Consider the following 72,089-nt stretch of genomic DNA (forward strand, 5'->3'; position numbering starts at 1 on the left):
ATCTCTAATTCACATTCATGTCATAATATATTAAAATAAACAACTGTTTTGGGAAGTTTTATTAATAAGGATGGGTCTATTTTCAGCCTAGTGCATATGAGTAAATCTCTTTTGAGCATGCTAGACAAGAACATTATTACACAGAACTCTACTCCCTCAGCATTAACCTGTGAGAAGGTTTTTGGACAGAACCTGAGGAAACCTACTTCACTCAAGTAATAAATAGGATAATAATACGAAAAGGAAAAATAGCAAAAGCTAAAATTTATTAAACACTCTCTACATATAAGGAACTTTACTATTTTTTATTATTTATGTTCCCTAATTTTAAAAACAGTATAGGTGCCAACCATTATTACAGTTTAACACATGAGGAAACTTTACCACTGAAAGATTTAGCAAATTGGCCAAATTATTACAACTCTTATAATTTAATGCTGAGACGAACTGAGGTGTCTCCAATTTCATGTTCTTTACCCATGCTTTGCACTGAATTCCAACCATTTTCTCTCTCCTATTTAACCAGCTGACACACTGAAATTGTAGCCTATTTCAATGTCTTTTTTGATCTCTCCCTCCCTTCCCTTCACTCCTTCTATCAATGTCACTTTCTACTTGCTGGACTTGTGTTTTACTCAAGTTTCTATGGCCATGATTTTACAGTTTAGATCACTGTAATTACTGCACACCCAAGATAAAAAAGTGTGTGATGGTATCTGCAGGAACCCGTGTGATTGTGAGATAGACAGTAGGGTTTCCTCTGTTAACTGTAATAGATGATCAGTGAATACAAGATCGAGACGGTCAGGCAGGCTCGAATAGGGTCCAAAGATCTGACCGGGTATATCACTTTCTTGTGGCTGCTTTGAGGAACTACCAAAAATTGGGTGGCTCAAAACAAAGAACTTTTTTTCCTCGTAGTTCTGGAAGCCAGAGTCTGAAATCTAAGAGGTGACAGGGTCACTTTCCCTCTGGAGGATATAAGGGAGAGTCCTTCTTTAACTATTACCACTTCTGGTGGTTGTTGGCAAACTTGATTTTCTCTGCTTGTGGCCACATCACTCCAGTCTCTGCCTTAGTCTTCACAGCACCTTCCCCAGGTTTTCAGAAAGCTCCCTCATGCCTCTTCCTAGTCAGTAGTCCCCAAGAGACCACTCTTCTCACGTCTATCTCTAGACTAACTTCAAATAAATACACAGACTGAAATAAATGGAATAATTTATAAATTAAATTTATACAACTTCATAAAATTCATATAGATAGTATTTATATAGATGGTATCACAAAGACTATCCACTAAGCTCAAAAGAAATAATTCTGATGATGGATGATAGGGTTTAAGTTCAACTCAAGAACCTCACCAGATCAATGAAGTCATGCACTATGGGCAATCATCCTTTCAAAATACTAGTTAAGACACAGAAGCCATTCAAAATGTCACTTATAAATTTAATAAGCATGTAATATTGTAGGAAAAGCTACCATGAATGAAGATATTATTTATTTAACCTTATTACCTGAATGTATACATTTTGAGAAAGGGAGGGACAAGTTATAACTAAATAAAATCATGCAACCTGCTAAAATTTGGTAGAAAACTCAGATGTAGAAGTACGAAGTCCAGGACTCCTAGTAACTCAGTATATGACATTAAAAAGTTATTTTAATTTTGTGTCACCCAATGCCCTAAATTAGAAAATAAATATTAAAAAGATATGTCTGCTAGACCTAGGTAAATGCTTCAAGAATACTGAATAATATAACATGTTATATAAAATGTTAAATACCACATAATTAATAATACTGTAATCAACTTGAATTTTTAAATTATTTTCCTAGTTAAAGATAAGGATGCCACTTCACCGTGTGCATTCCTTTAAGTTAGCACTATATCAGATTATATGAAAATCAGTGCCCATGAATATAAACTGCTTTCTTTTAAAAAAAGATAGTTTAAAAATAGAATTTTTTAAACATCTTTATTGGAGTATAATTGCTTTACAATGGTGTGTTTCTGTTTTATAAAAAAGGGAATCAGTTATACATATACATATATCTCCATATCTCTTCCCTCTTGTATCTCCCTCCCACCCTCCCTATCCCACCCCTCTAGGTGGTCACAAAGCACTGATCTCCCTGTGCTATGTGGCTGTTTCCCACTAGCTATTTTACATTTGGTAGTGTAGATATGTCCATGCCACTCTCTCATTTCGTCCCAGCTTACCCTTCCCCCTCCCCGTGTCCTCAAGTCCATTCTCTACGTCTGCGTCTTTATTCCTGTCCTGCCCTAGGTTCATCAGAACAATTTTTTTTTAATTTCCATATATATGTGTTAGCATACGGTATTTGCTTTTCTCTTTCTGACTTACTTCACTCTGTATGACAGACTCTAGGTCCATCCACCTCACTACAAATAACTCAATTTCATTTCTTTTTATGGCTGAGTAATATTCCATTGTATATATGTGCCACAACTTCTTTATCCATTCATCTGTCAATGGACACTTAGGTTGCTTCCATGTCCTGGGTATTGTAAATAGAGCTGTAATGAACATTGTGGTACATGACACTTTTTGAATTATGGTTTTCTCAGGGTATATGCCCAGTAGTGGCATTGCTAGGTAATATGGTAGTTCTATTTTTAGTTCAAAAATAGAATTTTTAGTAAAACTATCTCCTTGGCAAGGACATTTTTTCCACAGCTGACAGCACATCAACCAAAATATTAAACTTTGCATAGTCCTGAATATATTTTGTATCTTTAAATTTCTGAAAAGCAAATTCAGAAAAGTTTTGTGTATATATAGTTGCGTGTATATAGCTCTTCTTACAGAAGTTTACAGATGCAAATTTATACAATTATGCTTCATAATTTCAAAGACCAATAAATTATTCTCCAAATCTAACAGCAGGTTTCCAGCAGTATGATGCCGTGGAAGTCCTGGAAGCATGGAGAACTTCCTGCCATCAGAGCAGGAAGAACAGAGCACAGCACACCCACCAGCTCTGCAAGGCAGGGCTTGAACTGTTACCCTCCATTGCCCACTGTGACTACATGGCACCATTTTTTTTTTACTTTGGAGTCAGACTCTTTGTATGTATGTATTGTAGTACAGTTGATTTACAGTATTATATTAGCTTCAGGTATACAGCATAGTGACTCAGTATTTTTACAGATTTTACTCCCTTAAAACCTATTATAAGATAATAGCTATAATTCCCTGTGCTAAACAATATATCTTTGTTGCTTATCTATTTTTTACACATTAGTTTGTAACTCTTATTCCCGTACCTTTATCATGTCCCTCCCCCTTCTCTCTCCCCACTTGTTTTCTACATCTGTTGAGTCCATTTATGTTACTTTTTAGATTCCACATGTAAGTGATATCATACAGTATTTGTCATTCTCTGTCTGACTTATTACACTAAGCATAATATCTCTAGGTCCATCCACATTGCTGAACATGGCAGAATTTCATTCTTTTTATGGCTGAATACTATTCCATTGTGTACATATATATCACATCTTCTTTATCCATTCATCATTGATGGACACTTGGGTTGATTCCATGTCTTGTATTTAAATCCTGGCACATCACTTATTCAGTGATTGGGGGCAATTTTATTTATTATTCTATGCTTTAGTGTCATCATATATAAATAGGAACATCAATAATAACTATCTCATAAAGTTGGTATGATGATTTTTTAAATTAATTTATTCATTTATTTTAAAAATCTTTATTGGAGTATAATTGCTTTCAGTGCTGTGTTATTTTGTGCTGTATAACAAGGTGAATTAGCTATAAGTATACATATATCACCATATACCCTCTCTCTTGTGCCTCCCTCCCACCCTCCCTATCCCACCCCTCTAGGTGGTCAGAAAGCACACAGCTGATCTCCCAGTGCTATGCAGCTGATTCCCACTAGCTATCTATTTTACATTTGGTAGTGTATATATGTCAATGCTACTCTCTCACTTTGTCTCAGATTACACTCCTCATCCCCGTGTCTTCAAGTCCATTCTCTATGTCTGCGTCTTTATTCCTGTCCTGTCCTTGGCTTCATGAGAACCTTTTCTTTTTTTTTTTAGATTATATATATATATGTTAGCATACAGCATTTGTTTTTCTCTTTCTGCCTTACTTCACTCTGTATGAAAGAATCTAGGTCCCTCCACCTCACTACAAATAACTCAATTTCATTTCTTTTTATGGCTGAGTAATATTCCATTGTATATATGTGCCACATCCTCTTTATCCATTCATCTGTCGATGGACACTTAGGTTGCTTTCGTGTCCTGGCTATTGTAAATAGTGCTGCAATGACTATTGTGGTGCATGACTCTTTCTGAATTATGGTTTTCTCAGAGTATATGCCCAGTAGTGGGAATGCTGGGTCATATGGTAGTTCTATTTTTAGTTTTTTAAGGAACCTCCATACTGTTCTCCATAGTGGCTATATCAATTTACATTCCCACCAACAGTGCAAGAGGGTCCCCTTCTCTCCACACCCTCTCCAGCATTTATGGTTTGTAGATTTGTTGATGATGGCCATTCTGACCGATATGAGGTGATACCTAAATGTGGTTTTGATTTGCAGTTCTCTAATGATTAGTGATGTTGAGCATCCTTTCATGTGTTTGTTGGAAATCTGTATATATTCTTTGGAGAAATGTCTATTTAGGACTTCTGCCCATTTTTGGATTGGGTTCTTTGTTTTTTTCAGATTGAGCTGCATGAGATGTTTGTATATTTTGGAGATTAATCCTTTGTCAGCTGCTTCATTTGCAAATATTTTCTCCCATTCTGAGAGTTGTCTTTTCATCTTGTTTATGGTTTTGGTTGTGCAAAAGCTTTTAAGCTTCATTAGGTCCAATTTGTTTAATTTTGTTTTTGTTTCCATTTCTCTAGGAGGTGGGTAAAAAGGATCTTGCTGTGATTTATGTCATAGAGTGTTCTGCCTATGTTTTCCTCTAAGAGTTTGATAGTGTCTGGCCGTACGTTTAGGTCTTTAATCCATTTTGAGTTTATTTTTGTGTATGGTGTTAGGGAGTATTCTAATTTCATTCTTTTATGTGTAGCTGTCTAGTTTTCCCAGCACCACTTATTGAAGAGGCTGTCTTTTCTCCATTACTTATTCTTGCCTCCTTTGTCAAAGATAAGGTGACCATATGTGTGTGGGTTTATCTCTGTGCTTTCTATCCTGTTCCATTGATCTTTATTTCTGTTTTTGTGCCAGTACCATAGTGTCTTGATTACTTAAGCTTTGTATTATAGTCTGAAGTCAGGGAGCTTGATTCCCCCAGCCCTGTTTTTCTTTCTCAAGATTGCTTTGGCATTCGGGGTCTTTTGTGTTTCCATACAAATTGTGAATTTTTTTGTTCTAGTTCTGTGAAAAATGCCAGTGGTAGTTTGATAGGGATTATATTGAATCTGTACATTGCTTTGGGTAGTATAGTCGTTTTCACAATGTTGATTCTTCCAATCCAAGAACATGGTATATCTCTCCATCTCTTTGTATTCATTAATTTTTCACATCAGCGTCTTAGAGTTTTCTGCATACATGTCTTTTGTCTCCTTAGGTAGGTTTTTTCCTAGGTATTTTATTCTTTTTGTTGCAATGGTAAATGGGACTGTTTCATTAATTTCTCTTTCAGATTTTTCATCTTTAGTGTATACGAATGCAAGAGATTTCTATGCATTCATTTTGTATCCTGCTACTTTACCAAATTCATTGATTAGCTGTAATAGCTTTCTGGTAGCGTCTTTAGGATTCTCTATGTATAGTATCATGTCATCTGCAAGCAGTGACAGTGTTACTTCTTCTTTTCCAATTTGGAATCCTTTTATTTCTTTTTCTTCTCTGATTGCCATGGCTAAAACTTCCAAAACTATGTTGAATAACAGTGGTGAGAGTGGGCAACCATGTCTTGTTCCTGATCTTAGAGGAAATGGTTTCAGTTTCTCATCACTGAGAACGTTGTTGGCTGTGGGATTGTCATATATGGCCTTTATTATGTTGAGGTAGGTTTCCTCTGTGCTGACTTTCTGGAGACTTTTTACCATAAAGTCCCCTACTATCTTTGTGTTACTGTGGATTTCCCCTTTTATGGCTGTTAGCATTTGCCTTATGTATTGAGGTGCTCCTAAGTTGGGCGCATAAATATTTACAATTGTTATATCTTCTTGGATTATACCTTGATCATTATGTAGTGTCCTTCTTTGTCTCTTGTAATAGTCTTTATTTTAAAGTCTACTTTGTCTCATATGAGAATTGCTATTCCAGCTTTCTTTTGATTTCCATTTGCATGGAATATCTTTTTCCGTCCTCTCACTTTCAGTGTGTATGTGTCCCTAGGTCTGAAGTGGGTCTCTTGTAGACAGCATATATATGGGTCTTGTTTTTGTATCCATTCAGCCAGTCTATGTCTTTTGGTTGGAGCATTCAGTTCATTTACATTTAAGGTAGTTAACAAATGTATGTTCCTATTACCATTTTCTTAATTGTTTTGGGTTTGTTATTGTAGATCTTTTCCTTCTCTTGTGTTTCATGCCTAGAGAAGTTCCTTTAGCATTTGTTGCAAAGCTGGTTTGGTGGTGCTGAATTCTCTTAACTTTTTCTTGTCTGTAAAGGTTTTAATTTCTCCTTTGAATCTGAATGAGATTTTTGTTGGGCAGAGTAATCTTGGTTGTAGGTTCTTCCCTTTCATCACTTTAAATATGTCCTGCCACTCCCTTCTGGCTTGCAGAGTTTCTGCTGAAAGATTAGCTGTTAACCTTATGGGGATTCTCCTGCATATTATTTGTTGTTTTTCCCTCATTGCTTTAATATTTTTTTCTGTGTATTCAGTTTTTGATAATTTGATTAATATGTGTCTTAGCATGGTTCTCATTGGATTTACCCTGTATGGGACTCTCTGTGCTTCCTGGATTTGATTGACTATTTCCTTTCCCATGTTAGGGAACTTTTCAACTATAATCTCTTCAAGTATCTTCTCAGATCCTTTCGTTTTCTCTTCTTCTTCCTGGGACCCCTATAATTCAAATGTTTGTGCGTTTAATATTGTCCCAGTGGTCTCTGAGACTGTCCTCAATTCTTTTCATTGTTTTTTCTTTATTCTACTCTGTGGCAGTTATTTCCACTATTTTATCTTCCAGGTCACGTATCCGTTCGTCTGCCTCATTTATTCTGCTATTGATTCTTTCTAGAGAAGTTTTAATTTCACTTATTGTGTTGTTCATCGTTTGTTTGCTCTTTAGTTCTTCTAGTTCCTTGTTAAACGTTTCTTGTATTTTCTCCATTCTATTTCCAAGATTTTGGATCATCTTTACTCTCATTACTCTGATTCTTTTTCAGGTAGGCTGTGTTCTTCCTCTTCATTTGTTTGGTCTGGTGGGTTTTTACCTTGCTCCTTCATCTGCTGCATATTTCTCTGTCTTTTCATTTTGTTTAACTTACTGTGTTTAGGGTCTCCTTTTTGCAGGCTGCAGGTTCGTAGTTCCCATTGTTTTTGGTGTCTTCCCCCCAGTGGGTGAGGTTAGTTCAGTGGCTTCTGTAGGCTTCCTGGTGGAAGGGACTGGTACCTATGTTCTGGTGGGTGGGGCTGGATCTTGTCTTTCTGGTGGGCAGGGCTGCATCCAGTGGTGTGTTTTGGGGTGTCTGTGAACTTAGTATGACTTTCTGCAGCCTCTCTGCTAATGGGCGGGGTTGTGTTCCTGTCTTGCTAGTTGTTTGGCATGGGGCATCCAGCGCTGGAGCTTGCTGGCCATTGGGTCTTAGTGTTGAGACAGAGATTGCTAGGAGAGCTCTCGCCGATTGAGGGTTGGGAGGTCTCTGGTGGTCCAATATCTTGGACTTGGTCCTCCCAACTCGGAGGCTCAGGCTTGACACTGGCTGGAGCACCAAGATCCTGCCAGCCACACGGCTCAGAAGAAAAGGAAGAATAAAAAACGGAAAAAAAATAATAATAAAAAAATAAATAGAATAATATAAAAAATAAAATTAAAAAAAGGAAGAGAGCCACCAAACCAATAAACAAATCCACCAATGATAACAAGCACTAAATACTAAACTAAGATAAACATAAAAATCAGAAACAAATCAGTCTCAGAAAGCAAACCCCAAGTCTACAGTTGCTCCCAAAGTCCTCCACCTCAATTTTGGGAACATTCATTGTCTATTCAGGTATTCCAAAGATGCTGGGTTCATCAAGTTAATTGTGGAAATTTAATCTGCTGCTCCTGAGGCTGCATGGAGAAATTTCCCTTTCCCTTCTTTATTCGCACAGCTCCTGGGGTTCAGCTTTGGTTTTGGCCTCAATTCTGCATGTAGGTCGCCCTCAGGGGTCTGTTCCCCACCCAGACAGGAGGGGGTTAAAGCAGCGGCTGATTAGGGCTCTCTTGCTCACTAAGGCTGGGGAGGCGGTTGGGTACAGTAGTCATAATTGGAATGCGGTTTGAGCCTGCAGTGGCAGAGGCCAGCATGACATTGCAGCAGCCTGAGGCGCGCCGTGTGTTCTCCTAGGGAAGCTGTCCCTGGATCTCGGGATCCTGGCAGTGGCGTGCTGCACAAGCTCCCGGGGGTGGGGTGGGGGGCGGGGCAGTGTGTCCTGACCTGTGCTTGCACACAGGATTCTTGGTAGCAGTGACAGCAGTGTTAGTATATCATGCCCATCTTTGGGGTCTGAGCTGATAGCTGTGGCTTGGCCCATCTCTGGAGCTCTCTTAGGCAGTGCCCTGCCTTCTGTGGGCAGACAGGGAAGGAATCCCCTCTCCTCTTGCACCCTGAAACAATGGTCCCTTGCCTCTCCAGCAGGTCCAGACATTTTCCCGGATGCCCTCCCGGCTAGTTGTGGTGCCCTAGCCCCCTTCAGCCTGTCTTCAAGCAGCCAACCCCAGTCTTCTCCCTGGGATCTGATCTCTGAAGCCTGAGCCTCAGCTCCCAGCCCCCACCTGCCCCGGCAGGTGAGCAGAGAAGCATCTCAGATTGCTGAGTGTTGGTCGGCACCGATCCTCTGTGCGGGAGTCTCTCCGCTTTGTCCTCTGCACCCCTGTTGCTTCACTCTCCTCCGCAGCTCTGAAGCTTCCCTCCTGCCCACCTCGCATCCCTGCCAGTGAAGGGGCTCCCTAGTGTGTGGAAACTTTTCTTCCTTCACAGCTCCCTCCCAGAGGTGCAGGTCCCATCCCTATTCTTTTGTCTCTGTTTTTTCTTTTTTCTTTTGCCCTACCCAGGTACATGGGGATTTTCTTGCCTTTTGGGAAGTCTGAGGTCTTCTGCCAGCATTCAGTAGGTGTTCTGTAGGAGGTGTTCCACATGTAGATGTATTTTTGATGTATTTGTGGGGAGGAAGGTGATCTCCACATTTTACTCCTCCGCCATCTTGAAGGTCTCCCTTGTGGGTGGTGCGCGCAGCTGCCATGCACTGGAGGAACCCAGGTGTCCAGTGGTTCCAGAAGTCTCGCTCCGAACCGCTCCTTTTCCTCTCGAGCTTTACCAAAGTGCCTCTTCTCATGGCACCTGAGGGGCTGGGAGTATGGCGCACAGGCAGCAGGCGCGGCACTCCACCACGTCTGGGCACCCCTACTGGCTATGATGATTCAGTGAATTAAAAGAGTGCTTAGGGGCTTCCCTGGTGGCGCAGTGGTTGAGAATCTGCCTGCTAATGCAGGGGACACGGGTTCGAGCCCTGGTCTGGGAAGATCCCACATGCCACGGAGCAGCTGGGCCCGTGAGCCACAGTTGCTGAGCCTGCGCGTCTGGAGCCTGTGCCCCGCAACGGGAGGGGCCGCGATAGAGAAAGGCCCGCGCACCGCGATGAAGAGCGGTCCCCGCACCGCGATGAAGAGTGGCCCCCGCTTGCCGCAACTGGAGAAAGCCCTCGCACGAACCGAAGACCCAACACAGCCAAAAAATAAATAAATAAATAAATAAATAAATAAATAAATAAATAAAAAGAAAAATCCTTTAAAAAAAAAAAAAAAAAAAAAAAAAAGAGTGCTTAGAAGAGTGCCTGGTAACTTGTAAACATTTAAACAAAAATGAGTGAATGATGGTGATGATGATGATGATTCTAATTTGCTGCCTAAACTTTCTGTACTACCATACATTGTGGCAAGAGGCTATAAATTACAGTTAATATGTACTATTTGCACAGATAAAGGCCAGAGTTGGGAGAGAAAAAATGCTACATACTGCCATGTGACAGGAGCTAACCTAAAGAATGGAGATGGTGATGAAACGGTGAACAAAATATATGAGTAAAATAACACGAGTTAACCATCTAGTATATAGAAAGGAAGTATATAAGATATGATATGAACATGCTACATGATAATAACTTGTGCATACACATATATTTTGGTCTCTTCTCTGATCTCTTATGTATGGGGTATGTACCTTATAAAGTTTGTTGAATTCAGTTTGTTTTTGTGTATGAGCTACAATATCTTATTTATATGTTTAATTCTAGGAGCACAGTTCCATGTCTTGTATATTTCTACCACCCTGCACTCAATTATATCTCAACTTTGGACCTGGGTGCCTTAGCACCTAGGATAAAATTATAGGATAAATTCTATAAATTTCATGTTTAGCTAATGTGAAGATTTTATGCATTTCTCTGAGAACCTTGAGAAGATACTCCTTTATAAGTTAGCATAACCTTAAAATAGAAATTATAGGAATTATAATCATATTGCAATGATTAGGGACTGAACTGCTGACCCTCAAGCTTTGCAGATCTTCTTGAACTGAAACCTATTTCTTTCTTGAAAAAGACATATATAGTCCAACACTTCTCCTTCATGAACCTGGGAGCAAAGCAATAAATCTCCACTTCAGAGGATGGCAGAATTCATTCTCCTATGAATAGGAGGAAAAGAGTCCTGGCTGAATTCAGCCTCAAAAGCCACTACAGAAAACACAGCTTTGAAAAAGTTGTCAACCAAATGTGGAAGAAATGAGTAGACTATGGTAGGCTAGATGGGAGGTGCAAAAGGGGGCATAATGATAATTAACATCAAGTGATAATGCTATAGATGTTGTTATGTTGAGATCAGTGAATACAGCTGTCCATTCACTCTCACTGCTCACTAATTCCAGTGCAATCACTAGCACTACAGAATCAAAAATCAAACAGCAAACACTGCTGTATGATTTAAACACCGAAATATGTTAGATAATGAACTTTTTGCAACAAGTTGTATGTTTAACTAAGTACATAAAATAGCTAACACCCAGAGAGCACTTCATATGTGAAAGGTATTATTCCAATTTTGCAAATACTGCACATATTAAGTAATTAAATGCTCACAAAAACTCTGTGAGGTGGTGTTATTTATCCTCGTTTTACAGATGAAGAGACTGAGGCACAGCGAAATTAAGTGACTTGCCCATAGGAAGCCAGACTATAATCTGATCGCTGATTATTCACGGTAACTCAACAGTTATTTTCCCATTCATCTGCCAACCATGGCCCCAAATTAAAATAGATAAATAAGCACAGCAAGAGGCCTACAGTAGACTGATAAGAAGCCTAGAGGTAACAAGACTCCTGAAGAAACTGAAGAGCTAATGAGTCATCTGTGAATAAACTGTGAATTTCTTTTTTTAGTGTCTTTCTCAATCTGGCATCTTTCACAACCACTAAATAAATTTGCAGAAACAATGAACAGTAGAAATAATAAAGCCTGTGGTAAGTGTTGGTTTATTTGCCTTCTAAGCTGTAGCCATAAATTTACACTTCTCTCCTTCAGCAACTGAATTTATAATTCCAGCCAACATGAATGAGAAATTCTCAAAATGTTTAGAGACCCCTACAAATATCTGCATGGTCCTAAAGCTCTTGAACCTACTGTATACCCATTGAGGCACTGTGTCCACTGTCTGGGGAGGGAGCCCCTGATGATCAGGCTGCACCACAATATCTTCCCTGATCATGTAGTTCCACAAAGATATAACAGCACTTCAGTTCTGGAGTGAAATTATTCTTCCTACACACCGCACGAGGCCCTGATTCCTCTTAGAAATACTGAGGAACCGAATGTGGACAAAAGAGTTAAATATTATGGTCACTACTTAATGAGCCAATAGAGAACCTTATGAGCTTGTCACGATGCTGATGATGTTCTGCCCTGCAACACAAGCATGCATACATATGTGTGTATACATACATACACACATATACTCTGTTTTGCCTTTTTGTAGCAGTGGCTTTGCCCAATTCATCTCTATTTTTCTTAAAATAGTTACTACAAAACCTGCCAGTTCTAGGCACTGATACTTATACCTGTATGCATTAGGTTTAATTATTTATATGCTCAGGCCTCTGCTTTCCTCATCTTTGAAAGAAAAATGGAAATAATATAACACAGGATTTGGAAGAGGATTAAGGGCAATAAAATATATAAGCACCAGCACCTTTTAATCTATCAATAAATATTATCTGCTATTATTATTATTATTTTATCAGTTAATTTGAACTTCATGTTAACCTTTGAGATAGCTGAGAATTTGAAAGTAAAGAGACAGTTTCAGAAAGGCCAACTTAATTGTTGAAATTATTATCTGTAATAAGGGGAAGACTGACAATTCTTTTATTGAGTAGTTTGTTAAAACTGAACTTGATTTAGAAGTTAATAGATCACTTTTCATACCTGAGCCTCAACCAATCCTATTTTAGCCATAGTTTTTTCATTTTTAAAGACATGTATAAAAAAGGCTATGGTTAAGTCAGCATTTTCCAAATTATTTGGGACATATGTTCATATGTATCCTCCTTCCTCCCTAAACAAAAAGGATTAGAGATTTCCAGTTTACGTTCACACAGAGAAACAGCTTGGGAGTCATCACTCTCATCCTGTCAATATGGAAAAAGCTGAACAAACTAAAAATCAACAACTCTGCTAGATCCATCAGAGAATTGAGGGCAAACTTCTGACCAGAAAATTGGAGAGAAAGAAGAATATAGTGAAGAACAGCTTACTCAGAGTAGAAGGAGCTGGAGCCAGTAACTTCCAGGAACACATAAACATTAACTGATTAATTGCTGCAGGCTGACTGTGAACTAGCTTCAGAACTAAAAACTCCAAGAGGCCCAGTTTTAGCGGGGGGGGGGGGGGGGCTCACACTTGGACAAGATTTACCTCCAAGAGCCCCACTAGGTTCTCATGGTGAAGACTGGACTGTGCTTCTTGGGTCAGGAGGAGGGGGACAGTAACCGTTCTGAAATATGCCCAGAGCTTTCTGTCTCCATAACAAAAGCCTGCCCTGAAGAGAAAACACTTTACCAGAACCTTAAATGATTTAGGGGAAGAGGAACACACAACATGACTCCCTTCTAGGCTTCCTGTATCTCCTAAGGGGAGGATAAAAGGCTAAACAACTTTTCTGAAGGCCAAAACCAAGGGACTCTGGCCCTCTGAAATATGGAGGTTTAGTCATAAGATTATAGAAAGCTTCCCCTCCTAAATATCCTATGACCACTTCAAGAGGACTCCAACATAACATGGATTACAAATTAAAGAACTGAAAGCTACAGGCTCTAGTTTAGATGGAGTTTCTAGGGAAATCCAAAGACAAAGGGGAAGACAAAATAAGGACAGCAGAGGAAACTGAATCCTCTGACACACACATTAAACATAGCTTAATTCCAGCCAGATAAACATAAATCCACACACTAAAGGCCTATTTAAATAAGTACATATTAGGTGATACATAATGTCTGGGTTTCAACCAAAAATTAAAAGCCATGACAAAAGACAAGGAAAATACACAGCCTAAGAATAAAAAGCAAGCAAGAGAACTAGAACAGATATGGCAGAAATCTTGGAATTATAAGACATGAATTTTTAAATAACTGTAATTAAGGGCACTAATAGAAAAAGTGGACAACATGTAAGAACAGATGGATAATGAAAGCTGAGAGATGGCAACTCTATGAAAGAATTTTTTTTTAATAGTAGACATAAAAAAAACACTGTAACAGAAATAAAGAATGCCTTTGATGAATTCATTAGTAAACTGGACGTAACTGAGGAAAGACTCAGCAGGCTTGAAGATATGTTAATGGAAACTTCCCAAATTGAAAAGCAAAAAGAAAAAGGAATGAAAAAAAATAGAACAGAATATCCAAGAACTGTGGGACAACTATAAAAGATGTAACATATGTTTAATGGAAATGCCAGAATGAGAAGAAAGAGATAATCAATAAACAACCTATAACAGGAACAGAAAAGAGTTTTATTTGAACCAAACTGAGGACTATAGCCTGGAAGACATGGAATCAACAGCACTTGAATTGTGTTCTGCTTGACTACAAAATGGGGAAGTCTTATAAAGGCAAAACCCACAAAATTACATAAGTTGTTTGCCAAGAATTAGGATTGGAGCTGGCAAGAAGCAAGGGTGCTTATTAAAAGTAAGGATTTGCTGGGGTCCGAAATGGCCGCATAGTTACAAGGGGAGACCTTGAGACCATAAGGTTGCTGCTGGCAGCTGCTATAGCAGATATTGTTTTGAGAAAGGCTAGTGGTGTCCTTGGGTCTGATACAGTTCAGAAAATTCAAGTTCTCAGTGATGTAGGAACGTGTCTGAAACCACACCCGTAATGGCCACCTGGCTCCATCCTGGATGCCTGAACCATAGTTACTCCATTTTGATTTTTAAATGCATTCTTTTCTTTAATGGTTAAAGCAGATATACAATGTATGTTTGACATACCACAAAATAGGCTCTTCTGGTTAGCATAAAATTCAAGTAACATCATGTAGAATCTAGAACGACTTCCTCATGCCTCAGTATGTGAAAATTTCTTCCATCAGAAAGAAAGAAACAGAAGATATACCTGAAATAATAATGGATAAGAGTCTTCCAAAATTAATGACAGATAACAAATCACAGATCCAGGAAGCTCTGAAAAAACCAAGCAGGATAAATATCAAAAATGTATAACTAGGCATATCCATATTCAAACTGCAGAACACCAAAGGTAAATAAAAAAATCTAGAAAGAAGCCAGGAGGTGTGTGGGGGGATAACTTACCTATAGAGAAACAAAGGTATATATTACATTGGACTTCTCTTTAGAAAACTTGCACACAAGAAGAGGATGGAGTGAAATATTTGAAGTGTTGAAAGAAAAAATTCAGTAAAACAGAATTCTGTATCCAACATAATTATCTTCCAAAAGTGGAGAGAAAAAGGTCTTTCTCAAACAAACAAAAAATGAGGGAATTTGGTCACTAGTGAATGTTAAAAGAAGTCCTTCAGAAAGAAAGAAAATATGTTGTACACGCAGATCTACACTTGGGGGCAGGTAAGAGCAAAGTGAAAAGGGTGGATGGCTTACTATGATATGGCTCTGTGAGATTGAGAAGAGGCATAGAACTCAAGGTTTCTCCACCAGGTGGGAGAGAGAGAACTGGAGCATGCCTCCAAAGCCCCAGCCTTTGGGTGTGCTGCTCAAGAGGCTAGTTTCTGTCTTGCCTCCATTGGAGATGGAACCCATATAGTTTGATGGGGGCAACTAGGAATAAAGGAAAAGGTGCAGGCAATCTGCTGTGCCCAGCATACCTCAGCAAATTTGGGAGAAGGCACAGAACTCAAGGCTTCTCCACAGGGAAGGAGGAGGAGAAGTAAAATGTGCCTCCAAAGTCCTGGCCAGAGGTGTGAGATACCAGAGAGAGCAAGAAATTATGGGCTCATTCAAAAAAAGAGAAAGCAGAAAAATCCACTCTAATTAGGAATCTGAATGAGTCCAGAGAATACACATCCATAGGAAAGATTAGATAGGCTCCTAGAATCTCTAGTGAATTAGGGAAGATCTTCTCTCTCAAAGCCAGTCTATAAAGACTGAGAGGTGGCTGTTTCTTCAAACGCAGATACCAATACAAAGCTACAAGGAACACAAGAATCAGAGAAACGTAACACAATCAACAGAACAAATGTCTACAAATAATATCAATAAATGCTGCAGAGGGTGTGGAGAAAAGGGAACCCTCTTACACTGTTGGTGTGAATGCAAACTGGTGCAGCCATTATGGAAAACAATATGAACGTTGCTTAAAAAGCTAAAAATAGAGCTACCATATGATCCAGCAATCCAACTCCTATGCATGTATCAAGAAAACATGAAAACTCTTAATTCAAAAAGATACATGAACACCAGCGTTCATAGCAGCACTATATACAATAGCCAAGACATGGAAGCATCCTAAGTGTCCATCAACAGATGAATGGGTAAAGAAGATGTTTTATATATATATGTGTGTGTGTGTGTGTGTGTGTGTGTATACACACACACACACACATATTACTCAGCCATTAAAGAAGGAAATATTGCCATTTGTGTCAACATGGATGGACCTAGAGATTATCATAGTAAGCGAAATCAGAAGGAGAAAGACAAATATCACATGGTATCGCTTACATGTGGAATCTAAAAAAAATGATACAAATGAACTTATTTACAAAATAGAAACAGACTCACAGACACAGAAAACAAATTTATGGTTACCAAAGGGGAAAGGTGATAAATTAGGAGTTTGGGATTAACAGATACACACTACTATGTATAAAATAAATAATAAGGACCTACTGTATAGAACAGGGAACTATATCTTGTGATAAGCTATAATGGAAAAGAATCTGAAAAAGAATATAAAAGACTAAATCACATTGCTGTACACCTGAAACTAACACAGTATTGTAAATCAACTATAGTCCAGTAAAAAAGATTTTAAAAAATCAAGTATACAATCAACAGAACAAAATAAATCTCAAATAACTGACCCTAAAGAAATTGAGACTGAGGAGTGATGTCATCATCATGATGGAATAAACCTAAGAAAGCAAGGAGGGATCCTCTCCTAGAGGTTTCAGTGTGACCACAGCCCTGCCAACACCTTGAATTTGAACTTCTAGCATCCCAAACTGTGAGAGAATAAATTTCTGTTGTTTTAAGCCATTCAGTTCATAGTAATTTGTTATGGCGGCCCTATAAAGCTAAGACAGTTTGTGTTTGTTTGTTTGTTTGTTTATGGCTGTGCTGCATGGCATGCAGGAACTTAGTTCCCTCAGGGATCAAACCTGTATCCCCTGCAGTGGAAGCGTGGCATCCTAACCACTGGACTGCCAGGGAATTCCCTAGGACAGTTTATTTAACAACAAAAGCAGAAAAAACAACTCCTACCTCACTCTATGAGGCCAGCCTTGCCATAATACCCAATCAATGAAGACATCACAAGGAAAGAAACCTATAGACCAATAATTTCATAAACATAGACCCAAAAATCCTAAATAAAATATTTGCAAATGAGTCAAAAAATTTAAGAAAAGAATTGTACCCCATGACCAAGTCAAATTTATACCAGGCAATCAAGGAAGATTCAACACACACACACAAATCAATGTAATTTGAGACATCAACTGGCTAGACAGAAAAAAACATAATCATATCAACTGATGCAGAAAAATCATTTGACAAAATTCAACACCCATTCATGGTTAAAAACTCTCAGCAAAATAGCAATAAAGGGAAACTTACTCCCTTGTTAAAGAATGCCTGCAAAACATCTAGAGCTCATATGATTCTTAGTGGTGAGAGACTGGAAGCTTCTCTAAGATGGGAAACAAGGCAAGGATGTCCTCTCTCATCATTCCTATTCGACATTTTATTGGAAGTTCCAGGTAGTTCAATAGGCCCACAAAAAAGAAAGAAAAGGAAAGAAGAAAGGAAGAAAGAAAGAGAAGGAAAGGAAGGAAAGTAAAGGAAAGAAAAGAAATACAAGGATTACAGGTTGAAAACAAAGAAATAAAACTTCCTTTGTTTCAGAGGGAAAGAGTATCTAATTAGAAAACTCAGAATCTACCAAAAATCTCTTGTAACTAATAATCGATTATAATAAGCTCACAGGAAACATACAAGATAAATATACAAAAGCAAATAACTTTCCTATATAACAGCAATGCAGAATTAAATGTGAAATAAAAAAATAATTTACAGTAGTGCCATAAACATATTCTAAGTATAAATCTACTAAAATATGTACAGGTGTTGCTGAAAACTACAAAGCCCTGATGAAAGAATTCAAAGAGGATTTACATAGAGGGACCTTCAAGATGGCAGAGGACTAAGATGTGGAGACCACCTTCCTCCCCACAAATACATCAAAAATACATCTACATGTGGAACAACTCCTACAGGACACCTAATGAATGCTGGCAGAAGACCTCAGACTTTCCAAAAGGCAAGAAAATCCTCACGTACCTGGGTAGGGCAAAGAGAAAAGAAAAAACAGAGACAAAAGAATAGGGATGGGACCTGCACCTCTGGGAGGGAGCTGTGAAGAAGGAAATGTTTCCACACACTAGGAAGCCCCTTCACTGTTGGGGACAGGGGCTGGGTGTTGGGGGGAGCTTTGGAACCACAGAGGAGAGCGCAGCAACAGGGGTGCAGAGGGCAAAGCAGAGAGATTCCCAGAGGATCAGTGCCGACCAGTACTCACCAGCCTGAGAGGCTTGTCTGCTCAACCGCTGGGGTGGGTGGGTGCTGGGAGCTGAGGCTCGGGCTTCGGAGGTCATATCTCAGGGAGAGGACTGGGGTTGGCTGCATGAACACAACCTGAAGGGGGCTAGTGCATCACAGCTAGCTGGGACATTGTCCAGGAAAAACTCTGGACCTGCCTAAGAGGCAAGAGATCATTGTTTCAGGGTGCAGGAGGAGAGAGGATGCAGAACACCGCCTAAAAGAGCTCCAAAGATGGGCACAAGCCACAGCTATCAGTGCGGATACCAGAGACGGGCATGAGACGCTAAGGCTGCTACTGTAGCCACCAAGAAGCCTGTGTGCAAGCACAGGTCACTATCCACACCTCCCTTCCTGGGAGCCTGTGTAGCCCGCCATTGCCAGGGTCCTGTGATCCAGGGACAACTTCCCCAGGAGAACACAAGGCGTTCCTCAGGCTGGTGCAATGTCATGCCAGCCTCTGCCACCGCAGGCTCACCCTGCATTCTGTAACCCTCCCTCCCCCCAGCCTGAGTGAGCCAGAGCGCCCTAATCAGCTGCTACTTTAACTCCATCCTATCTGGGTGGGGAAAAGATGCCCTCAGGTGACCTAAACACAGAGTCAGATCCAAATCCAAAGCTGAACCCCAGGAGTTGTGTGAACAAAGATGAGAAAGGGAAATCTCTCCCAGCAGCCTCAGGAGCAGCGGATAAAATCTCCACAATCAACTTGATATACCCTGCATCTCTGGAATACCTGAATAGACAAGGAATCATCCCAAAATTGAGGTGGTGGGCATTGGAAGCAACTGTAGACTTGGGGTTTGCTTTCCACATCTAATTTGTTTCTGGTTTTATGTTCACCTTAGTTTAGTATTTAGACCTTATTACCACTGGTAAATTTGTTTATTGATTTGGCTGCTCTATTCCTTTTTTTCTTTATATATATATATATATATATATATATATACACACACACACATATATAACTTTTTACTCCTTCTCTTTTTCTGAGTGTGCATGTGTATGCTTCTTTATGTGATCTGGTCTGTATAGCTTTGCTTTTACCATTTGTCCTAGGGTTCTGTCTGTCCATTTTTTTTTTTTTTTTAGTATACTTTTTAGTGCTTGTTATCACTGGTGGATTTGTTTTTTGGTTTGGTTTCTCTCTTCTTTCTTACTTTATTTTTTATTACTCTTTTATTCTTTTATTTTAATAATTTAAAAAATGTTTTATTTAATAACTCTTCCTTCCTTCCTTCCTTGCTTCTTCCCTCCCTCCCTCCCTCCCTTCAGTCTCCCTTTTCTTCTGAGTCGTGTGGCTGACAGGGTCTTGGTGCCCCAGCTGGGTGTCAGACCTCAGCCCCTGAGGTGGGAGAGCCGAGTTCAGGATATTGGTCCAACAGAGACCTCCCAGCCCCACATAATATCAAATGGTGAAAGCTCTCCCAGAGATCTCCATCTCAATACTAAGATCCAGCTCCACTCAATGATCAGCAAGCTACAGTGCTGGACACCATACGCCAAACAACTAGCAAGAGAGGAACACAAATCCACCCATTAGCAGAGAGGCTGCCTGTAATCATAAGAAGTTCGTAGATAGCCCAAAACACACCAATGGAGGCAGTCCTGCCACTAGAAAGACAAGATCCAGCCTCATCCACCAGAACGCAGGAACCAGTCCCCTCCACCTGGAAGCCTACACAACCCACTGAACCGACCTTACGCACTGGGGGCACACATCAAAAACAATGGAAACTATGAACCTACAGCCTGTGATAAGGAGATGCCAAACACAGTTAAGCAAAATGAGAAGACAGAGAAATACACAGCAGATGAAGGAGCAAGGTAAAAACCCACCAAACCAAACAAATGAGGAGGAAACAGGCAGTCTACCTGAAAAAGAATTCAGAGTAATGATAGTAAACATGATCCAAAATCTTGGAAATAGAATGGAGAAAATACAAGAAATGTTTAATAAGACCTAGAAGAACTAAAGAGGAAACAAACAATGAGGAACAACACAATAAATTAAATTAAAAATTCTCTAGAAGGAATCGATAGCAGAATAACTGAGGCAGAAAAATGGATAAGTGACCTGGAAAATAAAAGAGGGGAAATAACTACCACAGAGCAGAATAAAGAAAAAGGAATGAAAAGAATTGAGGACAGTGTCAGAGACCTCTGGGACAACATAAAACACACCAACATTCGAATTATAGGGGCTCCCAGAAGAAGAGAAGAAAAAAGGGACTGAGAAAATATTTGAAAAGATTATAGTTGAAAACTTCCCTAATATGGGAAAGGAAATAGTCAATCAAGTCCAGGAAGCGCACAGAGTCCCATACAGGAAAAATCCAAGGAGAAACACACCAAAACACATATTAATCAAACTTTCAAAAATTGAATACAAAAAAATATTAAAAGCAGTAAGGGAAAAACAACAAATAACACATAAGGGAATCCCCATAAAGTTAACAGCTGATCATTCAGCAGAAACACTGAAAGCCAGAAGGGAGTGGCAGGATATATTTAAAGTAATAAAAGGGAAAAAACCTACAACCAAGATTACTCTACCCAGCAAAGATCTCATTCAGATTCAACGGAGAAATGAAAACCTTTACAGTCAAGAAAAAGTTAAGAGAATTCAGCAACACCAAACCAGCTTTGCAACAAATGCTAAAGGAACTTTTTTAGGCAGGAAACACAAGAGAAGGAAAAGACCTACAATAAGAAACCCAAAATAATTAAGAAAAAGATAATAGGAACATACATATCAAATAACCACCTTAAACATAAATGGATTGAATGCTCCAACCAAAAGACATAGACTGGCTGAATGGATACAAAAACAAGACCTGTATATTTGCTGTCTACAAGACACCCACTTCAGACCTAGGGACACATACAGACTGAAAGTGAGGGATGGAAAAAGATATTGCATGCAAATGGAAATCAACAGAAAGCAGGAGTAGCAAATCTCATATTACACAAAATAGGCTTTAAAATAAAGACTATTACAGGAAACAAAGAAGGACAATACATAAAGATCAAGGGATCAATCTAAGAAGAAGATATAACAATTATATATATTTATGCAACCAACATATGAGCACCTCAATACATGAGGCAAATGCTAACAGCCATAAAAGGGGAAATTGACAGTAACACAATCATAGTAGGGGACTTTAACTCCCCACTTTCACCAATGGACAGATCAACCAAAATGAAAATAAATAAGGAAACACAAGCTTTAAATGATACATTAAACAAGACGGACTTAATTGATATTTATAGGACATTCCATCCAAAAACAACAGAATACACTTTCTTCTCAAGTGCTCATGGAACATTCTCCAGGATAGATCATATCTTGGGTCACAAATCAAGCCTTCATAAATTTAAGAAAATTGAAGTCATATCAAGTACCCTTTCTGGCCACAATGCTATGAAACTAGATATCAATTAGAGGAAAAAATCTGTAAAAAAAAAAAAAAATCACACATGGAGGTCAAACAATACACTATTAAATAACAAAGAGATCACTGAAGAAATCAAAGAGCAAATCAAAAAATACCTAGAAACAAATGAAAACAGGATGACCCAAAACCTATGGGATGCAGCAAAAGTAGCTGTAAGAGGGAAGTTTATAGCAATACAATCCTACCTTAAGAAACAAGAAAAATCTCAAATAAACACTTAAAGCAATTAGAGAAAGAAGAGAAAAAAAAAACCCCAAAGTTAGCAAAAGGAAAGAAATCATAAAGATGAGGTCTGAAATAAATGAAAAAGAAATGAAGGAAACAATAGCAAAGATCAATAAAACTAAAAGCTGGTTGTTTGAGAAGATAAACAAAATTGATAAACCATTAGCCTGACTCATCAAGAAAAAAAGGGAAAAGACTCAAATCAGCAGAATTAGAAATGAAAAAGGAGAAGTAACAACTGACACTGCAGAAATACAAAGGATCATCATGAGAGATTACTGCAAGCAACTGTATGTCAATAAAATGGACAAACTGGAAGAAGTGGGCAAATTCTTAGAAAAGCACAACCGTCCAAAATTGAAGCAGGAGCAATAGAAAATATAAACAGACCAATCACTGGCATTGAAATTGAAACTCTGATTAAAAATCTTCCAACAACAACAATAACAAAATCTTCCAAGAACAGATGGCTTAACAGTCAAATTCTATCAAACATTTAAGGAAGAGCTAACACCTATCCTTCTCAAACTCTTCCAAAATATAGCAGACGGAGGAACACTCCCAAACTCACTCTATGAGGTCACCATCACCCTGATATCAAAAGCAGACAATGATGTCACAAAGAAACAAAACTACAGGCCAATACCACTGATGAACATAGATGCAAAAATTCTCAACAAAATACTAGCAACCAGAATCCAACAACACATTAAAAAGATCATACACCATGATCAAGTGGGGTTTATCCCAGGAATGCAAGGATTCTTCAATATATGCAAATCAATCAATGTGATACACCATGTTAACAAATTGAAGAATGAAAACCATATGATCATTTCAATAGATGCAGAAAAAGCTTTTGACAAAATTCCACACCCATTTATGATAAAAACCCTCCAGAAAGTAGACATAGAAGGAACTTACCTCGACATAATAAAGGCCATGTATGACAAACCCGCAGCCAACATCGTTCTCAATGATGAAAAACTGAAACCATTTCCACTAAGATCAGGAACAAGATAAGGCTGCCCACTTTCACCACTATTATTCAACATAGTTTTGGAAGTTTTAGCCAGAGTAATCAGAGAAGAAAAAGAAATAAAAGGAATCCAAATGGGAAAAGAAAAACTGTCACTGTCAAGATGCTACCAGAAAACTACCAGAGGTAATCAATGAATTTGGTAAAGTAGCAGGATACAAAATTAATGCACAGAAATCTCTTGCATTCCTATACACGAATGATGAAAAATCTGAAAAAAAAATTAAGGAAACAGTCCCATTTACCATTGCAACAAAAAGAATAAAATATTTTGGAATAAACCTACCTAAGGAGACAAAATACCTGTATGGAGAAAATTATAAGACCCTGATGAAAGAAATTAAAGATGATACAAACAGATGGAGAGATATACCATGTTCTTGGATTGGAGAAATCAACATTGTGAAAATGACTATACTACCCAAAGTAATCTACAGATTCAATGCAATCCCTGTCAAACTACCAATGGCATTTTTCACAGAACTAGAACAAAAAATTTCACAATTTGTATGGAAACACAAAAGACCCCGAAGAGCCAAAGAAATATTGAGAAAGAAAAACGGAGTTGGAGGAATCAGGATCCCAGACTTCTGACTATATTATAAAGCTACAGTAATTAAGATAGTATGGTACTGGCACAAAAACAGAAATAAAGATCAATGCAACAGGATAGAAAGCCCAGAGATAAACCCACGCATATATGGTCACCTTATCTTTAATAAAGGAGGCAAGAATATACAGTGGAGAAAAGATAACCTCTTCAATAAGTGGTGTGGGGAAAACTGGACAGCTACATGTAAAAGAATGGAATCTGAGCACGCCCTAACACCATACACAAAAATGAACTCAAAATGGATTAAAGACCTAAATGTAAGGCCAGACACTATCAAACTCTTAGCGGAAAACATAGGCAGAACACTCTATGATGTAAATCACAGCAAGATCCGTTTTGACCTACCTCCTAGAGTAATGGAAACAAAAACAAAAATAAACAAATGGGACCTACTGCAGCTTAAAAGTTTTTGCACAGCAAAGGAAACCATAAACAAGACGAAAAGACAACCCTAAGAATGGGAGAAAATATTTGCAAATGAAGCAACTGACAAAGGATTAATCTCCAAAAGTTACAAGCAGCTCATGCAGCTCAATATCAAAGGAACAAACAACCCAATCCAAAAATGGGCAGAAGACTTACATAGACATTTCTGCAAAGAAGATATACAGATTGCCAACAAACAGATGAAAGGATGCTCAACGTCACTAATCATTAGAGTAAAGCAAATCAAAACTACAATAAGGTATCACCTCAGACCGGTCAGAATGGCCATCATCAAAAAATCTACAAAAAATAAATGCTGGAGAAGGTGTGGAGAAAAGGGTTCCCTCTTGCACTGTTGGTGGGAATGTAAATTGATACAGCCACTATGGAGAACAGTATGGAGGTTCCTTAAAAAACTAAAAATAGAACTACCATACCACCCAGCAATCCCACTACTGGGCATATACCCTGACAAAACCATAATTCAAAAAGAGTCATGTACCAAAATGTTCATTGCAGCTCTATTTACAATAGCCAGGACATGGAAGCAACCTAAGTGTCCACTGACAGATGAATGGATAAAGAAGATGTGGCACATATATACAATGGAATATTACTCAGCCATAAAAAGAAACGAAATTGAGTTATCTGTAGTGAGCTGGATGGACCTAGAGTCTGTCATACAGAGTGAAGTAAGTCAGAATAGAAAAATAAATACCGTATGCTAACACATATATATGGAACCTAAAAAAAAAATGGTTCTGAAGAACGTAGGGGCAGGAAAGGAATAAAGACTCAGATGTAGAGAATGGACTTGAGGACACAGGGAGGGGGAAGGGTAAGCTGGGATGAAGAGAGTGGCATGGACATATATACACTACCAAATGTAAAATAGCTATTGGGAAACAGCCACATAGTACAGGGAGATCAGTGCTTTGTGACCACCTAGAAGGGTGGGATAAGGACGGTTGAAGGGAGACGCAAGAGGTAGTGGATATGGGGATATATGTATATTTATAGCTGATTCACTTTGTTATACAGCAGAAACTAACACACCATTGTAAAGCAATTATACTCCAATAAAGATGTTAATAAATAAATAAATAAATAAATAAATAAATAAATAAATACATACCACCTAAGAATAAAAAAAAAAAAAGGATTTACATAAATTGAGTTACTTCGTGTTCATTACTGGAAGATTCAAAATGTTAATATGCCAGTTCTTTCCAAGTTTATTCATAGATTCAACACAATCCCAATGAATATCCCAACCCAATGAAAACCCCAGAAATAATTCTGTGGATATTGACAAATTAATTACAGAGTTTATGTGTAAAGGAAAGACCCAGAACAGCCCACACAATACTGAATTAGAACAAAGTCAGATGACCACCTCTTCCCAAATATAAGAGTTACTATGAAGCTACAGTAATCAAGACATTGTGGCATTGGCAAAAGAAGAGACAAACAGATCAGTGGAACAAAATAAAGTGCCCAGAAATAGATGCACACAAATATAGTCAACTGACCTTTGACAAAGGAACAAAGGTAATTCAATGCAGATAGCATAATATTTTGAACAACTGATACAACTGATGCTGAAACAACTGGGTATCCACATTCCAAAAAAAAAAATAAAAAACCTAGACTCAACTCAAACTGAATCATAGACCTAAATATAGAATACAAATCTATAAAACTAAAATATAACATGGGAAAAAAATCTAGGTGGCCATGAGTTTGACAGTGAATTTTTAGACACAACACCGAATACACAATCTGTGGCAAAGAAAAACCTGATCAGTTGTACTTTATTAATATTAAAAACCTCTGATCTGGAAACTGTTAAGAGAATGAGAATACAAGCCACAGACCAGAAGAAGATATCTGGAAAACATATATCTGATAAAAATACTTGTATCCAAAATATACAAAAAACTCTTAAAACTCAACAATAGGACAGCAGACAACTCAAAAAGCAGAGAAAATATCTGAACAGACACCTTCCCCAAAATATATACAGACAGTAAATAAGCATATGAAACGCTGTCCAATATTGTACGCCATTAGTAAATTTCAAATTAAAACAAAATGAGATACCACGACACGCTTACTAGAATGGCTAAAATCCAGAACACTGTTAACACCAAATTCTGGTGTTGATCAGGAACTCTCATTCATTGCTGGTGAGAATGCAAAATGCTACAGCCACTTTGGAAGACCGTTTGGCAGTTTCTTGCAGAGCTAAACGTAGTCTTAACCATGTGATCCAGCAATTGTGTGCCTAAGTGTTTAACCAAATGGGTTGAAAACTTATGTACACACAAAAATCTGCACATGGATGTTTATGACAGCTCGATTTATAATTTCCAAAACTTGGAAGCAACCAAGATGCCCCTCAAGAAGTAAATGTATAAACAAACTGTGGTTTATCCATACTATGGTATATTACTGAGTGATAAAAATAAACAAGTTATCAAGGCACAACAAGATATGAGGAAAGTTTAAATGCACATTTCTAAGTGAAATAAGCCAGTATGAAAAAATTACATATCGTATGATTCCAACTATGTGACATTTTGAAAAAGGCAAATTATAGACAGTGGAAAGATGAGTGATTGTCAGGTATTTGGGGTATGGAGTGAGGAGGGATGAATAGTTGAAGTATAAAGAATTTTTAGGACACTGAAACTACTCTATATGACACTGTAATGTGGATACATGACATTACACATTTATCAAAACTCATAGAACTGTACAACACAAAGAGTGAACTCTAACATAAACTATGGACTTTAGTTAATAATAAAGATTGGTTCATTAATTGCAGCAAATGTACCACACTAATGCAAATGTTCAAACAGAAACTGCAAGGAAGGACAAAGGGTATATACGGAAAATCTGTGCTATCTGCTCAGGTTCTCTGTAAAATAAAACTGTTCTAGGGATTGGAGAAGATGGCGGAAGAGTAAGACGCGGAGATCACCTTCCTTCCCACAGATACAGTAGAAATACATCTACACGTGGAACTGCTCCTACAGAACACCCACTGAACGCTGGCAGAAAACGTCCGACCTCCAAAAAGGCAAGAAACTCCCCCCGTACTTGGGTAGGGCAAAAGAAAAAAGAAATAACAGAGACAAAAGAATAGGGACGGCACCTGCACCAGTGGGAGGGAGCTGTGAAGGAGGAAAGGTTTCCACGCACTAGGAAGCCCCTTCGCGGGCGGAGACTGCGGGTGGCGGAGGGGGGAAGCTTTGGAGCCACGGAGGAGAGCGCAGCAACAGGGGTGCGGAGGGCAAAGCGGAGAGATTCCCGCACGGAGGCTCGGCGCCGACAAGCACTCACCAGCCCGAGAGGCTTGTCTGCTCCCCCGCCGGGGTGGGCGGGGCTGGGAGCTGAGGCTCGGCTTCAGTCGGATCGCAGGGAGAGGACTGGGGCTGGCGGCGTGAACACAGCCTGAAGGGGTTAGCGCACCACAGCTAGCCGGGAGGGAGTCCGGGGAAAAAGTCTGCAGCTGCCGAAGAGGCAAGAGACTTTTTCTTCCCTCTGTGTTTCCTGGTGCGCGAGGAGAGGGGATTCAGAGCGCCGCCTAAACGAACTCCAGAGAAGGGCGCGAGCCGCGGCTATCAGCGCGGACCCCACAGCAACAGGGGCGCAGAGGAAAAAACGGAGAGATTCCCGCACAGAGGCTCGGCGCCAAGCAGCACTCACCAGCCCGAGAGGCTTGTCTGCTCCCCCGCCGGGGCGGGCGGGGCTGGGAGCTGAGGCTCGGCTTCGGTCGGATCGCAGGGAGAGGACTGGGGCTGGCGGCGTGAACACAGCCTGAAGGGGTTGGCGCACCACAGCTAGCCGGGAGGGAGACCGGGAAAAGGTCTGCAGCTGCCGAAGAGGCAAGAGACTTTTTCTTGCCTCTTAGTTTCGCTGCGCGCAAGGAGAGGGGATTCAGAGCGCCGCCTAAACGAACTCCAGAGAAGGGCGCGAGCCGCGGCGATCAGCGCGGACCCCAGAGACGGGCGTGAGACGCTAGGGCTGCTGCTGCCGCCTCCAAAAAGCCTGTGTGTGAGCACAGGTCACTCTCCACACCTCCCCTCCCGGGAGCCTGTGCAGCCCGCCACTGCCAGGGTCACGGGATCCGGGGACAACATCACCGGGAGAACGCACTGCACGCCTCAGGCTGGTGCAACGTCATGCCGGCCTCGGCCGCCGCAGTCTCGCCCCGCCTCCTCCGTACCGCTCCCTCCCCGCGGCCTGGGTGAGCCAGAGCCCCCGAAGCAGCTGCTCCTTTAGCCCCATCCTGTCTGGGCGGGGAACAGACGCCCTCAGGCGACCTACACGCAGAGGCAGGTCCAAATCCAAAGCTGAACCCCAGGAGCTGTGCGAACAGGGAAGAGAAGGGGAAATCTCTCCCAGCAGCCTCAGAAGCAGCGGATTAAAACTCCACAAACACCTTGATGTGCCTGCACCTGTTGAACACCTGAATAGACAACGAATCACCCCAAATTCAGGAGGGGGACTCTGGGAGCAGGAGATATTAATTTTTCCCCTTTTCCTTTTTTTTGTGAGTGTATATGTATATGCTTCTAGGTGAGATTTTGTCTGTATAGCTTTGCTTTACAATAGCTTTATTTTACTTCACTATATTATAGCCTCTTTCTTTCTTTCTTTCTATTTTTTCTCCCTTTTACTCTGAGCCGTGTGGACGAAAGGCTCTTGGTGCTCCAGCCAGGCATCAGGGCCGTGCCTCTGAGGTGGGAGAGCCAACTACAGAACACTGGTCCACAAGAGACCTCCCAGCTCCACGTAATACCAAACGGCAAAAATCTCCCAGAGATCTCCATCTCAACATCAAGACCCAGCTTCACCCAACGACCAGCAAGCTACAGTGCTGGACACCCTATGCCAAACAACTAGCTAGACAGGAACACAACCCCATCCATTAGCAGAGAGGCTGCCTAAAATCATAATAAGGCCACAGACACCCCAAAATACACCACCAGACGTGGACGTGCCCACCAGAAAGACAAGATCTAGCCTCATCCACCAGAACTCAGGCACTAGTTCCCTCCACCAGGAAGCCTACACAACCCACTGAACCAACCTTAGCCACTGGGGACAGATACCAAAAACAACGGGAACTACGAACCTGCAGCCTGTGAAAAGGAGACCCCAAACACAGTAAGAGGCAAAATGAGACGACAGAAAAACACACAGCAGATGAAGGAGCAGGGTCAAAACACACTGGACTTAACAAATGAAGAGGAAATAGGTAGTCTACCTGAAAAAGAATTCAGAATAATGATAGTAAGGATGATCCAAAATCTTGGAAATAGAATAGACAAAATGCAAGAAACATTTAACAAGGATGTAGAAGAACTAAAGAGGAACCAAGCAATAATGAAAAACACAATAAATGAAATTAAAAATACTCTAGATGGGATCAATAGTAGAATAACTGAGGCAGAAGAAAGGAAAAGTGACCTGGAAGATAAAATGGTGGAAATAACTACTACAGAGCAGGATAAAGAAAAAAGAATGAAAAGAACTGAGGACAGTCTCAGGGACCTCTGGGACAACATTAAACGCACCAACATTCGAATTATAGGGGTACCAGAAGAAGAAGAGAAAAAGAAAGGGACTGAGAAAATTTTTGAAGAGATTATAGTTGAAAACTTCCCTAATATGGGAAAGGAAATAGTTAATCAAGTCCTGGAAGCACAGAGAGTCCCATACAGGATAAACCCAAGGAGGAACACGCCAAGACACATATTAATCAAGCTGTCAAAAATTAAATATAAGGAAAACATATTAAAGGCAGCAAGGGAAAAAAAACAAATAACACACAAGGGAATCCCCATAAGGTTAACATCTGATCTATCAGCAGAAACTCTGCAAGCCAGAAGGGAGTGGCAGGATATACTTAAAGTGATGAAGGAGAAAAACCTACAACCAAGATTACTCTACCCAGCAAGGATCTCATTCAGATTCGATGGAGAAATTAAAACCTTTACAGACAAGCAAAAGCTGAGAGAGTTCAGCACCACCAAACCAGCTTTACAACAAATGCTAAAGGAACTTCTCTAGGCAAGAAACACAAGAGAAGGAAAACACCTACAATAACAAACCCAATACATTTAAGAAAATGGGAATAGGAACATACATATCGATAATTACCTTGAATGTAAATGGATTAAATGCTCCCACCAAAAGACACAGGCTGGCTGAATGGATACAAAAACAAGACCCATATATATGCTGTCTACAAGAGACCCACTTCAGACCTAGAGACACATATAGACTGAAAGTGAGGGGATGGAAAAAGATATTCCATGCAAATGGAAATCAAAAGAAAGCTGGAGTAGCAATTCTCATATCAGACAAAATAGACTTTAAAATAAAGACTATTACAAGAGACAAAGAAGGACACTATATAATGATCAAGGGATCGATCCAAGAGGAAGGTATAACAATTGTAAATATTTATGCACCCAACATAGGAGCACCTCAATACATAAGGCAAATACTAACAGCCATAAAAGGGGAAATTGACAGCAACACAATCATAGTAGGGGACTTTAACACCCCACTTTCACCAATGGACAGATCATCCAAAATGAAAATAAATAAGGAAACACAAGCTTTAAATGATACATTAAACAAGATGGACTTAATTGATATTTATAGGACATTCCACCCAAAAACAACAGAATACACATTTTTCTCAAGTGCTCATGGAACATTCTCCAGGATAGATCATATATTGGGTCACAAATCAAGCCTTGGTAAATTTAAGAAAATTGAAATCGTATCAAGTATCTTTTCCGACCACAACGCTATGAGACTAGATATCAATTACAGGAAAAGATCTGTAAAAAATACAAACACATGGAGGCTACACAATACATTACTTAATAACGAAGTGATTACTGAAGAAATCAAAGGGGAAATCAAAAATACCTAGAAACAAATGACAACGGAGACACGATGACCCAAAACCTATGGGACGCAGCAAAAGCAGTGGTAAGAAGGAAGTTTATAGCAATACAAGCCTACCTCAGGAAACAGGAAACATCTCGAATAAACAACCTAACCTTGCACCTAAAGCAATTAGAGAAACAAGAACAAAAAAACCCCAAAGCCAGCAGAAGGAAAGAAATTATAAAGATCAGGTCAGAAATAAATGAAAAAGAAATGAAGGAAACAATAGCAAAAATCAATGAAACTAAAAGCTGGTTCTTTGAGAAGATAAACAAAATTGATAAACCATTAGCCAGACTCATCAAGAGAAAAAGGGAGAAGACTCAGATCAATAGAATTAGAAATGAAAAAGGAGAAGTAACCACTGACACTGCAGAAATACAAAAGATCATGAGAGATTACTACAAGCAACTCTATGCCAATAAAATGGACAACCTGGAAGAAATGGACAGATTCTTAGAAATGCACAAACTGCCGAGACTGAACCAGGAAGAAATAGAAAATATGAACAGACCAATCACAAGCACTGAAATTGAAACTGTGATTAAAAACCTTCCAACAAACAAAAGCCCAGGACCAGATGGCTTCACAGGTGAATTCTATCAAACATTTAGAGAAGAGCTAACACCTATCCTTCTCAAACTCTTCCAAAATATTGCAGAGGGAGGAACACTCCCAAACTCATTCTACGAGGCCACCATCACCCTGATACCAAAACCAGACAAAGATGTCACAAAGAAAGAAAACTACAGGCCAATATCACTGATGAACATAGATGCAAAAATCCTCAACAAAATACTAGCAAACAGAATCCAACAGCACATTAAAAGGATCATACACCATGATCAAGTGGGGTTTATCCCAGGAATGCAAGGATTCTTCAATATACGCAAATCAATCAATGTGATACACCATATTAACAAATTGAAGGAGAAAAACCATATGATCATCTCAATAGATGCAGAGAAAGCTTTCGACAAAATTCAACACCCATTTATGATAAAAGCCCTGCAGAAAGTAGGCATAGAGGGAACTTTCCTCAACATAATAAAGGCCATATATGACAAACCCACAGCCAACATTGTCCTCAATGGTGAAAAACTGAAACCATTTCCACTAAGATCAGGAACAAGACAAGGTTGCCCACTCTCACCACTATTATTCAACATAGTTTTGGAAGTGTTAGCCACAGCAATCAGAGAAGACAAAGAAATAAAAGGAATCCAAATCGGGAAAGAAGAAGTAAAGCTGTCACTATTTGCAGATGACATGATACTATACATAGAGAATCCTAAAGATGCTACCAGAAAACTCCTAGAGCTAATCAATGAATTTGGTAAAGTAGCAGGATACAAAATTAATGCACAGAAATCTCTTGCATTTCTATACACTAATGACGAAAAATCTGAAAGTGAAATTAAGAAAACACTCCCATTTACCATTGCAACAAAAAGAATAAAATATCTAGGAATAAACCTACCTAAGGAGACAAAAGGCCTGTATGCAGAAAATTATAAGACACTGATGAAAGAAATGAAAGATGATACAAATAGATGGAGAGATATACCATGTTCCTGGATTGGAAGAATCAACATTGTGAAAATGACTCTACTACCCAAAGCAATCTACAGATTCAATGCAATCCCTATCAAACTACCACTGGCATTTTTCACAGAACTAGAACAAAAAATTTCACAATTTGTATGGAAACACAAAAGACCCCGAATAGCCAAAGCCATCTTGAGAACAAAAAATGGAGCTGGGGGAATCAGGCTCCCTGACTTCAGACTATATTACAAAGCTTCAGTAATCAAGACAGTTTGGTACTGGCACAAAAACAGAAATATAGATCAATGGAACAGGATAGAAAGCCCAGAGATAAACCCACACACATATGGTCAACTTATCTTTGATAAAGGAGGCAAGCATATACAGTGGAGAAAAGACAGCCTCTTCAATAAGTGGTGCTGGGAAAATTGGACAGGAACATGTAAAAGTATGAAATTAGAACACTCCCTGACACCATGCTCAAAAATAAACTCAAAATGGATTAAAGACCTCAGTGTAAGGGCAGACACTATCAAACTCTTAGAGGAAAACATAGGCAGAACACTCTATGACATACATCACAGCAAGATTCTTTTTGACCCAGCTCCCAGAGAAATGGAAATAAGAACACAAATAAACAAATGGGACCTAATGAAACTTAAAAGCTTTTGCACAGCAAAGGAAACCATAAACAAGACCAAAAGACAACCCTCAGAATGGGAGAAAATATTTGCAAATGAAGCAACTGACAAAGGATTAATCTCCAAGATTTACAAGCAGCTCATGCAGCTCAACAACAAAAAAATGAACAACCCAATCCAAAAATGGGCAGAAGATCTAAATAGACATTTCTCCAAAGAAGATATACAGATGGCCTACAGACACATGAAAGAATGCTCAACATCATTAATCATTAGAGAAATGCAAATCAAAACTACAATGAGATATCATCTCACACCAGTCAGAATGGCCATCATCAAAAAATCTAGAAACAATAAATGCTGGAGAGGGTGTGGAGGAAAGGGAACACTCTTGCACTGTTGGTGGGAATGTAAATTGATACAGCCACTATGGAGAACAGTATGGAGGTTCCTTAGAAAACTACAAATAGAACTACCATACGACCCAGCAATCCCACTACTGGGCATATACCCTGAGAAAACCATAGGTCAAAAAGAGTCATGTACCAAAATGTTCATTGCAGCTCTATTTACAATAGCCAGGACAGGGAAGCAACCTAAATGTCCATCGACAGATGAATGGATAAAGAAGATGTGGCACATATATACAATGGAATATTACTCAGCCATAAAAAGAAATGAAATGGAGGTATTTGTAATGAGGTGGATGGAGTTAGAGTCTGTCATACAGAGTGAAGTAAGTCAGAAAGAGAAAAACAAATACAGTATGCTAACACATATATACGGAATCTAAGGGGAAAAAAAAAAAAAAGGCCATGAAGAACCTAGTGGCAAGACGGGAATAAAGACACAGACCTACTAGAGAATGGACTTGAGGATGTGGGGAGGGGGTGGGGTGAGATGTGACAGGGTAAGAGAGTGACATGGACATATATACACTACCAAATGTAAAATAGATAACTAGTGGGAAGCAGCCGCATAGCACAGGGAGATCAGCTCGGTGCTTTGTGACCACCTAGAGGGGTGGGATGGGGAGGGTGGGAGGGAGAGGGAGGGAGATGCAAGAGGGAAGAGAAATGGGAACATATTGTATATGTATAACTGATTCACTTTGTTATAAAGCAGAAGCTAACACACTATTGTAAGGCAATTATACTTCAATAAAGATGTTTAAAAAAAATAAAAAATGAGTGCTTTTATAGAATAAAAATAGATTGGTTCAGAAAAAAAAACTGTTCTAAAAAATAAAGTCTATTAATAACAAAAAAATTAGGAAAAATCTGCTAACTAAACACCAACTCAAAATGTTTCATTGGACACTGATGTGTTAAGGACTGAGATATCTTTCAGTGAACAATGTATTTAAGCCAATGTTTCCCCAGCTTATTTGACATTATCTTTTTTTTTTTTTAGCAGAATACCCATTTATAACAAAGATTTTCTTGTACCATGCAATATATATTGAAGCATCATGCTGGTTCTTCACTCACATTCACACATTCCTAGATGGAACAACCAGCATCATGAAAAATAAGAGCTAGCCAATATCCTTTTTATCTTCACTCAGGCAGCTTGCTGAGTGAGGTATCTCTACACAGCAGTTACTCTTGCAGTGGTTACTGACATTCTCAAGTCAACAGCTGTCCCAAGACCTTTCCAGTTGTTCCTTTTCCTCCTTTGTCTATAAATGTTTAGCCTCCAAAAGTATCACTTTTACTTACTATTATTGATTGTCCTATATTTCTTTCTACTTCCATCTCATTGTAAGCTGGTAACAATTTCATCTCATAGTAAATGGAATAGTATCTGTTTCTGAAACCTTTCAACTCATTAGCAATGGCATGAGTGAATAGATTAAACTACTTGAATCTACCCAGGCACACTTCTTGCCCTCAGCCCTGTCAACAGCTTTACCAACAGGTAACTTGTGTATCACTTGTATCTCTGTATAACTTCTAACATCATTCTAGTAATCTGTTGAATGCAGTATACTTCTCTCTTAAACTCCAAACCATTACCTACATGTAAAAAGGCCTGTCATAAAGTCACAGATTTTCTCACACTGTATTTTCAGTGTCCCAGTATGCTTAGTAAGGCATTCTATTACCCTTGTGTAAATGACTCACTCTTTTGTCATGAGCTTTCTCCTAAGGTAGCCAGGTATATGACACAGGCACATATTGACTGAATTTCCTTTCATTCTGAGGTCAGAATTTATTGATCCAGGAGAATTGAGAGGAATTGTAAAGTAACTAGCAGATACATACAGCTTAATCACCATTAGGATTCAAACCAATCTTAGTAATTATTATCAGAGTACACTACTCCCCAGTGAGCATGCTGTCATATTACTATTGCTGTCAAACTTAATTGAACAGCTTCCTCAACATTTTAAGACTTCATACTAAGTTGATCTTTAACAACTGAGACATTAAAAATAAAAATTAAAAAAATAAGGAAAGAAACAAAGAAAGAAATCCACTACCTTCATTCTAATGAACACATTCAAATTACTTGGGGAATCAACCTGGTGACTGGAAAAGGAAATGGACTAACCAAATATCTGAATTGAGAATACGGAGGGAAGTGTATAATTAAAGGAAGCAAGAGCAGCAAAACGATTCAAAACCATCCAATATACAATATAATTATACCCAGTCCTATCCTTCATGTGTCTACCTCAAAATTTCATTCTCTCATATTATTTAGTTTGAGTAAATATGTGTAGGTAATGGCTAATTAAGTTCAGGCAGAAACAACCCTCTTGAAGCAGCCAATTGTGTGACAGTTTAGTTTTCATTTTGGAGTGGGTTATTCACTCTAAAAGCAAATTCAGACACAGCAGTGGATATAAAAGAATACCATAAGATCATTATGGAGACAATACTTATATAATGATTTTAAATTTGGCCTTTTTAACACTTCCGAAATAATGATCTCTTTTATCTAAGAAGGATTTCCTTAGTTTAAGTCATACCATAAACCCTCTTTCTCACTAACATCCTTTGTACAATGAACTTTCAAGAACAGAACATACTATTAGTAATCTTCCCAAGTGTTTCATCACCCTCATTATCATCATAATTAACTCGTACTAACTTTCCCCACATCTGTTTCATTAAATTTTTATTTATTTATTTATTTATTTATTTATTGGATTACAGCTGCCAATGTGTTCCAATATTTGAAAAATTTTGAGATAAAATTATGTTGTTAATAGCTGTATTCTCTTCACATCTATTTGAAAAAGACAAATAGAGACTGCTATCATTTTTAAGATTGCCCAACACAATGAATGTACAGATGGCTGAATCAAAATAGTAACAGTCAAAATAGAAACAACAATAGTAATAATCTCATTGGGTGCTTATACATCCTACACACTTTGTGTTTTTATGCCCATCTTTTTTACCCTCATAGTAACACTAAGAAATAGAAATATATGAGGACTAAGTAAATTTTTCCATGAACACACATAGTAAATCAGAAGCAAAATAGGCATTATAAAACTGATTTTTTTTCTTTTACCCTTATAAACACTACTTCAAAAAGTGGATGCTAACATTTCCTATTGGAACCCACAATTTTCCAAATAGAAAATTCTGTCACAAACAGGCTACAAAACTGTAAGAAGGGTGAATGTTACCATATCCACAATATGAACCCACTAGCTCAACTTTAAGAAAACCCAACTACAAATTAGTAAAGGCAGTGTTTTCTAATCATGATTTATAGATTTAAATTTATGAAGCAATTTACTCAATGATTACTCAGATCAGTTGATTAAAATTTGTATTTATGTTTTTCAAATGCAACATTGCTTTGTAATAATGGATCAACTTGATCAACTATTTCTTTCATGTTTGTTTCTTTCTTTCTGGCCTCAGATTTTTAGGCGACTATATCCTTGACGCGATATAACATAAAAGTTGTTTCTATATTTGGACCTTTCAAAGCAGGTTTATTCTTACTAAATAAAAGTTTTCTTTAGTTAGAATATATTTCATATTTAGAATTTCCATAACAATAACTGTAGCAGAGACAAATATTCACAGTGTAACTGAGCAGGACCCTATGGGGCCTTCCCAGGACAGACACCTCCCCAATATCCTCTGCTTTAGCTCCTCTCTGAAGTACCTAGATAACAGTATATGGTGCACATTTCCTGAGTTGTTTTACAAAGGCTAAAACCATCACCAGATGGAAGAAATTTGGAAGAAATTAATTGCTTGATGATTATGAGCATGTAGCCCCCTGATCTACTGGTGCCTAAGGATTGATAATGTTAACCCCTGTGACACTGCCCTGTTACCTCACCATCAACAAATCAGAGAATTGTGCACAAGCTAATAGTATACACTGGTATGCCCCTCCCTCACCTTCCCTTTAAAAATGCTTTGCTGAAACCCATCGGGGAGTTCAGGCTTTTTGAGCACCAGCTGTCCCGGACTCCTTGTTTGGCACCCTGCAATAAACACTGTACTTTCCTTCACCACAACCAGGTGTCAGTGGATTAGCTTTACTGTGCATGGGTGAGCGGACCCAAGTTTGGTTCAGTAACAACAGCACCATTCCAGGCTCAAGAGAAATTTATCATAATTAAGTGTACAAGTTAGGCCTGTAAAGGTCCCATTACATTATCTATAACAGGTAGCTATATCACAAATTACAACTCATGTATGGGGATTGAATTATTTGCTTAATGGTGAAATGTGGTATTTGACCCTGGGGGGGAAATGATACAAAATGACCTCTTTCAACTCACTCAGAGAGAGCACAAGATCTTCTTTATGTAAGGTCTAGCTTTATTCCCTATGATGACTCTAGATTCCATTACAATGCTTGAAGCAAACTCTTATGTGTGGATTGGATGGTGTTATGAAAATAATCAAATCCAGTTCTCCATGGTCTATATTCCTTATCTCACTCCTAGGTCTTCCTGACCTGAGGTATCTTCATTAGTCTTCTACGGTTGGATTCATTCTGAGAAAGCTAGTTCCCCATCATGTCTGTCCATGAGTTACTTAGAAATCATTGTTATGGTAGTAATGTAACCACTGAACAGATTACGTTAGGCTCTGTATTTGGTTTTGAGGAATAGACCAGTGTTTGAAGAGACCAGAAAAAAGTATTTTGCTTTGAGACAATGCAATGAGAAAACCACCATGGATTCTTAAGCAGGATTAAAAACAGTCTGGAAAAAACCCCACTATCTGTTTCTCAGTCTCACAATCATTTTATTTTTCCCTAAATTTCTTCACCTGTAAAATAACACTGACAATGTAATCTTCCCTGCAGTGACTTTGTAAGGTATGACTAATGATGCTAAATCATGCTGAAAAAAAGCAACAAAGCTTTATATTTAGTATAAGTTGTGATAATAAAACAAGGGCATCAGCAAAGCCTTTGAGCAATTCCACATGCTTCCACTTTCATATTTTGGATTATTGCATGTCTTTTTTTGAACACATGTAAAATTGGCCAAGATAAAGGCTACTGGAGCATTTTCTTGTGCCCCCTAATAGATCCATGATGAAGCTTGTTTTTCAGTTTCACAAAGAAAAAACAAGATTCCCTTGATTCATTAATTTAAAAATAGGACTACAGAAGTTGAATTACCTGACAGATGAGGGAAGAATTACAGGATACTCTGCAGATGTCAATTAGAAATATTTGGCACAGTGTTATTTCCTGCCGATACAAAGTGCTAGAACTGAAGAAGATCAAAATTAAACTGTAAGTGTCTGAAGAAAGATTGGAAACTTTTAAGTGAAATACTTAATGGAAAAAAACATCTGTGACAAGGTCACTTGGCTACTTGTAAGGAAAATACTGTTTACCTGGAAAATGTTAATTTTATTTTCATTAGCAGGAAGAGACAGAGGATGCTTACAACAATAGAATTTATAAGGAGAATGCAATTAATTTTATTCTGGATGAGAGGCTTTTTATTATTCTGGATCTAGGACAAAGCAGTTTGCACCTTAATAAGATTTCCTCAAGGACTTTCAAGAAATCAGAATAGCATACATTCATGCTGGGTTTTATAAAGTTAGTTATCAGATTATTTTTCATCTTAGTGGCTCTTTTCAATTTAAAATCACTCTTACCTCATCTTTTCCTATTTTTCCATGAAAAATACAAGGTTCATTAAATTTTATGCTCTTTCAGGTACCATTATTAAATAGTTATATTCGCTCATCACCTGATAATCATTATGTACTCAAATTAGCCAATCAGTATAACAAAAAACAAGCACATAAACAATAAATAAACAGAAACTTCTAAGAACTGATGGATATATATTTAAAGGTCAGAATTTCCTAACACTATGTATGCATAGTGAGATTAGGTTGATTTGCAAATGTATTTATTGCATGTCATGGATTTTCCTTCGTTGTTCATCCTCCCCCCTACCCATAGATAGGGATTTATATGAAGCAGCACTAGTACTGTAGAGTATTTTATTTTAAGTTCAGAGGTATACAGGGAAATTGTCTTATTTCCTACCAGATAGCATTGGTATCATTATTAGAGATAAAACTCAGGAAAGTTCATTTCTTACATTATTCCATATCACATATTTGGTTACATGACAAAGGGAAAATAACATGGCAGATGTAATTAAGTTTAATAATCAACTGATCTTAAAGTAAGGACATTATTCTAGATTATTTGGTCATGCCCAATATAGTCTCAAGAGTCTAAAAAATGAGAAAAAAAAAGGCAGAATAAGAGTCAATGTGGGTGTAATATGATGTGAAAAAGAATTAACTGGCCATTGCTGGGTTTGAAGGCAGAAAGGGGACCACGAGTCAAGGATTTCGAGCAGCATCTAGAAGCCGGAAAAGGCATGGAAACAGATTTTTCCCTCAGAGCCTCCAGAAAGGAATTCAGCCCTCGCAATACCTCGATTTTAGCCCAGAAAGATTTGTGTTGGACTTCCAAGGTACACAACTATTGGATAAATTTGTGTTGTTTTAAGCCACTAAGTTTGTGGTGATTTGTTACAGCAGCAACAGAAACTAATACCATGGCTAGCATAGTGTGATATCTACTCTAAAATATAGGGCTGAACACTGCTCAGGCTGACCAATACCACAACTAGGTATAATGAAAGATGGGTCATAAATTTCAACAAGTAACAAAATAATTTTCACAAATCCTAATCATTTCTATTGATCAAGAAGCATGTGTGCACACACGCACACGCACACACACACACACACACACACACACACATTACCAGGATATAGTATTTGAAGAAATGACTATAGTTTTTCGGTGTGAATTCCACCTAATTCTTCCTTCTGTGTTACCGTGTAAATGTAAAATCCTTGCAGGGAGAAAACACACACACATACACACACACACGCACACACACACACATGAACATGTACACACACATCCCACGGATAAAATCTTTCCTATCCGTCATTAATATCTAGGAATTGTTAAAATGATAGTTGAATAAATGTCTCTTCCTGATAACTTGAAACAAATGACAGCCCTTGTTTTTGCTCATCTTTATCTTTTTGGTATTTGCTTCCTCATTTTTTTGAGGATGGGGCTAGTTGTCTCTGTCCATCTTTAGACACCTTTCCCATTGTGCTTTGTATTCTTTCAGAAATCATTAAAAAATATGATGACTGGGTTTACCTACTTAAACAGTTCTAGCTAATCAAAACAAAAGGAGAATTGTTACTGCTTAACATTTAAATAATTCAGACTCTTCCCAGGGTTAAAAAGAGGAAAAATTATATAGTATATAAATTCCTTTTAATATAGTTATAGGTGTAAATATTCTGAATATTTAAGCTGTTTCCATTTTATCTAAACCTAATGAAGCAAAGAAAGTTAACCTCTTAACCCTTAATTAGAAGATTCTCCAGTATTAGGTAGTTGTGATTTATATCCTCATACTAGAGTGATACATTGCTGACAATTTCATATTACTCACTACTGTTGCCTATTTCTAAAAATAGGCACTTTTATGTTTCCCTGGGCAATTCTTTACAGATCATTAGGAATACTCTCAGAATAACTAAGACATATTAAACCTAAACAACGATTAAAGAAACACACTAGCAAGACTTCCTTATCTAAAAATGGCAGAATTTAGGCCAGTACAGTATGATCTTATTCTAGGGCACTTAAAGTTAAGTACACTGTTTAGGATGAAACACTCAGGAAGTTAAAAGTAATCAGGAACAAACATATTTTTTAAAGTATCTTAGTGGATACCATGTGCACCTATTAAATTCATGAAGGCCAAAATAATGATAATCTCCTAGTGGATACCATGTGCACCTATTAAATTCATGAAGGCCAAAATAATGATAATCTCCAATGAAAATAAACATTTAGCTTAGTTTTCAATGAGTGACAAAGCAAATTTCTAGAAATACTTATGAAAGAATTTTGACAACTTATGTTTTAAAGGCATTAAATATATTTATCTATTACCTTACAGTGTTAAGGGTGATTATCTCTACGTGGTAAATCACTTCTATATTCTTCTTATTTCTTATATATTTTCTGATTTTTCAGTATTGAACAGTTATTACCAATATCACTTAGAGATTATTACCATTTTAAAGAGCAACAATGTCCCAAACATGTAAAAAAATCTTTAAAAACTTTTTTTTCCTATTTTTAAGGATTTATCTTAAATAATTTCTGGAAAAAATATGTAAAATAAAATTTATTCATTTTCAATAATGATGCATTAAAAAATCTATTTCTAAATTTTTTCTCTTGCATTTTTCTTGGATCAATCAGGTAAAATAAAATAAAATGTGCATTAAAATTATTTTTTTGTTCCAAATAGTGTACCCTTGCAAAATGGCCAGAATCCATCCCTTTTATCAGCTACACTCTCAAGCGCTACAAAGGGTTATTAGATGAAGTCCTGAAAAACTGAATTCTGAATTCATAATGAATGGAATAAGCCACCACATTTAAAAAAATTATCTAGAACATACATTCATGTTATGGGAAAGCAGTTATTTTTACAATCAGGATGAGATAGAAAATTTACCTCCCCAAAAAAGAAAATTTACCCTAAATTAACTACTGCTGATGAAGGCTGAATATTAATTCACATTATTTGCTCTAAACCTATTTATTTTGAAATAACTTTTTAACAATGTCATTTTTTCTCAGTCATCTCACTTTCTTCTTACTTTCTCCTTAATTGTACAATGGTGTCTTAGGATTCAAAGAGTGATGGTTTTAAGAAAGCATCTATCCATAATAAAAAAAATCAATCTTGACAAATATTCAACAAGTAAACATATCTTTTAGCCAGGGCCTTACAATTAAAAAATAAAACGTATACCTAAAGATAATTATCTTATAGGGAAAAAGTACATTATGACTGCAGTGTTCATCCCTAGGAAATTAAATGCAGTCTTTCCAAATTAAATGTGGCCTTCTAGACTTTGCTTTCTACCTAAGGAAAATAACTGCCTCAGTAGCCTGATACGCTCTATGTAAAAAATGTTTTCTATATTTGTTGGAGCATAGTAATAACTAAGGACAATAGCAACAACAAAAAGTTGAAGGGTCATATTTCAACATTCTAACGATTCAGGGAAGAACACTAAAGGAAGGTTAAGGCTTGTCAAAGAGCTAGCCGTGACCTCCAGAAGCCAAAGCACATGGGCTCCTGCACTGCTGCACAGCAGAACTAAAAAGACACCTTGTGCTTACTGAAAACACATTTGATATTCAAGGCCAGACACTGATGAATCAAGCGTGTCCTCTTTCCTGAAGAGACTGCCAAGGAGATCCTGAGGTCATTTTGGTCAACATACAAAGTGTGCGAGCAGAGGGCAGACGAGTCCAGGATAAATATTCTCTTCCCCTGACATCTACCATCTCATCCTATTCAGTTTGCAAAGGAACAAGAGTTTCAGCACAAATATTGTAATCAGAATGAAAAAGCACTTGGTCTGCATAAAAAAGAAAAGTTAATTAGATTGTCTTCTTTTTCCAGTGAAATCTACAATAATTTTGAATGGTTTTAAGATTTAATATTTTGCATTCATTTTTTTTGAAGAACTAAATGGCAAGGAAATCTACATATTGATTTATTTTCATTCTCCAAACTTTGTGTGATCTAAATATTATTCAGAAAACTGAGAATGTGGAAGACATAAATTCATCACCTGAGATTATCATGCAACAATTAGATACTGGGGTTTAAAGACAAAGAAAGGCATTACTGACTCTAAACCAAACACTGTTCACTGTTACACCACATTGCCTCATTTACTGAAAATTTTCTTTGACACAAAAATCTTCTACCACATCACCTCTTTTTTTCTTTTTAACTTTTTGGTTGGAAGTCTAGCTTTAGGCAGGTGGGAGAAATAGCACAGCAGAGAGGCCTTACTCAGTTCTTACTTATCTCTGTAGCAATGGCAACAACCCTTGGTCAAACACAGCACTGAACTGTAAAGTTCTCCTAGTGACTGTGTAATGTGATAGGTCAAGAAGAACCAAGCTGTCATCATATTTAAAGAAAATATGAAGAGTCATGATATATTTGTTCCTGGTTTAAAGTCTGTGTCTTTAAGAATTCTAGACCCCAAGACTCAGGTGGGCTTCTTTGGGTAGAGACATCTCACAGGAGAAAACTGCATCCTATGCTAGGCTATCAGAGAAAGAGGGAGAACATGGAAGCCTGTGTATGACTCCTTTGCATATGTGTCTTTGTTTCCTGTTCTTCCTGCAATATATCTTTTGCTATAATAAATCTTAGCCATGATTATAACTTTATGTGGAAGTGTGTTAGTCCTTCCAGCAAATAGTCAAATGAGTTGGGTACTCCCCTCCCCCTGAACAGTAGTGACTAAAAATATACAGTGATGGAGCTAACAGATTGTATTGTTTTGCTTTTATTACATAACAAAACACTTCCTAATTTATTGGCTTCATTACTAAATAAATATTAGCGAGTTTTTTAAGTGTGTCTGTTCAAGGTTTCCAAGTCATCACAAAGGTTGGAAAGCATCTCCAAGCTCGATCTATAGCTTGGCTTAAATTAGATACATTCATGTCCGTGAACTTCATGAATTTTATAAGTTTTATTCTCTGCTTCTGTTTATCAGCACAGAAATCAGCTAAGATTAGACTTTCAGAGTTAGAAGACCAAGGTTTTCAAGGTAGAAAGAAACACCTATGAGCTTTATTTAATGTGAAAATTAAGAGTAATTAATGAAAAGTAAGTAATTAAAGATCTTAACAGTATAGCCAACAGCATAGGAAGTTAAGTTTCCTGAGGCCCAGTTCCACTAAGCAGAAAAGATGACCACAGGCCAGTAAAACAATTTGAAGCTGAAGAGGCCCAGTCTACAAACAGGCCTGGGGGAAGCATATTCTATGGGGAACACACTAAAGATACAGTCCAATATGGAGAGAAGAGCTGAGGATTGCAGACTATCACAGCAGCCAACCATTGAACTGTTAGCTCACCAGCAAGGGTGAGTTCTCCTAAGAAAGAAAACAAACAGAACTGTCTTTCGAGCTTCAGTAAGCCTTGTAAAAAGTATTACAAGATAACCAGTGAATTATGGAATTGGAGTTCTAGGTCGTATGTTTTTATAATAGGGAGGAACAAATCTGACCCCATATTGGATCTGTTTCTTTTACTTTAAGCTTCATATTCTATTGGTTTTGCTATAAGTTAATCACTAAGGGGATGTTGCCTGTAGCTTGAAGTACACATAATGGTCCATCTCTGGGAACCCTGCCTGCCATGCCTGAGCTTATAAGCTACAAGGCCTTTGTTTAGTTCACAGCCTGACCAGGCCCAGGTGAGAATGGTTGCAGGAAAGAAGAAATGAACCTCTCCAGAGTCTGGCTGGAACCAGGAAATATTTGCGACAACTTATTGCCTTTTTTACTTTACCTCCGCACCTCCCCCTCTTTGTTCTATAAAAGAAACTAGCATCCAAACCCTGGCAAGATGGTTCTTTGGGACACTAGCCCACCATCTTCTTTTTCAGTCAGCTGGCTTTCCAAGTAAGTCGTTATTCCTTGCCCCAACAACTCGTCTCTCGGTTTACTGGCTTATTGTGCGGGGAGCAGTACAAGCCTGGACTTGGTAACATTTTCTGTCACAAAACTTCTGATCATTCATTGCTTCTCAGATATACTTCTCCAAAACAGTCACACTATTTTCTACATACAATTTTCAAATGTAACATGCAGTGTTCTACCAATGAGAAAAAGTATATCTATCTTACAAGTATAGTTATTAATACATATATTTCTCCAGAGTTTCAAGTCCTTTATGAGGAAACATTATAAAAATATCACATACAGACACCAACTTTTGAGGATTATTGTCAAAAATGGATAAAGATTTTCTAATAGCTTGCATTGTTCATATTCTTCCTCATATTATTAAATGGCATTATGACTATTCCCAACTGGATTTTGTTATCAATGTAATACTCCTTATGTGTCTAAATGGACTATTAATTAGTTGTTCCATTTATTAACTTCTCTGTTTATCCTTTGGCAGTGAATGAAGAGTCATGCATAAGTACCTTCTAGTGCAAACATTCAGCAGTTAGTAGCACATCTCAATGAGGTCAGAAAAATACCTCAGAGTGTACACAATTTATTCATTCATATTCAACATATTAATAAGTTTTAACCCTCTGGTGATGCATAAGGGCCCTACATCAAGTGAATGACAACTTTTGGGTTAAAAGAAAGCAATTTTTTTTCCCCTGGGGAGAAAAGAGGGGACATAGGTGAGTGAGGGGGAAGGAAGAACAAGGGGAAAGAACTGAACGAGGAGAAAATGAAAGTTCGTTCAATTCAAAAGAAAATATTTTTTGAAATGTATTGAATATATATGAAAATATATAAGTATAAACAAGAGAGTATCAATTTTCAGAGCTAAGTAAAATAGTCACACTGCCCTCCAGTTTTCAATTCTGGAGTAATCTCACCAAAGTCATTCTATTAATGTCTTTAATGAATGTTACATCAGCTGTGTTAACCAAAATTTCAGAAATGGAGACCTGATTGAAACAAAGAGGCGTTTATTGGGGGTTTGTTAGAACTGCAGCCTGGGAGACACAGGTTCAAGTACTTGAATTGTGTTCCACTGGACTACAAAATGGAGGAAGTTTATGGAGGCAAAAACTTCAAGGCCACAATTAGTTACACGAGTTATTTATCAAGACTTGTAATTGGAGCTGGCAAGAAGTGAGTGTGCTTGTTAAGCATGGATAGGTTGGGATCCAAAATGGCTGCATAGTTACAAGGGGCAAAAACCTTGAGACAAGGCTGCAGCTAGCCGATGTTGTTTTAAAAATGGCTGATGCCCTTGGGTTATGTATAGTTCACAGAAAGTTCAAGTTCTCAGTAGTGCTGGGACTTATCTAAGCTCTGGTCCTTAATTGTCCCCCAACTCCATTTTTATATGCCTGAGCTATGATTACTCCATTATCATTTCAATTTGTCATCAGCCGGCATCTTTAAAATTATCTCATTAGTAATTATGTAAATATTCTATGATAACATAGGCATGCTTTGCTTGCATTGACTTTTTTCAATGTCAGAAACATTTAACTTTTGTATTAAATAGTTTGCTTTCCATTATATTTAGGGACTCTGTAATGGATTTAGAATCTTTTTCTAAACATTTTCTAAATGTTTTGTTTTTCTTGTTTGATTTGATTCAACTTCTAATATATGTTGTTTTTTACCTAAAATACTTTATTCATTTTATTTTAAGAAACAGTGCATATTTATACTAATCAAAAGCTTATAGTATTATCCATGAGAAAATGATGCCAGATTAAAAATGAAATAAACTAAAATGTACATTATGTTGATATATTCTTAATTTACAATTTTCACATCTAAAGTAGTGTTCCTAACCATCATTAAACCCACATGGTATGATTAAATTACAGCAGTTGTATTTGAATCAGGGAGTCACTAATCTAGATTATTTTAAATACTTATTCTTCAGGAGAAGACAGAAATTATATATAAGCTTCAAACATGTATTTTGGTACTAGATGAATTATTATAACCTATGTATATGTCCATCGATGGATGAATGGATGAAGGAAATGTATATACATACAGTGGAATAATTTAGCCTTAAAAAAAGAAGGAAATCCTGTCACATGTGAAAAAAATGAATGAACCTTGAGGACATGAGGCTAAGTGAAATAAGGCAGTCATAGGACAAATACTGCATGATTCCAGGGGTGTGGGGAAAATGAGAGGTTGCTAATGAACAGACATAACGTTTCAGGAACGCAAGATGAATAAATTCTACAGATCTCCTGTACAACATTGTGCCTATAGTTAACAATCCTGTACACTTAAAAATCTGTTAAGTGGGTAGATCTCATGTTAGTGTCTTTAATACAATAAATTACAATTTTAAATTCAAGAAAACAAGGTAACTTACATCCAGTGAGGGTCCAGGGCATCGGGTGCGGACCCTGACGCTACAGCAGGTCCCTGAAGTACAGGCTTCTCAGGATGGTGATGGAGACACGCCGCTTTAATGGGAACGAGACCATGCCCTGCGCACCGCAGTGCCCATGCGCCGCCTGGCTGCATCCGGCGCGCTCGAGGCTGCTGCTCTCCTGACGACCTCAGGAGCTAAGAGGTCTTTCGTGCCCATGCGCCGCTTGGCTGCGTCCGGCGCGCTCAAGGCTGCTGCTCTCCTGAAGACCTTACGAGCTAAGAGCTCTCTCGTGCCCATGCGCCGCTTGGCTGCGTCCGGCGCGCTCGAGGCTGTTGCTCTCCTGACGACCTCACGAGCTAAGAGGTCCCTTTCAGGCTGCTCTTCCAGGGCCGCTCGCTTCAGGATGCGCTCCAGCTGCTGCTCTTGCTGCGCTGAGCCCGTGGCTGCGCCCCTTCCTCTCCAGTTCCCCCAGTGGATCCTGGCGCCCCATCCACCCGGGGAATGACCCCAGCCTGGGACAAGCCCTCCGCCCACTGCACCTTCTCCACTTCATCTCGCAGGCGACCGGCTGCTTAACTTGGCAGGTGAGGAGCTTGCGGGCGGCCGGGCAGCTTGAGAAGGCGGCACACCTCCTCCACTTTCGGCTCCAGCTTGGAGACACGTTGCCCGTGGGGCATGCGCTCTTGGCGTAGCCTAGGCTGTAGGCAAGCATGGTGACCACGAGGCTGATCAGCTGCAACTTCTCACCAGTGCAGTACATCTGCGTGCTCACGGGGGCGCATCTTACAAACGTGATGTGCGTCACCAGCATCTGGATCAGGGTTTGCGTCTGGCTCAGCGTTTGCGTCTGGCTCTTCCTGTTATGGGCCTCCAACTGGCTGCTGGTGAAGGACATCTGGGCAAGTGGTTGGAGGCAAAGAGCTTGCGGAAGCCTGGGGCCAGGAAGGGCAGGTGGCGCAGTTGCTGGAAGCTCTAATAGTGATGGGTGGCCTGCTCTAGCAGGTTGTGGAAGGCTGGCCAGTAAATCGAGGGCTGCGCATACAGCACCCAGGCCCCAGGCTGAGTCCTGCAGCCACTGACGGATATATATATATATATATATATATATATATATATATATATATATATATCCTTTATCCATTGGTCCATAGACACATAGGTTTTTCCCATAACCTGGAAATTGTGAATAAAGCTGCAGTTAACATAGGAGTGAAGATATACCTTGAAAATCCTTGTTTATTTTACTTTGGGTATATGACCGGAAGTGTTATTACCGGATCATAAGCTAGTTGTTTTTTAAATTTTTTGAGGAACATCCATACAGTTTTCCATAGTGACTGTACCAATTTACATTCTCAACAACAGTGCAATGGTTTCCCTTTTCTGCACATCCTCGCCAACTCTTGTCTTTTTAATGACAGCTGTTCTAACAGGTTTAAGGTGATATCTCATTGTGGTATGGTTTTGATTTGCATTTCTCTGATGATTAGTGATGTTAAGCACCTTTCATTGTACCTGTTGGTCATTTGCATTTCTTCTTCTCAAAAATGTCTATTCAGTCATTTTGTACAATTTTTTAACCAAATTATTTGTTTCCTTGCTGTTGAGTTATATGGGTTCTTTATGTATTTTGGGTATTAACCACTTATCAGATAGATGGTTCCCAAATATCTTCTCCCATTCCATAGGTTAACTTTCATTTTGTTGATTGTTTCTTTTGCTGTGCTGATCCTTTTCAGTTTGATACAGTACCACTTATTAATTTTTTGCTTTTATTGCTTGTGCTTTTGGTGTCATATCCAAAAAATCATTTCCAAGACCAAAGTCAAGGAGCTTTTCTCCTGCTTTCTTCTAGGAGTTTTTTACAGTTTTTGATGCTACTGTAAATGGGATTTTTAAAAAATTTCTTTTTCAGATATTTCATTATTGGTGTATAAAAATGCAACAGATATTTATATGCTGATTCTGTGTACTGCAACTTAGTGAATTCATTGATTAGATCTAACGTTTTTTTGGTGGAGATTTTAGGATTTTTCTCCTTATAAGGTCATATCATCTGCAAACAGAGACAATTTAACTTCTTCCTTCCCAATTGGACTGCTTTTATTTCTTTTTCTTGCCTAATATCTCTGGCTGACTTCCAGTGTTGTGGTGAGTAGGAGTGGTGAGAATGGGCACACTTGTCTTATTCCTGATCTTAGAGGAAAAGCTTTCAACCTTTCACTGTTGCATATGATGTTAGCTATGGGCTTTCCTATGTTGATGTACAGTATGTTCCTTCCATACCCAATTTGTTGAAAATTGTTATCATGAAAAGTTGTTGAAGTCTGTCAAATTGTTTTCTCTGAACCTATTGAGATGATCATATGATTTCTATATCTCATTCTATTAAAGTGGTGCATCACAGTTATTGATTTGCATAAGTTGAATCATCCTTGCATCCCAGGGGTGAATCCCTCTTGATCATGGCTTATGATCCTTTTAATGTGCTGTTGAATTCAGTTTGCTTATATTTGGTTGAGAATTTTGGCATCTATATTCTATAGGGATACTGGCCTGTAGTTTTCTTTTCCTGCTGTGTCCTTACCTAGCTTTGGTATGAGGGTAATGCTGGACTTATAAATGAGTTTGGGACTATTTCCTCCTCTTCAATATTTTGGAAGAGTTTGAAAAAGAGTGTCATTAATTCTTCTTTAAATGTTTGGTAGAATTCACCATTAAAGCCATTTGGACCTGAGCTTTCCTTAGATTTTAGAGTGCTAATTCAGTCTCCTTACTTGTTATTGATTGTTCAGATTTCCTCTTTTTTTATGATTCAGATTTCCTCTTGTTTTATGATTCCTCTTTTTTTATGATTCAGTATTGGTAGTTTGTATGTTTCTAGGAATTTATTCATTTATTCTGTTAATAAATTTTGGGCATATAAGGGTTCATAGTAGCCTTTTATGATCCTCTGCATTTTTATGGTATCAATTGTAATGTCTCCTCTTTCATTTCTGATTATGTTTATTTGTCTTCTCTCTTTTTTCTTAGACACTCTAGCTGAAGGTTTCCATATTTTCTCTTTTCAAAAAAACCTGGCTCTTATTTTCATTGATCTTTTCTATTGTCTTTTTAGTCTCTGTTTCATTAATTTATGCTCTGATCTTTGTTATTTCCTTCCTTGAGCTAACTTTGGGCTTTGTTTGTTCTTCTTTCTCTAGTTCCTTGAGGAGCAGTGTTAGGTTATTCACATGAGATCTTTCTTTTTTCTTAATATAGGCCTTTATCACTCAAAATTCCCTGTTAGAAGTGCTTTTGCAGCATTCCATAGATTTTGGTATATTGTGTGGTAATTTTCATTTATTTCAAGATTTTTTTGATTTCTCTTTTGATTTCTTCTTTGACCTATCAGTTGTTTAGGAGTGTGTTGTTTAGTTTCAACATATTCATGATTTTTCCTGTTTTTTTTTTTTTCTTGTAATTGATTTCTAGTTTCATACCATTGTGTTAATAAAAGATACTTGGAATGATTTCAAAGTTCTTGAATTTCTGAGACTTGTTTTATAATCTATCAAATGGTCTATCCTAGAGAATGTTCCATATAAGCTTGAGAAGAATGTGCTAGGTCCAGGTAGTCTAGATATTGAGGCTAAAGTAAAATGCAAGACCAACATTTTCTTATTAAAATTCTATCTGGATGATCTATCCATTATTACAGTACCCTACTATGATTTTATTGTATATTTCTCCTTGCAGATCTGTTAATATTTGCTTGATATATTTAGGTGCTCTGACATTGGGTGAATATATATTTATGATTGTTATATCTTCTGGAATAATTGACCCCTTTATCATCATATAATGGCCTTCTTTGTTTTATTTTACTGTTTTTGGACTGAAGTGTATTTTGTCTGATGGAAGTGTAGCTACCTCTGCCTTTTGGTTTCCGTTTGCATGGAGCATCTTCTTCCTTCTCCTCACTTTGAACCAATATGTGTTCTTAAAGCTCAAGTGAGTCTTTTGTAGGCAGCATATAGTGACGGTCTTTTTAAAAAAATTCCATCCAGCCACTTTATGCCTTTTGATTGGAGAATTTAATCCATTTACATTTAGAGTAATTATTGATAGGTAAGGACTTACTAATCCCATTGTATTGTTTTTTCCAACATGTCCAAACTTCTATTTTTTGCTCCAGTGGTGTTCTGGAACTTCTCCACTGGAAACCTGGGCTTCCACAAAGTCTCTCTCATCTGTGGATAATTGTCTAAGACAGGGTTTTCCAGGGGCTTCTGAACTGTGGCTGAGAGGGCCGGAAATGGTTCCCAGGCCACTACAGGATCTACAGCCAAGTTGTGTAAGCCTACTACCCTACACGTGGGTGGGCAAGACTCCTTCAAGTCCCTTGGCCTACAATGCTGAATCCCACAGCTCCTACAAAGGCACTTTTGTCTGTGAATGGATGCCAAAATGGGGATCCATTTAGGGGATGGGAATGAGGAACATCTTATTCCATCATGATACTAATGTCAATCCCTTGCAACCTTTTTCAACGATATTTGAGATAGTTATTAAGGATTTTTAAAAAATCAATTGACTTTTGTAGAGCAATTTTAGATTATAGCAAAATTGTGTGGAAAGTTCAGACAGTTCCCGCTTAGTGTCCCCCACCACCAACATCCTGGACCAGTGTGGTACATTTGTTATAATTGGACAGTTTTTTAAATAAGATAAATTTCCATCTTAGGTCTTGTAAAATTTTATGTGGATGATTAACCTAAAAACTTTGTAACACTTCAAAAAAAGTACAAGAACAATTTCGAGTGAGACAAAAAATATTCTTGCAGTTCTTAGAATATATTATCTAGACATCACCATATGATAGAATGTTCTGTAATGATGAAAATGTTCTATATCAGCACTATTCAACATTATAGTCTCCATCCACATGTGACTATTAGCATTTAAAACGTGATTAGAGTCACTAAGGAACTGAATTTTAAATTCTGATTAATTTAAATTTAACTTTATATGGCCACACATGTAGCTAGTAGCTACTGTATTTGACAGTGTGGGTCTAGGGATATTTCCTGGAATCAGTTACTATTTGGAGGCTGTGAGATATTTAATTTACTTTTAAATATGCTTTTCATAACATCAATATCAAAAAAACAAAGGGAGTATAATGAATGGATAATAAGTATACTTGTGATGGCTTTATGATGTGTCAGCTTGGCTAAGGTGAACTGTAGTACCCAGAATTCTCATTCTAAAATGATTCCAATGAGAGTAAGCTAAAAGAGATATACTCTATTAAAAGCTGTAGAATATAAGAGAGTCAGCAGCCATTTCGTAAGATGCACACACCTTCTTCCAGTTATTCAATTAAATATAATCTAGATGCTTCTGTGAAGGAATTTTGCAGATGAAATTAAAGCCTCTGATCAGTTGACTAAGCTAATCAAAAGGGAGATTATCTTTTATTGGTCTGACTTAATCTGTTAAAAGCTCTTTAAAAGAGGGCTTAGGGCTTCCCTGGTGGCGCAGTGGTTGAGAATCTGCCTGCCAATGCAGGGGACACGGGTTCGAGCCCTGGTCTGGGAAGATCCCACATGCCGCGGAGCGACTGGGCCCGTGAGCCACAATTACTGAGCCTGCGCGTCTGGAGCCTGTGCTCCGCAACAAGAGAGGCCGCGATGGTGAGAGGCCCGTGCACCGCGATGAAGAGTGGCCCCCGCTTGCCACAACTGGAGAAAGCCCTCGCACAGAAACGAAGACCCAACAAAGCCATAAATAAAATAAATAAATAAAAGTAAAAAAAAAAAAAAAAAGTAAAAAAAAAAAAAAAAACATATAAAAGAGGGCTTAGCCCTTTCCTGAGTTCATAGACTTCAACCAACAGCTGGGTTCACTGTCATTCTCCATTTCCCCAGGATCTTGCTTCCTGTTTGTCTTTTCATGCTTGTGGGGTTCTAGGCTGCTCTTGCTCTTCCCTTCCCCACTACCTGCCCCACAGACTTCAGGCTTGCTTAGCCAGATACCCTGAATGATTGTATAATGATTGTGTAATCCAATTCATTGCAATAAATCATAATGGATAGATGATAGGTAGTCTTCTACTGGTTCTAATTCCTTGTTTAAAGCTTGACGGATAACACACTCAACTTTCCTGCCATTGTGGGGATGGTGGGGAACAGGAAGAAAAATGACGGGAGAGATTAAAGATGACAGAAATAAGAGAATCTACTATCACTAAAGTCTATGTGCGATTATATCAAGTCTTATAAAATACCTTTTCCCCCCTCTTTCACATAATTCAGTCAGTGAAATTTGCATATGGGTTTTGAGAACCAAGCATTTGGTTGCTTTGACACTTATAAAGATTGCAATTTTTAATAAAAGATTTTAACTTTTATAAGAGAGAATATAAGGGAGACTGTAGCGCCTCAATAACAATTGCCATTTTACATCATAAATAGTAACAAACAAACTAATTAAACCCTCTACTTTTTGCTTACTTGCTTGTTTGTCTGAATTGAGAAAAAAGGTATAACATATTAGATGTTGTCATCTTTCCAGACTAGGAAAGCCTATTCCTTTTCACACTTAAAGAATGAAATGCTGAAGTCAGTACAGTCTCCAGGAAGAACAAGTGATTGAAACAAATGCTGATATGGTGCCTTAAAGAGGGAGTCATTCACCAATTTAAATAGTACAATAGAAGTGACAAACCAGTTATTATTTTTTCTTAAAACTCATAGGATGATTATACTACAAAAATTAAATGACATTGAAGGGTAAACTAAACTGAATACAAAGAGCTGTATTTATCTCCATTTCCATGATTTAGTAATATAACAAGCAAAAGAAAACAAAGAGAGATATACTTTCAAAGTTTTACATTTAGGCTTTCTGAAATATCAGTGATTATTCCCATGGATGGTGAGGGGCAGGGGAGGAAGTGTTAAGATAACAGTGTATTTGATCAAGATCAAGAGAGCTAATTCTGAGGCAAAGTTGGTAGAGCAAAAGTATAGAACTGAAACAATTGAAACAGATGAAATTTGGTGTTATGAAGGAATATACAATTAGAGAAGCAAAGGAGAGCAGTTATGGGTACTCTTGTTTTACACTCTCGTGGGTGAGAGTATAAATTAGCCATATCATCTTTGGAGGTTAAGTCTGATAAATTTGACAGATATATTCACATATGGTTATATATATTCACTTAAGCTATTATAAGTAAATGATATTCATTCACAATTAGGAGTGAAAGCGAAGGGCTAGAAGCAACCTAAGTTACCCATCTATCCATCCATATGGGACCAGTGGAAAAATCATGATTTATTCATACATAATATTATATAAAGTATTATGCCATTACTAAAGGGTATGAGGCTATTCTATATATACTGACACAATTAATTTGGAGGTATATTGTTAAGTGAAGACAGAAAGTGTGTGTGGGAGGCTGTTATTGTGTAACAAGGTGATATTTGCCCATGCATAGACTATTCTTGAAGGATAATTACTACAATACAAGTAGTTATGGAAGAGGGGAGGAATAGGAGACAGGATGGGGAGACTTAGTTTTTACTAGATTCCATTCAGTATAGTTTTGTGTTGTGTGTGTGTGCGTAATACATGTCGGAAATATTTTAGATAATTTAAGAAAATCGTAACAAATAACCATTTGAATGAAGTGTTCAGGGTAGGATTTCATCCAGGTGTATAAATTGAAGGTTTTTTTTGTATTTGCAGAGGGGCAAATCTTAATATGGAAAATTGTGACTGCTGGTGATTCTGCTAATGGGTATGAGGCCTTTAGAAGAGTGTTTGGAGTATTTTCCTCTCTTTGGTAGGATAACCAAAATATTGTTGAAAGTCTACTTGTCCATCCTGATTCCTGCATGTTCAATGGATTGCTTCCCTCACTCAAAGGTTTGCTTTGCTGACAACTGAGATTTAAAGCAAAGTAACAACAGAAAACAAGCTCCAAGTGATGCAGCTCCGTTGCCAGGTCACTGTGCTGTTCACTCACACTGGGCTCTGTGAGTGACTCAGAGAAAAGGCTCCACATTGGCTTTATTCTGACTGTTATCAGCCCCCAAACAACACTGAGCAGTGGGTGATGCAGCAGTCTTCACCCCTTGTCACCCATGTGACAAGGGGTGAAAGCTGGAGGTTTAATCTTCTCTCTTCCATGAAGCACTCAAGCATGTTGTTCTGCTGGCAGCTTGATTTTCTCTTCCCTCTCTCAGCATGGCTTTCTCTTTCATTCTGTCCACAGAGACTTTGTATCAAAAACCAGAAAAGGAATCATTTTGAGAGTCTGAGCTGGATATTTGTGTTATTCAATTTCCTAAATTGTATATGTAGGTGTATTTGCTATTTTATACTGTGTTCAATCACCTATGGTTAAGGGATTTTTATTATCTGTGGGAGGAAATATAAATATAGCTTTTTCAGGGTTCACATATTCCATCAAACCAAAGAAATTAACTCAGGAGGCCCAGGAAAGACTGAACATTTTACAAATTATTTACAAATCATTTGCTCATGATTTTTTTGAAACATTTCCTCTTTTGTTTACTTTTCTTTTTTTACACTGGCATAAATATTAACATTCAACGTCTACTCTTAATGTCCCTTTTTAAGAACCACAAAACATATTTCCAAGTCTATTAGAGATAGTTAAGGATTAAATTAGGATTCTTGTTTCCAGGGTCACAAATATCCCTCATTTGTAATCTCAGTTATACCTTTATACCTGGTAGGGTGAACTTCAGGTATTATAAGTAAATGTCATCTACTAGCCCAATAAATATTTCCTGAAAGGTTGTAAATTAGCCTCATCTGTTATGCTCTGGAACAGATGATGCAGCATATAGGTTACATGAGTCCTAAAAGGAGCCTCTCCTGAGTAGTTTGTAGGCTAAGGATGCACAGCAAATATCTGGGCTACTCTCTGGTCCATGACAAAGATCATTTAGGTACTTCCAGATCAGAGCCTAAAGGCCTAACCATTCCCTATGTCATTTGTCTTATTTCAACCTCCACTAAGTTGTAATGTGACTTAGAGCCATCTCTGTTCCTTCCTTCTTAACCAAACCTTTTATAACAGTTCTAAGCCACCGAAGCTTCTCTTCATTCTTCGAACTTAAACTTACTGCCTGTGTCACACAATTGAGCTACTCATAGGGACTATTAATTTCCTGAATTCTTCTCAGTGTTTTCAAAATACTGCTTTTCTTGGGAATGGAGCTCAGAAGTTTGGTTGTACTGTACCCACATATCCCGAGCTCAGTGCTCGTCTTAGAAAAAACTCAATAAGGGCCTGTTCATTAATGGTAGAGGAGTGCTTGAAGAAATAATGGCTTCATTTAGTAATACCTAAATGGATCAAGGTTCAAATCCTCTTTAAAACATTCAATTTGAGTCATTAAATAAATTATCTCTTGACCTTCCTGTAAACCTTGTATCAAATTTCTATTTTTGTCAACAGTGACAGATGAGGTTGTGGGAAAGTGGCTTTGTGCTGTTGTTCTGAGAAATGTTTATCATTTTTATATAACAAAATTCAGTTTTCAATGAACAACAGACATTTTAAAAACATCTGCCAAAAGGTTGTTTACATAAGACTGTTTTTTCCCCAAGGGAAGCTGAAGTTTTCAATTGGAAATTCATATGTCCAACTTGGTCCCCATAGGCAGCATTTCACTTAAATATATTTACTTGCTTCCTCCAATGGATAAGCTGAACTCATAGTCTTTGCATAAAACAGAATATTTTAGGTGGATAGTTCTCTTTCTGCTCATATGTTGGTATTTTACATTATGAAGATTAAAATGTGCCCAAAACATTTTTTAAAAAAGCATTCTTAGTATTCTTAGAAACATGTTGCTCCCACTTTTATTTAAGTGACTGCTGCCAAAAATATTGTAGATGCATGGACTTCAATAGTAAATTTAAGAAACAACAATACTAAATTGATGCTATAACATGCTGATTTGGGGAGCCTGTGTATTATACCTTCTCATAGCAACTTCTGTTTCTAACTTTGTTGCATTTATAAGATGTGGATTATTTTTTTCTACACGTTTAATTATTTAATGAATATTTTCTTTTCCAAGCTCCATGAAGGCATGATCCATATTTGTTTTTGTATTAATACATTTGTATCCTCAGTGCTTAATACTTGCAAATAATAGGTGCTACATTTGTTCAAAAATTAGTGAACAAATAATGAAAAAACAGATATGATAGATTCTCCTTGAAACTTACAAATTAACATCCCTTAGAGAACTTCTAATTCCAGTTGAGATGGACTATCTTATATTAAATTTACTCTCCTATAAAAAAACTACAAAATCTGGACAAAATATAGTTAGCAATCTTTTGCAAGCATTGGGCAGCACACAATGCAGGGAAGCATTCATTCTCTCCTACTGTCTCTTTAAGGAGATTTTCCAAACCATAAGTCAGGAAAATACAGCCCAATCAGGAAACAGCAGGAGGAAACAGATTTCTGTATGGGTGGCCAAAGTTACTGGGATTTGGGGTCAGAATGCTGAGAAGGAGACAGATACAGAGAAGGAACACCAAAAATCTGCGTAAAAGTTCACCTTGGGTGCTGGGCCAACTTCTACACTTCATATATGTTAAGTGTGTGTCTGGAAAGCCTAGCATAGAAAGTGCTGAGTGGCTGAAAACAGAGATTTCCCACAGTGTTGAGGAGATATTGAAGTTCCAACTCAATCAGGGTAGAGAAAGCTTTGTGGACACAACTGGCTTTCAGGTGAGACTCCAGGGAGGCCCTGCGCTAAGCAAAGGATAAACCCCTCAAAATAAGAGCCACACTTTAGAAATAAGAACAAAGCTCATATAGAACCACTATAACAAAACCTGAAACCAAGCTATGACAGAATCAGGATGAACTACCAGTAATTTTACTGCATGAACAAATTTTAACATTCCTAAGTAATGATATGTTCATTTAGAACTCCAGTATCTGGTTATCTAGATGGGGCAAAATATAAAATTGTGAAACATGAAAATAAGCAGTAAAGTAACTGATAGGAGATAAAATAAGAAAGAGGGTCAGACCCAGAGATGGTCCAGATTTGGAATTAGTAGATAACGGCCTCAAAATGACTATGAATGATATATCAAATATGGAAGAATTCAAAGGAGGACCTAACTCTGTCAAAAAAAGAACCAAATGGACGTTTTAGAACTGCAAAATGCAATGTGTTAAATTAAGAACTCAATGGATAGATTCAATGGTAGCCTGGATAGAGCAGCAAGCATAATTAATAATTTCCAAGACAGGTAAATAGAAGATACCCAAATTCTTCAGTTTGAAGAGGAGAAAAACAAAGTGTAGAAAAGGACAGATTGGAAAAGAAATACGTGACTTTGACAAAAGATGTAATATATATGTCTAAAAACGGAATGCGTAGAGAAAATATAAAAATTATGCAGATCAGAAAAGCCTGTACAGTAATGTTCATAGCATCTTTACTCAAAGTAGTGCTAGACTAGAAAACGTATGAGTTTATCAACATACAATGTGTATACAAAATGTACAAATTCCTAAGATGAAATATTACTCAACTATAAAAACATGGGCTACACAACCTAAGTGTCCATCGACAGATGAATGGATAAAGAAGATGTGGCACATATATACAATGGAATATTACTCAGCCATAAAAAGAAACAAAATTGAGTTATTTGTAGTGAGGTGGATGGACCTAGAGTCTGTCATACAGAGTGAAGTAAGTCAGAAAGAGAAAAACAAATACCATATGCTAACACATATATATGGAATCTAAAAAAAAAAGAAAAATGGTTCTGAAGAACCTAGGGACAGGACAGGAATCAAGACGCAGGCGTAGAGAATGGACTTGAGGACACGGGGAGTGGAAAGGGTAAGCTGGGATGAAGTGAGTGGCATGGACATATATACACTAACAAATGTAAAGTAGATAGCTAGTGAGAAGCAGCCATATAGCACAGGGAAATCAGCTCTAGGTGCTTTGTGACCACCTAGAGAGGTGGGATAGGGAGGAGATATGAGGATATATGTATATGTATAGCTGATTCACTTTGTTATACAGCAGAAACTAGCACACCATTGTAAAGCAATTATACTCCAATAAAGATGTTAAAAAAATAAATAAAATACATAAAAAAGAATATAAATTCAAATTTATTTCTGATAATGTTAATTAACCTAAAATTGAAAATAAAATCTTAAATCTCCCCCCCCCAAAAAAAAAAATGGGCTATAGATACACTAAAGAATTTTGATGGATCTCAAAAACATTATCTTCAACAAAAGAAGCTATACTCAAAAGAGTATATACTTTATGATTTGATTTATAAAGATCAAAATTGGTGCAAATTAATCTGTGGTTATAGAAGTCAGAATAATAGTTATCTCTGAGGGGTATTGAGTGGGAAAGGGCACTAGGGAACAATCTAAGAAAATAAAAAATATCAGTTTTGACTTTGAATGTGTTATTTACTGTAAGCTTATTACACTTTGTTTTTCAAATGCAGATTACTAAAAAAAGTCTATGGATAAATAATTAAACTCAATAACATTTAATATATTTATGGTTATTAATGGCTATTTATTCCCCAGGGATATTACATTGCCGGGCCATTTGCAGGGATGGTGTGTAGAGGAACTTAATTCTTACTTGGGAAACAGAATCTATAAGTTCCAGTTCCAGCCTCACTGGTGACAACACAAAACACAAGGGAGATCACTGGGTACTGTCTTCTAGGAGTGCTGTCTTCTAGTGGGGAGGGGAAAACAATGTGTAAGGAAACCCATCCATTAGTGAAATAGGAATAAGCAAGGAGATAGGAGACATGGGCAATTAGAGTGAATTACTTTAAGGTAGGGTGGTTTCTGAGGGATCTCTGAGGGTTTAAGACTTGAGATTAAAAAAACCAAACAAACCCAACCTTATGCAGAGTCATATGGTGCTTTATGAAAAGAGCATGCAGACCCCCTCTTGTCTGGGGGGTCTTAACTTACTTACTTAAATACTTAACTCTGCTGGTTTGTCATAACATCATCTGCTTTTTTACTAGAAGACATAAATTGTCCCTATATCCTCATCTATTGCTCCTTCATTATTTACTCATCCATGTGTTCTTTCCTTGAAAAATTACAGTGTGCAAAATTTAAAAACTGAAAAATTACAGAGTACCACGAGGTTTCAGGTAAAGCCAAGGAATCTCCAGTTCTAACACATACACAAGTTGATTCTTATAGAGGATTTTCATACAGTACACTGAGAAAAACAGGGCTGTTCCTTTTCTTTTTCCCCTAATACATGCTATGATTAGATTTCTGGATTTTTCTCTTTTGCTTTGGCTTATGAGACACCTAAAATTTAGAGGCACTTCTATAGAGAATCAGTTTTAACTTTAATGTTTTTATTTCATTGGAGTAACTCTCAGGGTCATAACCTTTTTTACAGCATCAGAGACGTGTCACTGTCCTTCCTGTGTTTTTAGCGTATTTTTCATGCAAACACTTGAAACATTTTGAACTGCAAAAACATACCAATATAAATGGGTTTGTTCCTGGTCAGATAGATTTGACAGGCTTCCTTCTATCTTTTCCCCTCTCCAGATACTATTCTTCAGAACTTTACATTTTCAATGTAGAGTACATATCCAGACACATGGATACGCTTTTCTGACTATTATGACCTAGGTATCCTTCACACCATTCCTATAGCATTAGAAAAATCATATCATATTAAAATTGAGTGGGACTTTAGAGATTACCTTGTCCAATCCACATATTTGAAAAAACTGAAAATAGATTAAAAAAAGTCTCAAGAAACACAGCAAATTAATGACTCAACTCGAGTCAAGAGCCATATTCCCTGATTCATTACATAGAGTCCTCTAAATCCAACCATGCTTACCAAGACTAGCTGCTATTTAATACACAATGAAGTACTTCCTGCTATTGCTAGTTTAGTTTTTGTTTTTTAATCTGCACCTATTATGCTTAACCTAGATTGTAAATTCTGTCATCACAAATACTATGGCTTAAACTACCTTTCTAATCCCTATTAGAAGCTACTAGCATAGGGCATTACACATAGCAGTGATTTTAAAGGTAGTTGGTGCATGTATTTCTTTTTCCATTGGTACAGTGTATAACCATGTTCATAAAAGAGTAAATTCATGTATTTAGAAAGAACAGAAGGAAAATGGCCCAGGGAAAAGCAACCAGAACAAGCCAAGCAGGTCACCATGGTAACACCAGTTTCAAAATTGTCATTCTCCTAAAGTTTCTGACTTTTCTGGTATGTTCAGGGTGCAGGGCGCCATCTAGTGGTTTGATTTAAATTCCTGACATTCCACACCTTTTCAAGCTCAATTACCAAATAAACAAAAGAATAATGTTTCTTTTTTAGGGTGCACCCTTGCAGTTGCAGGATACAGTCAGAATTTGGTTTGTAAGATGTGTGGTTAGATGTCTTGTAAATTACTGAATTACTGTCTCTCGATACTAAAAAAATCATACGGAAAGAGGCATATGAAATTTAAAAATTATTACTAATGCTCTGTAAGATAATATGTAGCGTTAAGTGTATGACATATACAGAGTTTTGTTCACACAAAGAGATTTATTATGAGGAATTTTATTCCAAAATCACTCATTTATTTTCTTCCTTCTGAAAATAAAAGAAAGGCCTTATTTTTTCTCTGAAATCTAGGTGCGTCAAAATGAGTGCATTTAAGTCCATTTGCAAAAGGAACAAAGTTTTAACTTTACAGATACAGTCTCTGTTCCTCACAGGGGAAAAAAAAAAGACGATTCAGCCTTACTGGAGTATCAGCCAACCACCCATGTGTATAAACAGAAAATTTAAATATTAAAAACCCAAGTCTGTGTTTTCCAGATATATACAGAGTAAAAATATGAACCTGTGGAGATAATTTATATTACTTTTGGCCCCATAACAACAACTCATTAATAATTAAATTTATTATATAGTTACATAAAATATAATAGAGTAGAACTATTTCATAGCCCTAGTTTGAATGACCTCAAACTATTTTTAAGAAATATTTTTGGTGTGTTCAAATCTGTGCAGTAAGTGAAATTTTCATAGTATCTATTGCATACTATGCCACATCATTTAAATAACTCTCTCTCACCTATCTGTCTACTAATATTTAGAGACCCATGCTGTAAAAATACCAAGCAAATAATATGCGAATTATCTACAAAGCTCATTTATTGAAAAAAATTTGTCAGCATTTAAGATAAGCTGATGGGTTTATGGACCATGCCTCTCTCAGTAGTATTTTCTATGTCTGGAACAGTCATCCTATGTCCTGCGGCCAAGATAGCTCTCATCTCTCCCTCATGTCTTAGTTCAAGCACAAAGCCTTCATCAAACCTTAGGCTATCTCGTATGCCTGGCCGTCAGTGGGCCTCAAGCTTGGCTGCAAATTGAAATCATCTGGGTAGTGAGGAATCTCATGCCTCTGTTTTCCTTCAGAGACTTCCATTCACTTGGTCTGGGATGAAGACTTGGTGTGGGGAATTTTAGAGACTTCATAGCTTAGTCTAATGTGAGCTCCACATTATTCCTCCTCCTTTATATTGACATAATCTGTCCTCCACTTCAATATATGCTTCTTCATGGAAGAAGTTTAGTTGGCCTTTTTTTTGCCACAGCATTTAACATAGCAATGGTATAATATTAGGCATTGAAAGAGTGTTTATGAGATCGTGCTGACTACAGGAACCGGTGAATAATGATGCGGTGGTGTCTAGGATAGGTGTTATTAGGGAAATGTGATGAGAGTATATAAGGTCTGGTATTCTGAGAGAGGTATGAATGAGCTAAGAGTCAGGAATATTGATTAGAGCTAAAGAGGAAAGAGGAATTCCTAGAATATTTGTTGTACCGGTAAAAAAGTATCAGAGGCCAAGTAGCAAAAAAGAAATGATGTCAAATGGTGGGTCAGTGACTTTCCCTACCTCATGCTAGTTTGTGTCGGGATGCATGGCACTTGGCTGTGCACCATTCCATTTGAGTGTCTTTCACCAAACTGACAGTGAAGAAAGTAACATGGACCAGTAACTTGGACCCATTAACATATTCTCCCCTCCCCCGACCCCAGCAGTCTGGACATGAAACCTAAGGAACAAAGTGTTCAGAACGTTCATAGCACTTTATCATGAAGAAAGAGGAGATGAAATCTGGTGCTGTGTCTTGTAGTCAAGATGCCTGATCACTTGACATTTGCACAGGGCACGGCTGAGTGATAAGACCATGAGCGCTCACTGCTCCAAAGAGTAAAGACAGTTTTGTGGTTTTGTTTGAGAGTTTTCTAAATGTAAGTAAACCCCAACCACTTTTAATAACTCATGGAGTTCCAGTCTTGTTAATAGCTGACCAACTCTTTGAAAGTAAACATATAAGGATTCGCTTTTATATTTGTGTTAACACAAGCCCACCTTCTACCCACCTCCCACATCAAAAGAAGAATCATTAAAGCTGAGCACAGGGTAGTTGCAAAATAACTACTAGATATATCTTAATCACTGAGGTGAGTAGCCAGAGCAGTCCAAGGCCTATCTTTCTGAAATCACTAAATCAAATGATTTTTTTGAAGAGATGAGTCATCTTTACAAAATGAAAAATTAGTAAGAACACTGATCTCAAGATCAAGAGTCCCAGAGAATGTCCCAAAATTATAATTAAAAAAAATTACTTAAAATTAGGTTTTTCTTTTTATATATTTAAGAAATGAATTAGGGGCAGTTATTAGTGATAGAGTGGACTAATGAGCTGTTAATTCTAAAATTTTCAAGGAGCAATTTCAGGATTTTTTTTTTGGATATCTTCAGGCTATAATTAATTTATAAAACCTAGTTCAGCTGAGAACTAATGTCATAAATAACAATGTTATGTAGACAACATTTCCTTGGAGAAAGAACTAAAGTAAAACAAATCCACTCCATCTATTAGCCAATCGGCCATAGGAATATGATGTGTTTTTCTTTATAGAAAAACACTAAGAAATACAGTATAGTTAGTGCCTTTTAGGCTGTGTTAAAGTTTTTATAAAATGATATGATTTAATAGTTATAAATCTCAGGGAGGGTAAGTACTATTGTTTTATTGTTTATACATATATAGATATTCATATTTACATATATAAATATTTATATACCTGTATATGAAGAAACATAGACTTAGAGAAATTAAACAATGTTTCCAGTGTCACATATATTGTACATTCATAGAGGAATAAATAATTACTGAGAAATTAATGCGCACGAGTACTTTTAAAAAAATATTCAATTCAGTTAAATTAAAAAAAGAGAAATTAAAATTTACCCATTATTCTCACCCTCTACCTGCCACCATCACCTCTGGCAACCACCAATCTGTTCTCTGTATCTATGAGCTTTTTTTAAAATTTGTTTTGTTTTCTGCTTTTGTTTCTTTGTTTTTTACATGCTACATATAGGAGAGATCATATGGTATATAGAATTTGGCTTTTTTCTGTCTGACTTATGTCACTTAGCATAATGCCCTCAAGGTCCATCCATGTCACAAATGGCTAAATAATATTCTAGTGTATATATATATTATAAATCCTTTATCCATTCATTCATTGATGAATACTTACTTAGGTGGTTTCAGTGCTCCAGTAATTTTATGGGACAGAGGAGGTGATAGTGATCAAAATACATAGACACTTGTGAAGAAGCTTACTTTTTAGCGGGGAAAAAAAAGCAATATAAGTAAGTTAAAAGAATAATCCAATAGAGAAATAACAAATGGTGAAAAGATTTATACAAAGAATAAAAACATGCCAGTTGAAAACTTAAAATACTATTTAGGATAGCTTCAAAATATGAAATTCTTAGGAATAGATTTAATAAAATATGTGTAAGACCTATAAACTTAAACCTATGAAAGCATTCCTCTTTAATAGAAATTACAAAACCTAAATAAATGATGATATATACTATGTTCATGAATCAGAAGACTCAGTATCGCTAAGATATATATTGCAGCCAACTTGATTTATAGATTTACTAAAATCCTGATCAAAAAACCCCAAAAGCATTCTCATAGAAATTTACAAGCTGATTCAAAAATTTATATGGGGGCTTCCCTGGTGGTGCAGTGGTTGAGAACCTGCCTGCCAATGCAGGGGACACGGGTTCGAGTGTCCCTGGTCTGGGAAGATCCCACATGCCACGGAGCAACTAGGCCCGTGAGCCACAACTACTGAGCCTGTGCGTCTGGAGCCTGTGCTCCGCAACAAGAGAGGCCGTGATAGTGAGAGGCTCGCGCACCGTGATGAAGAGTGGCCCCCGCTCGCCACAACTAGAGAAAGCCCTCACACAGAAACGAAGACCCAACACAGCCAAAAATAAATAAATTAATTAATTAATTAAAAAAAAATTTATATTGCAGTGTAAGGGTCTAGAATAGCCAAAACAATTTTAGGAAAGGACTAAATTGATGACTCACAATATGTAATTTTAAGACTTTTTTTTTTTCAATTTTTAAAAAATTGGAGTGTAGTTGCTTTACAATGTTGTGTTAGTTTCTGCTGTACAACGAAGTGCATCAGCAATATGTATACATATATTCCCCTCCCTTTTGGACCTCCTTCCCACTCCCCACCCCATCCCACCCATCTAGGTCATCACAGATGAATGGATAAAGAAGATGTGGTACATATATACAATGGAATATTAGCCATAAAAAGGAACGAAATTGGGTCATTTGTAGAGATGTGGATGGACCTAGAGTCTGTCATACAGAGTGAAGTCAGAAAGACTTATTATTAAAGTACATTAATAAAGTGAGTATAAACATATAGATCAATGGACAGAATAAAGAATTCATAAATCAACCTGTACATATATGAGTGATTGTTTTTTGTCAATAGTGCTAGGGTAGCTCAATGGAAAAAGGACAGTATTTTCAACATATGGTGTTTCTATATCCATATGAGAAAAAATGAATCCACACAATGCACAAAAATGAACATGAAGTCAATTGTATAACACTTTGAAATATTTTTTTCAAGGTTATACATATACTTCATCGTACAACTCAGCAATTTCTCTTATAGGAATGAAAACTAATGTCATATGAAAATGACTCAAATGTCTATAGCAACTTAAATCATAATAGACCAAAACAGGAAACACCTCAAAAGTCCATCACCTGGTAAATGAATAAACAAATAGGTGGTGCATCTATACAATGCATAAAAAGCAACAAAAGGAAATGAACTCCAAATTCATTCAATGAAATGGATGAAACTACAAAAAATAATCATATGTGAAAGGAACCAGACACAAAAGACTGCATATGGTTTGATTTCATTTACTTGAAAGCAGATCAGTGATTGCCATGGGCTCAAGGTGAGGGCAGTTTGATAATAGCAAAGGTCCTCAAAGTAAGTTTTAAGAGTGACGGAAATGTTCTATATCTTGATCTAAGTGATGTTTACACGCCTGTATATTGAATATATTTGCCAAAACTCATTGAAAAGAAAACTTATAACTGAATATAAATTACACCTCAGTGAAGCAGACTTTAAAAAAGTATAAGACCTAATATAAAGAATGAGGGATTGAAGGGGAAGACATCTCCAAGAAAATGATATATTAAAAGTGTATATAGAAAGCCAATAAAAATAGTGCAAATGCTAAACCTATTGCTACCTCCACAGCAAGAATCAAGCTAAAATTCCTCCAGCTCCATTTAAACCCTCTAGAAGGAATATATACAACAAAGTTTGGGAGAAAGCACATCCCCAGAAGAAAGAATGGATAGGCAGAAATGATTGAATTACCCTGCAAAAAGAGAAGGAAGGCCAGCATCTCTGTGTAGGCAAAGGGAAAAGACACAGGAGACCAGGTCAGAGATGCAGCCAGACGCTAGTCACTCACAGCTCTATAATTCAAGGGAAGAGCTGGGATTTTATTCTAATTGTGAAAGTGGGGAGAGGTATTATAGAGTGGAGTGGGTTGTATAATTTGTATTTTAAAAATTTACTCCAGGGACTTCCCTGGTGGTGCGGTGGTTAAGATTCCGCCTGCCAATGCAGGGAACAGGGGTTTGATCCCTAGTCTGGGAAGATCCCACATGCCGTGGAGCAACTAAGCCCATGCGCCACGACTACTGAGCCTGCGCTCTAGAGCCCGCAAGCCACAACTGCTGAGCCCGTGTGCCACAACTACTGAAGCCTGTGCACTCTAGGGCCCGCGTGCCGCAACTGCTCAGCCCACATGCTGCAACTACTGAAGCCTGTGCGCCTAGAGCCCGTGCTCTGCAACAAGAGAAGCCACCACAAGGAGAAGCCTGCGCACCACAATGAAGAGTAGCCCCCGCTCACCACAAATAGAGAAAGCCCTCACGCAGCAATGAAGATCCAACGCAGCCAAAAAAAAAATTTACTCTGCTTTGTATAAAATAGATCTTAGGAGGGTAAGTGTGCAAACAAGGAAGCAATTGGGAGACTATTGCCATAGAGAAGTGTTGGGTCAGAGTGGTAGCAGTGGTGAATTGTTTAGAAGATTAGTTAATAGGACTAATGATGGATTGGGTGTAGAAAGTGTGGGAAAGAGAAGAATTAAAGATGCTGCCAAACTTTTTGTTCTAAGCAATGGGGTAAATGTGGTTGCTATTTGCTGAGGAGCAGAGGTTTGGGTATACAGTTTGGGGGATGGGTATACAGTTGAGAGCTTGGACTTGAACATCCATCTTCTTTTGTAAGAGATCACACCATTGTATGTCAGAAGAAAGGCCTCTTAATAGATAACACTTTGTTTCTATTTTCCTGTAACTTTGGATACCTTCTTGTACCCAATTTACATTGCCTTTTACTTTTTTTCTCCTGCAGTCTGCAGTATTTATGGGCACTTAAAAGATCTAAGTCACTAATTTTCAGAGTGTGTATTGTCCTCAATTTCTGCAGACAGACTCAGAGACCTTACAAGTGAAGAAGAAACCACTCAGGCTTCAGACCTCTGTCCTCAGGCTTCCTGTGGCCAGAAGACCTGCACTTTAATATTTGGGGTTGACAATTTTTTTTTTTCGTAAAGGGCCAGAGAGTAAATATTTTAAACTTTAAAGACAGTATAGTTCCTGTTGCAACTACTCAAATTTGCACTGTAACACGAAAGTAGCCATGGGCAATATGTTAATGAATTAATGTGGCCATCCTTCAATGTATTTACAGAATCAGGTGGCTGGCTGAGAGTGGCCTGTGGGTTGTAATTTGCCAACCCTTGATGTAAGGAAATGGTTTCATTTATCTCTAAAGTCCTACTTCTCCATGTTTGCTGACTGAATCTTACAGGTGATATAATTTAGGGTGACTAGGAAATTTGCATGAAAATATGGGTCTTTGAGCAACCCTCATTAATCCTGTAGATTCTCACTCCCATTTATTATAGCAAGAGCTATAAAAAAACACTCAGCAATCAGAATGAATGTTCTTTGAAATTAAGAACTTTAAATATTCCTTCATATTCGATCAGTTTATTCTTTCATTCTTAAAAATGAACTACTGAGGAAAAACAAACAAAGAAAGAAAATGAGCGTGGGTATATCAGTGTATGAGAAAGCAATAAAGAAATGGCTTATGATTGGACTTCCCTGGCGGTCCAGTGGTTAAGATTCCGTGCTTCCACTGCATGGAGCACGGGCCAGATCCCTGGTCGGGGAACTAAGATCCCACATGCCGCGTGGCATGGCCTAAAAATAAATAAAAAAATTAAAATTAAAATTAAAAAAAAAAATGCCTTAAGAGTGCTTTTACTTTTTTACATGTATGTCTGGGGTTTGAGTAACTTTGGACCAAAAATGGAAATATCACAGATTTCATGGCATCTAATAGATGTCTTTGTGTTTCTTAACCACAAGGACTGGCTTTAACTAACATCCAGGTGGGGGAAGAGAAATCCATAAAAGGAGGCTTAGGGCTGATAAACCGTAGAACAGTATTTCTCAGCCTTGACACTCTCGACATCCTGTGGTTGTGGTTATGTATCCTGGCATCATAGGAGATTTCACAGCATTCCTGGCCTCTACCCAGTAGATGCTGGTAGCACCCTCCACTTGAGACAACAAAATATGTCTGCAGACCGTGACAAATTTCTCCTGGGGGATGATGAAACTGCCCCCCATTGAGAACCACTAAGATACAGGATTCAAAGTAGTCCTAACACCACCACTTTTTGCTCCAGGTTCAGGCAGAGATTATACTTCTGCTTTTGTTCTTTTCAAGCACAGGTACTTTCTCCCTTCGCAACAGCATCTTATATTTTAGAAGATAATGAACAAAATCTGTGCATGAAGGATGAATTTTCCTTGATTATTCTAATTTCTGTGGATAGCATTATGAAAAGAAAAGTATGAGAATAAGTATGTTAAATTATTACCAAAATGACTCTATTATGTTTCTGATAGTTCTGATAGGGACCATTCACATATACACACCTATTAAAAGTCAAATGATAGAGGGTATGTATTTTGCATTTACTTTCTGACTATTTTTAAACACTTGCCCTATCAAATGGGAAAATTGCATTTAGTAAAATTCCAGTTTTAAAAAGAAGCATAATGGGAAAATTGTTATACAAGAAACCATATTAAAAGTTGCAAACCAAATCTGTTCAGGTAATTGATCTTAAATTTGGTAATAATTTTGTATTGATTTTGCTGAAATCACTGTATTAGACCTGACTGCAAATCTCACAGACATTTAAACAAATATTTTTAAAAGGCATTTATTTCTTACAAAAGATGGACCATCATGTTGATTGTGTCACAGTATAATAATGTGTTTATAGAGGAAAGAAAGTCTAATTCTGTGCAATCTTTTTTTTTTTTTTACTTTTTGGCTGCACCATGCAGCATGTGGGATCTTATTTCCCTGACCAGGGATCAAACCCACGCACCCTGCAGTGGAAACATGGAGTCTTAACCTCTGGAAAGCCAGAGAAGTCCCTAATTCTGTGCAATCTTGAGAAATTAAAATATCATATAAAATACAGTTTTTTGCATAAAACATTGACATTGCTATAGACTTTTAAAGTTTTAGGGATTTCAATGCATTCTGAACTATTAAATCTTTAATATAACCATATAAAATTCTATGAAATTTTGATTTATCGAGCATTTAAAATGTGTTAGGGTTGAGGACAAATGGATGAATAAGAAATAAAGATTGTTAACTAAAGATCTCACTGATTTAAATATTGGCCCAAAGTTCAATGAAGATGATGTCCAGAATTCGGTAGGAAGCCAGTCTTACTGGAAATGTTGAGTATTAGACAGTGCTCTGCTGCATTGGTGCACAGAGCTCTCAGCTGTGCCAGAAAGATTTAATGCTCCCCTTGGCTCTTCACTTTCAAAATTCATATTAATCTGTAGAAATGTGAAAAACTCTTGATGTAATATTTAGCATATATCATAAACACCTAAACCGTACTCCACAGGGTCGAAGCTACACTTACCATAGGAGATATTTGACGTAATACAAATATTGGATATATATCACTTTTTGAGCACGGCATTTGGGGACCTGCAGGCGTGGCTACAACATACTCTGCCCCAGGCCTCTTGTGAGGCACAATGGGGAGGATGAAAATACACTCTCACATACTTTTATTACATGGAGGTTCATCTGAAGTGTTTGTTAGAGACATTAAATACCACAGAAATGCAAACTGGGGAGCAAAAGTGTTATCCAAGGCAACACAGACTTGGGCAGTGAAGTTTCATAGAAGACGTGTCTTTCAGCAGCATCAAAACCCCTGATATGTTTTAAACAAGAGGCAGAGATATGCAGTTGAATCAAAAGAACTGAAGGGTTTATTGTAACTGGATTGCAGTATTGTGAATGGATACAATTCTAGTGGACCATGAGACTGGAAAAGCTACTGACCAGTTGAACCCAAATGGTTGAAAACATCATGTTAAAGAGTATATAATCTCTCTGCAGAAAATGGTAAGCAAACCAGGTCTCTGCAGAGTACATTTCAAATGCCACAAAAATGAACATCCCTAGCAAGTTCTTGTAGGGGCATATTAGGAATTCTAGTGGAAAAGTTTAGCTAAAATGATGACCTTAGACACATTGTTTAAAA

This window comes from Balaenoptera acutorostrata, chromosome 2 (genome assembly GCF_949987535.1).
Source record: "Balaenoptera acutorostrata chromosome 2, mBalAcu1.1, whole genome shotgun sequence".
NCBI lineage: Eukaryota > Metazoa > Chordata > Mammalia > Artiodactyla > Balaenopteridae > Balaenoptera > Balaenoptera acutorostrata.